Source organism: Pinus tabuliformis, chromosome 5_1 (genome assembly GCF_031772625.1).
Source record: "Pinus tabuliformis cultivar Carrire ecotype Pingquan chromosome 5_1, CPIR1, whole genome shotgun sequence".
In the NCBI taxonomy this organism is placed as follows: Eukaryota; Viridiplantae; Streptophyta; class Pinopsida; order Pinales; family Pinaceae; genus Pinus; species Pinus tabuliformis.
Genome location: NC_142305.1, coordinates 769699737 through 769771825, shown reverse-complemented (window position 1 = coordinate 769771825; position 72089 = coordinate 769699737).

Sequence of the window (72089 nt, the reverse complement as noted above, 5' to 3'; positions counted from 1 at the left end):
AACTAAGATCTTCCTTTGTTCCACTATTTTCCTGAGCTCATCTGCTTTTGTTTTCAGGATATTATTATCTCTGCAATCAATGTTTCTCCAGATTCTCCACTTTTTCATATGATGAGAATGATCCCATAATTCCTTTACCTTAATTAATCCTTGGGAATCTAACTACTGATTAAGATCCCTGAAGTCTTGTTTTAATAGAATTGATTCTTTTTTCCACTTGTTTTCCCATAAAAGAGCAAGATTTCCTTCCCTGATTTCCTAGAAGCTGTTTTCTTATACTAGTCTTCTATTCTCCTAGGCTTTGTTCCAGATATATGAGCCCTTTATATTTCCTGACATTCTTATGAGATCATTGTTTTGCCAAGAGCTAACATATTTTTCTTTCCATATGTTTTCCCATTGAGTCTTTGGATGTTGAACCCAATGCCACCAAATTTTGGCCCCTAGAACTTGGCTGAGTATCTCCTGATCATCCAAACCCAACCCTCTATGGTTCTTGGGATTACAAATTTTTTCCCAAGACACTAAGGCCCATTTCTTCTTAGTCTCCTCCTTGCCCCAGCGAAATTTTATTTGAATTTCTCTGAATTGTTGAAGGACTCCTTTTGGAGCTGGGAGGGCAGATAACATAAAAATAGGGATTGCTTGTAGAACAACTTTAGTAAGAACTAACCTACCAGTAAGATTTAAGGATCTGATGGTCCATTTACTGACTTTGTCCTGCAACTTATTTATCAAAGGTTCCCAAATGCTTTTGAGCATTGGTTTAGTAGTTAGAGGAAGTCCCAAATATTTTGAAGGCAGGGAATCCCTTTGAAAGCTTAGAATCTTGGAGATGTTTTTCTGAATAGAAATATTGGTATTGAAGAAAAATATTTTTGATTTAGAGAGATTTACTTCCATACCTGAATCTAAGGCAAAGAGAGTCAATTTTTTTTTGTAGGATGTAGTTTCTTTGACTGTGGGGATTCCCCGTAACATGATATCATCTACAAATTGTTGGTGAGTCAAGGCTTGACCAGTTTCTGTTAGCTAGCCTGCTTTATAGCCCTACCCAGACCTTCCATCATGATGATAAAGAGAAAGGGGGAGAGCAGGTCTCCCTGTCTGAGTCCTCTTGAAGGACTGAAAATATCTGAGGGAGAGCCATTAACTAATATAGAAAAACTGGAGGAGGTCACCAGTGCCATAACCCATCTGACCCAATTATGGTCAAATCCAAAGGCTATCAACATCTTCCTTATGTAGGCCCAGTTTACCTTGTCATAAGATTTGGCAATATGTAATTGCATGATCATGCCCACCTACTTCTTACTTGTTAATGAGTGTACCACCTCTTGTGGTTGAATGATGTTGTCAAGAATTTGTCTGCCTTCCACATATCCTGATTGTTCACCTGAAACAAGAATCGGAAGTAAAGGTTTGAGTCAGTTAGCTACAACCTTGGATATAATCTTATAGATTACATTGCATAGGGCTATGGGTCTATATTTATTTGGTGTATGAGAAATGTCCTATTTGGGGATCAGGGCGATGAAGGAAGTGTTGAGCGCTTTCAGAATGGTTTTGTTTAACCTGGAGTCCTCCACCACATTCAAGATGTCATGCTTTACAATATTCCAGCACACTTTGAAGAAGTCCACATTAAAACCATCCAGGCTTGGTGCTTTACCATTCTACATTTCTTTGAGGACTTCACTAAGCTCCACATCCATCACTGGTCTGTTAAGGTTGAAATTGTCCTCTTTGGACACCAGTTTCGGTATATTGCTAGTAACCTCCTTGATGAATTGCTCTCTATCTGAATTATTCTCTTGCGTTATACCTTTGAAGTGGTGGACTAACATAATTTCTATAGCTTCGTGGGAGATCAGAATCTCCCTCTCCTCATTCTTGATCGAAGAGATTCTATTGTGAGTTCTATTGGCCAAAGTGGTTCTATGAAAAAACTTAGTGTTGCGCTCTCCTCCTTTGAGCCATTGAACTCTGGACTTTTGTCTCTAGAATATTTCCTCTTGTTTACATAGATTCTCCCATCCTTCAAAATGTTTATCCACTTGATCACTAATGCCTTTATCAAAGCCTTCCTTGATCAGAGCTTGGTTGAGAACCTGCGTTTTGCTCTCAACCATTTTTTTCTACTCAAAAATATTGTGAAAATCCTTCTTGTTCCATTCCTTAAGCCGAAGCTTGATGTGCTTTAGTATTTTTTGAAGAAGGTACATTCTAGTCCCCTGAATCTACAAATCTTCTAACCACCATTTTTCAATGTTGCTGATGAAGCCTGGGTGTGTCAGCCATATATTTTCAAATCTAAAGGGTTTGTTCCTAGGAGTGCCTATCCCTTTAATCTCCAACTGAATTGGCCAGTGGTATGTGCCTATAAAGGGAAGAACTTGCGTTGTTACCTCTTTATCTATCATCATAAGATTCTCAGAGATGAGGAATCTGTCTAACATAGAGGCCACTTGGGAACCTCCTCCTCTTTTGTTATTCCAAGTAATGAGGCCAGTATTCCAATTAGTGTCAACAAGATTCATATTGTCTGAAAAGGATTGGAAAGCTAAGGAGTCTTTACTTAGAGTTCTTGTTCCTCCTTTTTTCTCTAAAAGGGTTCTGATCATGTTGAAATCCCCTCCCATGATCAAGGGTATATCTGCATGTCTGTCCCTGAGATCCAAGGAATCTAGAAACCTGAGTTTGTCATCTATTCTCTGAGGACCATACACGTTTGTGACCAAAAAGGTGTCCCTTTCTCCTACTGGTTGAATGACAACTGATAAATAATTTCTGGATGCCTCAACATCCAGAATGTCTACTTTGTGGGGGTTCCATAGAGTGAGAATTCCCCCTGCTGTATTCTCTGCTTTGACTTCAAGAAACTCAAATCTGTTGAGCCATTTGCTATGAATTTTCTTAATTTTTGAAAGGAACATTTCGTTTCTTGGATGAAAATTACATCCAGTGATTCTTGTTTCATTCTGTTACTAAGAATTCTTTGCTTTCTCCTGCTCCCTAGACCTCTAATATTCCAAGATGTGAACTTCATTATTAAAGATTTGTAAAGGAGTAGCTGGCTAGATCTTTCATCTTACCTGAATCAATCATTAGCTTTCCACACTCCATCAAGAGTTCATTATGCTTTTTCCTCCCTCTTTTCTTGCTTGGGTTTCTAGTGGCTAGTCCCAGAGTAGTTTTCATCATTTTCACTCCTCTATTGTCCTGCTTATTGCTGGATTTTCCCCTTTCCAGTGCTTTAGCCTGTGTTTTCCATAGAAACAATTGTTGTATTCTGTTGAGCTTTTTTTGAGGTAACAAGTCCACTCCTCCCGTGGTTCCCTGCATCAAGAACCCTTCTAGATCTAGGTTTTATTTGTCAAGAATTTCTTGTAGTTCATGGTCCTCCAGGTCCATTTTGTTCTGGGTCATTTCCTGATCCATTTCTTATTCAGCATCACTCATTGTAGCTTCTTTCTGGTACTCAAAATCTTGTGTTTTTTCACAGTTTTCTTCCTTCTCCTTTTCTACAGTACATCCTTCCATTACTTGATCTTTTTTTGTGATCTCCTCCTCTTCCTGAAGCACTTGATATCTGTTCTACCTGGACTATTTTCCTTCATATTGAGGTTGTTTTGGTCCTCATTTACCTCCTTTACCTCAATTAACCACTTTCTGGAAGTTGTCTGTTTCTTTCATTGTGTTAGTTTTGTTCTTATTTACTTCTTTGTTGAGCAGAGAGTCTCTATAAAGGTGTCCATGTTCATGACATTTTCGACATCTGAATGGAATGTGTTCATAGTCTACTATTTGCACCCATTCTTCATCACAAAGTTCCAAGATCACCTCATCCGGTAGAGCTCCTGATAGATCCATTTCCACACATATTCTGGCAAAGGAAGTATATTTTCCCCTTCTAGTGGCTTCAAAGGCTTTAACATATCGTCCTAATTTATTGTCTATGGTAGCTAACAATTAATTTTGCCAGTAGTCAAGAGGTAGAGAATAGAGCCTTACCCAGACCAGAATTGAAGTAAAGGTTTCCCTTTCTGGAACAAAATTCATCCTCCATGGTCTCATGTAGAGTCCTGTTGCAGCATAGAAGTAAGGCCATCCTTCAAATATTTTGTCCTTGTCTTCAATATTCATGAACACCACTATAAAGAATCCCTTAGACCCAAGATGTAGATCTATGCTCCCTTTAGGTTTCCAGTGGTATTTAATCCACGATTGTAAAGCTTTTTTAGTGGGCCATAGACCCATGAACTTACAGATGATGGCATATGGCTGCATGTGCTCTCTGTGTGCTTGCAGAGTTGGATCATTTAAAATGACCCTGGGAGTTATCTCTGCTTTGGGTTTGTAGGGTCCTTTTTCTTTTTTGTCTTTAGTTCCCTGTTTTTTGTCTTCTGTCTCTTTGTCTTTTGTGCCATTCTTTTCCTTATTTATGGCTTCTTATGTTTCTTCTTCCATATTTCTTTTCCCTTCCTCCCCAGTTCCTCTAGCATTTTCTAGAGGTTTCTTGCCTCTGCTTGCCATGGCCTCCTTGAAGGAGGGAGTGGAGCTCCCCCCTCTATAGCCCTCCATAGGGTTCTCCGACTATTACTTCCTACAAGCTTCACTGTTCATTGTTCGCACTCCATCTAGCCCTATTCCAGACGAGAGAAATTTTTTTATTGATTATATACATAATATAATTTTTAATAATTATTTATATTAAAAAGTTATGAGTTATGTTTACATGTCTATAGATATATTGTTATAAATAAAAATAGTTTGATAATAGACTTTTTTTATTTGTGAATTAATATTATTGATATGGTTTTTTGAATCAAGAGGCACTCTAAAATGTAGTATGAGGGAGATATTGTAGTATCTGGAAAAACAAGTGTTAGATAAAAAAATAATAAGAACAAGTGTTGCAGGGAAGTGTAGTCCTTGCCACTTAAGTTAACGTTATGTTTTTAGAAAAATTGCAAATTTATATATGAAGTGGAAAAGTTAATTGCCTACCTTATAGATGAGTACCACTTCTGGAATGATAATCCATTTGCATCATCAATTACTTTATATTACATCTTCCATACTATGAAGAACAGTCACGAACATCTAGATCATATTTTATAACTAATTTGGAAAAGGTTATATTTCATGCAAGAATTAAATTCCCGAGGCATATGCCTTGATTCAACGATCTGTTTTCATCGCAATAGATGGAAGAATGTTTTGGGTATGATGTGTTGAAATGGGTTTTTTTGAACTTTCAGGCTTTACAACATCTTTGTTTTCACATAAACCTCCTCCTAATGGTGTCCTCAAGTAGTCGAATTCATCTTGAGAATACCTACTTCATCATGAATAATTATTTAGAATACAAATAATAGTGCCACACTTGCATAACAAAGACATCAATAACCATCTCTTTCACATATATGGAACCAAAATGTATTGCACTTACATTTCTGTATACAAAACATACCGATTTCAAAAGATTTATTTGATGTATGCTTCTCCACCAAAATCAATTCTCACTTCTAAATTCAATATTGTTCCTAGATTAGCTTTTTGATTCCTTCCATACTAGATGGCCCTCAACTCCACTGTAGAGATAAAGGGATCATTAGTCTCCAGGTTTTTGATCAAGCAAAAATATAACACTCTACCAAAAATAACCAACACTTCTTCATAATATAATGGGTGACTAATTGTTAGGTTAGACAGTGATATATTTTGCATAGCCAACATACCCAATGTCTCGATAGAGAAATCAAAGGTAAAGTTTGGCAAATTTTGTAATCCAAATTAATTTCCAATAGAAAACCATAACCTTATGGGGTAAGGAGGATTGGGAACTAGAGGCAAGTGATAGCAAGACTTTTTGAAAGGCTTTAAAAACAACTGTAGATTTTGCAAGTAGGATCATTTTGCTTCCAGAGTGGTGTCCCCTATGTCTGTCGTAGATTGACATCTATGTCATTAACATCAGTAACCCATGTTATATTATTTTCACCAGTGTGAGTTGTATTACCTCCGTAGTTGATACTAAAAGGTCCTAAGATATCAAAGGATAACTTGTCATGCAAAGAAACATATAAACATGAAACTATCAATGAACATGTTATAAAAACACAAGATTTCAAGTATAATTTTCAAATTAATGAAACACAATAAATCTCGACTTTGAGAGCGTCCATGATAATTGTTTATAAAGATAGAATTAATCACCTAGTTGATAAATAATAGAGAGTACATGAAACAACACATTGACAGCCACTAAACCATTCCATTTGCATTTTTTCTCAATATCAATTGGGACATAATGAAAGAAGTATATTTGAATCTCTATGCCAGTGAAATTTCCATGCATGCGATTCTTTATATTACTGATATATACGAACAAATAAAATTAGAATTATAATGTTATCAACAAAGGAATTTTCCCTTGTGATTATTAAATTATTGTGCAAGGATCTTCTTTCTCTTCATTCCAAAAATAACAAATCTCAATCGAGGCACATAGCAAATACCTTGGAAACTCTTGCAGAAAACTATCTCTCACGAAACATAGAGTGGTATAGTTGGTGAGTGGAAAACTTTTTAGTTCTTACAATAAGAAGATGATGTGAAGTAGATGAAGAAGAAGACAAAGATAAAATAAATTAAATAGATTCTACTGATAAATTAAAATTATTACATGAGGATGTATATTATAAAACACAGTGCTTTCCTCCCTAGAGTTGGTGTTGAGGAAACTGGATGAAAATTCCTTAGACATGGCTTGATGTCTGAATGTGCTATGGAGATGGAGAACCTATGGGAGATCATCTCCAAAATGAAATAATTCCATCAGTTCCACATGATTTAATACCTAAGAGCATAGATTAAATCCCTTGGCCTCATGATTTACATGAAAGAAATAGCCTTTCAGTTACATTAATGGAGTAACAACCTCTGGTACGATTTGGTTCAAAATTGAGGAACATTGTAACTATTAGGTTAATAATACACACTCATATATGTATTAACTTCTATCAAGTTATTTAATTAGGTTACAAGATCCCCATGAAAATTACCAAGTTTTTAGGGTGAGCAAATTTTATGGGCGACATGGGATAGATGTCAAAAACACTAAAATAAGACATACAAATTTTTAAGCCAATGAAATACTAATAAATTATTTTTTATATTTAAATAAAACATACCTTAATTATTATAAAATTAAACATCATAACTTTCCATGGTCAGTGCAAAACTAATAGTGTTTAATGGGTAAATCTATTGCTAAAGTCCTACTAGGCACAGAACAATTAGACACAAATTTATTCTACTGAATTCTTTGAAAGGGAAAACATACAATAGAAACACATGCAATCATTAAATCACAAGGAACATAGTATTTTTACTAGGCAACCAAACTGGGAAAATCCCCTCATTTGTTTGTATTATATCAGATGAGACAATTAATCTATTATAATGACAACTTCAATCCTTGAAGCTCAACCTGCACTGCAATATTGATCTCCTCTCATGCCTTCAATCATTCTGCTTGCGCTCGCTTTACCTACATTCACTCTTCCTGCACACGTGTTTCGTGCACTTGCTCTACTTGCACTCTCTTCCTATACTCATGCTTCTTGCACTTGTGCTTCTTGCACTCACTCTTATTTCCTTGTGCAATTCTAAGGAAATTTGCACAGTTTCTACATTCAAACTTTGTACATTCTGTTATCCTCCACAATATCCCAAGGCTAAGAAGGGAGATCAACGGAGGTAACCTCAAACAACATAGGGTTTTAGCAGCTAGTCCTACTAAACTAGAGAGGGCTCTCTCTCTAAAGCTCACAGCCAAATATGTCTGGAGTGGGAAAAAGATATTAGGCTAGATATGTTAACTCATGTAAGGTTTTGAAATTTAGGGTTTGTTGGATGAAGAATGAGCCAAGGAACTAGGGCTAGGGTTTCAGAGAACTCAGTTGCAGAAATATGGAGGAGAAAGGTAGGTATGTTTCAGTGACACTTTAGGCTTTGTTGGTGTAGTGTAGGGTAGAAAAGCAAAGGATCAAAATGAGCATGGCAAGCATGAATTCATTTATCAGAAGATGAATAACAAAAACATGAAATTCCTACCAAAACAGAGCTTAAACTTAAGAATTATGTTTATTAACTCATAGGAAGATCACTGAAAGCAAAGAGATGGAAAGAAGATGAATTATTCATTCATAAAAGTGAATTACAAAAGAAAAACACTGCCACAAGATCATACCACATGAATTCCTGAATAATAGCTGCAACTAGCTTGTATTACTACAAAATGATCAAGTACAATAGCTCCACTAGACTCTCAAACATCCAACCCTCTGTATGGCTTAAATTGGGTTACATATAAAAAAAAAACTACATCCCCCTCTCTCAGGGGTCGAATTGCTCAATATAGAATCAGTTTACACAAATCTCTCTAACCAAACCGAATAACTAGGGAGGTTCAAACAAACTCCCAAATTGGCCTAAAACTGATTCATTTGACCATGGAAACCTTTACAAGCATGAATCTACATAATTTTTACTTTAAAAAACATAATTACCCCCAAATACATCATTACAACACCATAAATGAGAAATTACATCAATAACCTTTAACTTGACTCAGAAAAGTAAAAAAAAATTACTTCCAGGCAAAACCGTTGTGAATTGACTGAAAACGTAGTGTGCTTCTTGCAAAAGGTTTTTGGAGGGGTTCCCTTGCTCCAAATCAAGATCTGTATAATGATGGAGAAATATTTTCATGTCTACTACATCATATAACCCTAAAACACTAAAAAATAGTTCTCCAAGACCTCCAAAATTCAGTTCTCCCACAAGTACTCCAAAAACGTAGCGTGCCTCTAAAAAACATGGCAGAAAGGTGTTTTTTGGTACCTTTTTGACTTTTTGACTTACCAAAAGCTACTGACATGGAGCTCTAGTTACATAACTTTAATGTGTGGGTCATAATGAATCAAAAAATTTAAACCTTTTGTCAAATGGAGGCCCCCATAAAAAACACAACATGGGGCACGCTACCTTTTTCGACAAAAAATTGTGTAAAATTTCTGGGTTTTCTACAAAAATAGGCCTCAAATATGGAGCAATATCTTTCTAACCATTAAAATTTTTTCCAAACTGGGAGAGGTTTTTGTAGATAAGGATATTCTGAAGAAAATAATATCTCCGTTTTTGGAAATTGATTTTCATTTTCTCATAATCCGTCCCACAAAATCATGGCTAAAACAACAATTAACTTCAATTTTTTTGTATTTTCTAAAATATGTCTCCAAGAAAGTTTCATATCTCCCAAATTATGATTATTGTGTAAAAAATAAAGGAAATTTTTGTTCTTTGTTCTATTATTGACAAAAGCTCCTTCATGTTTGTCCTAATTCATCTTTCTTACTTCATAAACTAATTTTGAAGTAAGACTCTCCCTATGTGTGGCAAATGACCTCAAAACCCTAAAAATTATGCCAATCACCTCTACCGATACGATGAATTCTATCCCTGATAGTGTGGATTTTCCTCTTTTGAAGCTGGTGGAAAATAGTCTTATCAAATTGGCATGGTGTCCCACTTGCTGAATTTGCTCACAAAACCATAAACAACCAACCTTTTGGAAACATTGTCTCGCAAATGCTAAAGACATCAATTCTTTGGTGTCAAGTGGATCACAAATGGACACCTCACCTCCTTTGTTCTTTACCTTCATTCCTCCCTCCATTGTTTAGAATTTCAAAGCAAAAACCCCAACCACAGAGAGGGGAAAACAAAGTTTTTAGAGGAAGAAGAGAATTGGGATTAGTATATTTAGGTTAGAGAATGAAGGGGTTAGGGAAGAGATATGTGGGTAAGAAAAATTGGGGAGGTAGGAAGATGTTTTAGGAAGTTTATGGAGGTGGAAAATGATGAAAATAGTAAATGGATTTCTATAGGGAATTTAAACACAGTCCTAACCATAAAAACTTCTAAAAACACAACCTAGGATCTAGGGTTAGGTCTAGGGGTTGGGTAAATGAGGGATGAGGGATAAGAAAGGTTGTGGGAAGTGTATTTGGGTGTGGAGAATGGTAGAATAGGTAGTGAACTAGGTACATTTTCTTTCAACCCAAACTATGGAGCTCACCCACCAAAAACATAGCGTGGGGACTCTGGGAGGGTTTCTCCAGCGAAAAGATGAAATAAATGTTGATAGGAGGTGGCAAGAGATTTAACTTACTTTCCAATAGGATGATGGAACCTTCATTGGCAATATAAAACCTTTGGATATGTATTCTTTGCCTCTAGAAATGAAAACATAACGAAGGGTAAAAAACATAGTGTGGTTGGATGAAAACACAATGTGGAGCTTTGGAGGGGGTTCCAATCACCTTTTGAGGGTGTCCTTCTATGCTTTATGTAATAATATGGCCTTTTCTAGTGAATTAGTGCTCGATTCCAATGGAATGAGTGAAAAAAATACTTGTATGGTCTCTTATAAGAGTTACATTCACTTTTTTTGCATATGTCATGACATGACATCATCTTTCATTTTGAAACCAAAAGTGAGATGTTTTGCAGTAATACCTTTATACTGAAGCAATACCTTTACCTTTATTAAATATGCCTCCTAAGATGCTAACTTCCTTATGTGTGGACTCAAGACCATAAACATGGCTTTTATTAGTTTAAAACTGACATAATGATGACAATTATAAGTGATGACCTAGACCAAGACCTATATGATTATTTGACTGATCCATGACCTCTAACACTTGAATGATGACATGACCATGATGAATAATGATAACCATGAATGCCGAAAGGAGTAGCACTAACTTAGACACACCAACCAATGATCAAAGTTTTTTATTTGAAGACCAACTGAAACCATAAAAAACTTGACCTAGAACCCTAACAAAAACTTTGAAATAACACATTTGATCACTGGTGACTGGAGAGACTGACATACACTAACATTGGTTGCAGCTAGGGATTGAAACTCCTTTAGGAAGTGACAAAAACATCGTAGACCAAGTAGCCTGATCCATTGGTCATGGAGTAAAAAACAAAAAGAACAAACTTAAAATTGAAAGCTGATCAAAAAACTGAACTGGATTAACTCTAAAGTTGACTATTGACTAAACTTACTTATGGAAACACACCATCAAGGTCTTAGGGCCTTCACCTCAGTCTTCAAACCTTGATTATAACCAACCACCTGTTGAAGATATATATACAGTCATGTGAAATGATCCCTCTAATGTAACTGATCCAGCAAATGGCTACTTATTTGAATCATGCTCACACTTTCCTTAAGCAGGTAGAAAAAATAAAAGATAGGAAACTCCAAGTGTTCACTGAATACTCATGATCCATAAACACAATAAACGTCCTTTTTTCATATGGCTGCAACAAGTTGGCAAAATGTACATTGAGATTTAGCTCATCCAACAGATTTTAATTCTTCTCTAGGTGGTTTTTATACCATGAACATAAATTTTCATTTGCACACTTACTCTCATACGTTTCTGACTTGTAATTTTCTTGATATGACTGCAAATTTTTAGATGGGCTTTGTAATGAGACTCCTATTGAACAAGACAATGAAGCCAGTTTCTTGATCAAATTTGTGTCATCTTTGTTTTGAATCTCATAGTTAACTAATGGAGAAGGACTTTGACTACATATATCACCCAAAACATTAACTATTGGATCATGGAGAACTTGAGAGGACTACTGCAACTTTTCATACATTGGTTCCAATGAGACTTCATGAATTTTTATAAGCTCTTCATTCTTTGCTTCAAAAATATTATCGAAATTTTTCTTCAAAAACTGAAATGAATCAAAACTTAATGGTATATAATTATCATGCATCAATTCAAAATATGTTTCAGATTATAGACTTTCATGTATGTTTTGAAACTCAATGTAACTCATTTGCTGGGGTTATGGAGTGAAAGAAGCTTACATATCATAAGTGACCTCCTCAACCAATTCATGAGAAAGCTGCCCATTTATGTTGTTGACAACTCGCTTATTTCCATGCTTACAGTTTTCTCTTATTTTTTTGAATGAGGAGAAACACAAGGGTAAGGAGTCTTGATCAAGAAATTCATGGTCATCTTCATGCTCAATATCAAACTGAAAAACTGATGATTTATAATATTAGGAATGTTTTCTCTAAGTAATTAACATGAAGTAAAACATAAAGGTAAAGACCTTTCACCTGCTTTGAATTTTCTGCACTTTCTTCATTGCTATCATAGCTAATATGTATAGACTAAGTGCCATATTTGAGTTGTTGTAACTAAACTTATTCCTCAAAAAAACATGTCGTTGATTGCCTTGAAGAGTCAACCTCTATTTTCACAACATAATCATCATCATACTGATCATACTTGGGTAAATCATCCATATAAATAATGTCATCAAACATACCCATTAGATCAGTAGATTGATACTCCACGGGTTGATCTATAAATCCATTTTCATGACTATCCATAAATGAATACATAGAACAATCATTTTCTGATTTATCGTAATAGAAATGAGTAGGATAATGGTTAGGATCAACAACCTCTTGTTCTTCTACAATAAGTGGGACATGGTGTTTTTGAACAACAAGTTCACCTTTCATGATGATCTTTTGCATCGTTTCTTCCATTTTACATACCAAAATGTCGAGGTTCACTTCTGAAGATGTAAAGTACTCCTTCTCTATGTTCTCCCTCTCTGCTTCCTTCAACTTTGACCTTTTGACCAACAGATTAGCTTCCATAGCTATTGTATTGTCCTACATTTCTTCAAGTGTCATAGTGTTCCTTTCTCTTAATTGAAACTCCATTTCCAGATCAAAGGCATATGAATAGTGTAATAGAGCTAAACAAAGAGGCATTTTTATATTAGCAAACATTGAATGGTATACTTGATTGAACCTTGTTGAAACGTGTTGCACTATTTCTCCTGGTTGTATTTTCAAATGATTATATTATTCTAAAATCAGAAAAGGAAATTAATCTTGATCACCCATTTATCAAGAAAGACTTGCTCAAATTGATGGAAATTGAAAATGCTTGCAGCCAGTACGTTTTAGAACCATTTCTTTGCTTCACCTTACAAAGATAAAGCAAAAATCTTGATACTGAAATCATCTTCTGCAACCTCAAAAAGGTTGGGAAATTTTTGAAAACTCTAAATGAGTTTTCCAGCAGTGATGTTACCATATTCTCCATCAAACCTGGGAATATATTTGTAATAATTTTCAGGGAAATCATGGAGTATAGGAGGTAATATGAGTGGATTGTATCTATCTAGAATTTTATAAGGTGTAGGAGTATGTACAAAAGTTGTGGGATTAGTATTGATCTCTTGAGGCTCATCAAGTTGAAGATGGTCATCATAAGATTCAAAAGAAGGGTCTTGACCAAGCTCAAAATTTGTATTCACAATCTTCAAAGGAAAGGAATCAAATGCAGTTCTAGGATCTTTTCTCAAATACAGAATGCTCTGGAAAACCTTTTTGACATTCTCGGGAAAAGAGAAGAAATAATTTACAATAAAACATATTATATCTTGGATGAAATTCCAACTTGAATACCTGATCTTCCAATATTGTCCTTTCATTTTTCTCTTGGTAAGGTTCATCCTCCAATGGAGTCTTTGACTTAAAATTGAAATTGATCCAGGTGAATGGTTTCATCCATCCTATGTCTGATCATTGTCCACCATCAGCAATCAGATCTGATCCTTGTCATTCTTTCCCAGGGAAGATATGATCTTGCGTTCCTCGGTAACAGTGCCAAAATGTTATCCTCCACAATATCACAAGCCTGAGAAGGAATATTGATGAAGGTGACCTCAAACCACTTAGGGTTTTAGCACCTAGCCTTGATAAACCAGAGATGGCTCTCTCTATAAAGCTCATAGCTAAATATGACTGGTGTTAGTTCCCTATAATACTAGTAACTCCCTCATTGCTATTGTCATTTTAGCCCTTATTGTTATTTTGGTGCCCCTATTGTCCCCGTATTATTATTATTGTGCCCCACAGAACCCACTATTGTTATTGTTGTTCCCTTATATTATTATTGTTATGTAGGCTTTGTGTATATTGTGACCCATTAGACTCCTATACATAGAAAGGGGTTTTCTCATTTTTATCATCCAAGAATTGTTCATTTGTGTAATGTAAAGGAGGTTTCCCCCTCAAAGAGGTTGATTTTAAAGGCTTTGATTTATCTTTTCTTCTATTTTGTGAGTTGGTTGCATAACATTTGGTATCAGAGCTTTGGATTCTAGGGTTTCGCTGCTCCAAACAGGTCATCCTCGAATTTTATTTATAACATTTTTTCTGCGATGTTTCAGAAGCTAAAACAAAAACCTATTTGAGCCAAAATCTCTCTAAACCTCGAGACCTAATTTCAAATCTTTTCTCACTATATTTTCGAATATATAATCCAAGGAATTTAGGGTTTTTGTAGGATCCTGAATTATACTCAAATAGGTGACACGGGGAAAATTGTCATAACTTTTTTTCTATGCATCAAACTGAAAATTCGTAAGAATTTGTAGAAATACGATGGCTTGTAGTTTTCTTTGTATTAGATTTAGGTCCTAAGGTTGAAGAAATGACATGTGGCACTTGATACAAGTTCGCTCTACTAAACTATTCTATAATCAGGTCATCGTGGCAGATTGGGAATACCTATTCCTAGGAGAATCCAATATTGATTAGACTTGTGGGTTTATACTCAAAGGGCTACTTCACAATGAAATTTCAAACCTTAGAGATCCGAAATTATAGAGATACAATAGATTCAATATCAAGTTCCTACAAAATGAAAAAAAGTGTGTAGGCTTTTTTAAATTTTGCATAAGTTTAGTTGGAAAAATTATTTTGAAGGAATTCAAAGGGCATAGTGAAGCATTATTATCATTAAATTATGCGCGAAAGAAACAAAATGGAAACACCTAGTAACCAACCTGAAGTCTCTAACATGACTCATGAAGAAGAGGAAGAAATGCAACATGATATATCTAAATTACCAGACCAAGTGCAACAAATTTCACTCTCAGAAAAAGTAACATAAGCAAAGATGGATGGCTTAAATAAAGGGATGGAAGCTAAGATGAATGGAATGGAAGCTAAGATGGATGGTATAAAAGACAACATTAAATATTGGAAGATAGACACGGAAGGTTGGAAGGAAGGTTTGACAAAGTTGCTACAAGAAAGGCTTCCTAAAGGCGAAAAGGTAGTAGAGGAAACTCATAATGAGAACAAAAGAAATGTTAATCATGATTCGAAGAATGACAACATTGAAGATTTGAAGAGAGACATGGAAGGTTTGAAGGAAGGTTTGACAAAGTTGTTACAAGAAAGACTTCTTAATGGAAAAAAGATAGTAGAGGAAACTCATGATGAGAACAAAAGAAATGTTAATAATGATTTCATAGACTCTAACATTGGAACAAGGACCCACCATGTTCCAAAGATCAATATGAGGAAGTTTGATGGAAAGGATCCAGTAACATGGATGCTACAGATGGAACAATATTTCGATCTCCATAATGTGAAAAACACACAAAAGGTACACATTACAACTTTATATTTGGAACCAAATCAGTTTGTATGGTATCGTGGCTTTGCTCTCGTAAACAAATTTTCACTTTGGAAATTTTTACGGAAGAAACAATAGCACATTATGAGGATACAAAAAGAAAAAAAAATCAGCCAATTGATAAATCTCAAACAAAAGGGTTCAATGATGGAGCACATTGAAGACTTCCCAAAATTGAATATAAGGGTAAAAGATATTCCAGAGAAGCATAGGATTGATGTATTCATAGGGACAAGGATAACATCCAACATGAGGTTCGCCTTTGGGAAGTTGATTCATTAGAGAAGGAATTTATGTTCGCAAGAAAAATCGAAAGAAAAATTATGGCAAAAACGAAGTCTAACACTCACAATTGTAAATATGGAAGTGTTGTTTCTTCTAGCCTTCCACAACCTACAAGGTTGACACCACAACAATTGGAAGAAAAAAGAGCAAAAGGGCTTTGTTACAGTTGTGATAGAAAATTCACTAAAGGTCATAAGTGTGATGATAATAAATTATTTCACATAGGTTGTAAAGAGGAGGAAGAAAAGGAATAGGAAATGTCAAAAGAAGAGGATATACACCAGGAACAAACCCTAGAGAAAGAAGAAATGAATCCGATCATATGTTGTAATGCATTGGTTGGAATTACCACTCCTCAAACTATCAAGAGAGAAGGACATATCAAGAGGAAAAATGTAATAGTGTTGATTGATCCGGGTAGTACCCATAATTCTATTCATTGTACGATAGCGAAGGAATTGAATTACTTCCTATATCCAGCACCAGAGTGTCAAGTGATGGTTGCAAATGAAGGAACCATAAATTTCTCTGGAAAGTGTCAAAATATCAAGCTATCCATGGGAGAATATGTATTGAATAACCCAATGATTTCCATTCCAATGGGGGGTGTTGATGTTGTATGGGGAGTCCAATGGCTACAATCCTTAGGTACAATGTATTTTAATTTTCAAGAACTTTTCATGAAATTTTCCTCGAAAGGAAAGGAGGTTGAATTAAGGGGTATCGCAGGGAAACCGAGAAATATAATCAACTCTGATGGAATGACAAATCTTCTAAAGAAAGAACAATGAGGCGTAATTACACAATTATGTTCACTAGAGGTTCCCACATGCAAATCATCTATTTCCCTAGATCTCCAAAAAGTCTTGGACAATCATTCCAAGGTATTTGAGACTCCCAAAGGCCTCCCACCTATTTGTGATCATGACCATGATATTCATTTGATTCCAGGAAGTGTTCCTCCAAACATCAGGCCTTACAAATATCCCTATGCCCAAAAGAGTGAAGTTGAACATATGGTTGCAAAAATGCTAGAGACTGGTATAATTAAAACAGTCAAAGTTCTTTCTCTGCTCCATTAGAATTGGTGCAAAAGAAGGATGGGTCATGGCGCATGTGTCTGGATTATAGGGAGCTAACCAAGCTCACTATTAAAGATAAATTTCCCATTCCTGTCATTGATGAATTATTGGATGAATTGCATGGATCAATTTACTTCACCAAGTTGGATCTTCGTTAAAGATATCATCAAATCAGAATGAAGACTGAAGACATTATGAAAAACATTTAGAACTCATGAGGGTCATTATGAATTTTTGGTCATGCCTTTTGGCCTTACCAATGGACCTTCTACATTTCAAGGTTTTATGAATTCCATTTTCAAACCTAGAAATTTTGTGTTAGTATTTTTTTATGATATACTAATCTACAACAAGTCTTGGAAGGATCATGTTGAACATGTTGAAAGGGTTATCAAACTATTGGAGGAGAAAATATTATATGCAAAACGCTCCAAATGTTTCTTTGGAGTAAAAGAGGTGGAATATCTGGATCATATTGTATCTCATGAAGGTGTTAAGGTAGACCCTAGCAAAATTAAAGCCATTAAGGAATGGAAAATCCACACATCCATAAAGCATCTACGAGGATTTCTTGGGTTGACAGGTTATTATCGCAAGTTTGTTAAGAATGATCGGAGAATATCAACACCTCTAACAACATTACTGGAGAAAGATGCATTTTCATGGACTCCAGAAGAAACAAAAGCCTTTGAACATCTTAAAGAGGCAATGTGCCAAGCACCTATCTTAGCTACACTGGACTTCACAAAAACCTTTACTGTGGAATGTGATGCCTCAGGAAATGGAATTGGTGTTGTTTTAAGGCAAGAAGAAAGACCCATTGCTTTTGAAAGTCATTCAATCAAAGGAAAGTATTTTAAAAAGGCCCGTAAGATTTCCAGTCAAAATGCAAAAGAAGAACTTCTTGCCTCGGAAGTAAATGTCGTCCCGACAGATAAAGGCAAAGAAACCAAGAAACCGGGAGGCAAGAAGAAAAACAAAGGGAAGAAGAAGAAACAGGAGGAATCATCACTTGAAAAATCTTCTACAAACCCTCCTGGAGATAGGAAACCAAAAAATCCATGCGTAATATGTGATGAGGATCATTGGACAAGAGATTGTCCACATAAGGCTGAGCTTAAAATATTCATCAGGAATTCAAAAACCTCGGCACTATTGATTGATCCATTTCCAAATCCAGGAACAAATCTGGTTGCTAGTGAAAATGCTTCCCCGTCACAAGTGCTGACGTTGTCGGTTTCCAAACAACAAAATGATGCTTTGATATCAACAAGGAACAAAGATTACGGGAATCCACAGCTGTCGAACAACAAGGATAAAGATCAACCTAGTAGTTCGACAACAACTTCGACAGAAGTTGTGCCGCCCATCATTCCTGAGCTAACAATAAAACCACCAAAGGGAGTAGTACATAAGTTGACATTTAATCCTCGTGCCAGAGCAGCACAGCATTATAATATAGTGGAAGATCTGGCCTAATCGCCATCCGCTATGTCGACACTTGAGGTACTGCAAAATTTCCCATCCCAAAAGCAGGCTTTATTATCAGCTATCGGTGGGATAGACCCAAAGGATTATAATCTTGTGTCCTTTAATCATAAAGGATACGATCCTCAGTTACCAACTCAACTAGCTTTCCTCATTCAAGTGAAAGCCCTCAACAAAATTGTTCATCGAACAATTATTGATGAGGGGGCATCTACATGTATTATGTCGATGAGTTGCTGGAAAACTTTAGGATCTCCAACCTTGTCGCGATCTTCGACAACATTAAAAGCATTCGACGGATGAACGTATACCCCATATGGTATTCTAAATAACTTGCAATTTGAACTAGGGGGGAAAATAGTAGAAATAGATGCCGAAGTAATCGACGGAAACCTCGATTACAACATCCTATTGGGAAGAACATGGATATATGCTATGGCTGATGTTGTGTCGACCTATTTTATGAAGATTGCATTTCCCTTTCAAGGAGGGATTACAATCGTCGATCAACAAAATTTCCCCCCAAATGGTTCCCAAGTTACGGGAAGTATTCCGATGATCCATGGAAGCCCCCATTCGCTTCAAAATATTGAAGTAGGCCTACTAAAAGACCCTATATTAATGGGGACTTTTGCCCTTCCACCTCCAATCAATCTGGCGGAAGTAGCGTCGGTAGGAACCTGCAATATGGTATCTTCGATTCAAAAGATCTCAGAAAACGATATAAACATGGATCATATGCAGGTATTTCCTCCAAGCCCAATGGAAATATTGTAGCAATCAATGTTCCTAGCATGGGAGGCAAACCCAAATCAATGCTCATCAAGTGTTTGAATAGATAGGTCTAAGGAATATGGAACCCCTTCAGATCCTTGGTCGCAAGTGCATTACACCGACGAAGGAATTGTTCAATCAATGGTAATTGAAGGGGCACCATGGGAAGATTACCACCATCGTTCCCATCTTCCGACTTGTAAAGAAGATACTCCTGATGACCTTCATCAACCATCAGTTTTTTATTTCCTATCAAATACTGTAAACATGGTGGATTTCGAGCGAAACTTGTCCAACATTGAAGAGACTATCGCCATAAATATCTCGACCAAAACAGATGTTGTAGAGAATATTTATGTTGGCAAATGTTGTTCTCCTTCCAAACTAGAAATATATAACGCTCTTTTTCGCGAATTCAGAGATGTCTTTGCTTGGTCATATGATGAAATGCCAGGCATTGACTCGAGTATAGTTGAACACGAAATTAAGATGTATCCACATGTCAAACCAGTGCGACAACGGCTACGGTAGGTGCACCCCAAGAAAGTCGCTGCCATCAAGGCAGGAGTTGAAACGTTTCTCCATGCTGGTTTCATTTTTCCCGGTTCCTATAACTGATTGGGTATCGAACATTGTTCCTGTCATGAAAAAACAAGGAACAATTAGAGTGTGCGTCGATTATAGGGATGTAAATCAAGCTTGTGCAAAAGACAACTACACTACACCCTTTATTGACCAGATAATTGATGAATGTGCCGGATGCGAAATCTTTTCATTCATGGATGGTCCGGGTATAATCAAATAAATATCTGCCCACAGGACTAGTCAAAGACTGCATTTATTTGTCAATGGGGCACATTCGCATATCACAAATTACCCTTTGGTTTAAAGAACGCAGGGGCAACGTTTCAGAGGGCAATGAATTATGCCTTCCATGACATCAAAAACATCGTTCAACCATATCTCGACGACCTTCCAGCTCATTTGCGAAAGCGGACTGATCATCCGCAGCATTTAAGAGCCATATTTCTACGTTTCCGACACTACAAGATACGACTCAATCCACACAAATGTGTGTTCTGTGTTAGTTCTGGTCGTTTACTTGGCTTTGTAGTCTCAAAGGACGGGATTCGTCTCAACCCATGTAAGGTTCAGGCAATCATTAATTTTCCTCCACCTTCAAATTTGCTTCAGATTCAGAAACTCCAAGGGAAAGCAAACTTTCTGAGGAGGTTCATTCCAAATTACGTTGAACTTGCTAAAGGTTATACGCGTCTATTGAAAAAAGAAGTGCCCTTCGTTTGGGATCAGGTCGCGCAAGCTTCCTTTGATGCTTTAAAGGAATCCCTAATGAAAGAATCATTAATGTATGCTCCTGATTACCAAAAAGACTTTAACCTGTATTTGGCTACAACAGATACAACCATCGCAATGGTTTTAGTTCAAGAAGACAACGGAATTGAAAATCCTATATATTATTTAAGTAAAAACTTAAATGACACATAAAGCAAATATTCTTATGTTGAAAAGCTAGTGCTCGCAGCTGTTCAAGCGATACAGAGATTTCGACACTATGTCCTCTTCCGAAAAACTACCATTCTGTCAAATTGCAACCCCATGAATTATATATTGTCGCGACAGTTGTTGGGGGGCAAATATTCAAAATGGATAGCAATTCTACAACAGTTTGATCCGGAATTTGTAAAATCCAAGTCAAAGAAATCCCTGGTTTTCGCAGAATTATTATGCGATCTCCCATCGTCGTCCAACGATGAAACATCCGAAGAAACAATCATGGATGAATCTTTGTTTCTGATATCTTCAAGCAATCCATGGTATGGAGATATAATCATCTATCTCTAAACCCAAAAATATAGGCCTAACACCTCCCGCTCCGAGCAAAAATGTATTTGATACCAATCAAAAGACTACATGATCGTCGGTGACATGCTTTACTGTCGTGGTGTCGATACAGTTCTGAGGAGGTGCCTCACCCATGAGGAAGCCAAAAAAGTCCTGAATGATTGCCATTCAGGCGCGTGTGGGGGGCATCAATCCGGTTACGCTACGACGCAAAAATTTTTACGAGCAGGATACTTCTGGCCAACAATGTTCAAAGATTGCATAACCGCAGTCAGAAGTTGCCATGCCTGTCAAATTTTCGATAGCAAAACTAGAAGACCACCCGCACCTCTGTAGCCAATAGTTACTATTGGGCCATTCGCCAAATGGGGCATCGATTTCATGACATGTAACCCCACCTCGACCAGGGGGCATGGGTATATCATAGTCACAGTGGACTATTTTACCAAATGGGCCAAGGCGATGCCTACATTAGATAACACTGGTGAAACAACAACCCTTTTCTTTTTCAATCATGTAGTCGCTAGATTCGGCATTCCGCAGGCTATAGTCACAGATCATGGATTGCATTTTTGCAATCACATGATGGCCGAATTAACTGCCAAATTAGGGTTGTATCATGACAGCTCTACTCCATACTACCCACAGGCCAATGGACAAGTTGAAGCAATCAACAAAGTCCTGAAGCGCATGCTGCAAAGGATGATTGGAGTCCACAAAAGGAGTTGGCACCTGATCCTGTACTCGGCCTTGTGGGCATACCGAACATCGGTAAGGAATGCAACTAGGTTTACACCTTTCCAACTGGTGTATGGCCTAGAAGCAATCTTACCAGTTCAGTGTGAAATCTCGTCCCTCAAACTCGCAATCGACCTTCTCCCCGGAACTTCAGAAGAGGAGGCTCGTTTCTTGGAACTAATCCAATTGGATGAAACCCGTCATGAGGCCGCTTTGGCTAACGAAACCCATACGAAACGAGTCAAGGCGCAGTTCGACAAGAATGTCAAACCCCGTGTCTTCTCGGAAGGTGACTTGGTCTTGCTTTATGACCAGGAATCCGATAAATTGGGAGCAGGAAAATTCAAGTCTTTATGGATGGGCCCCTATATTGTTAAGCGAGTGTTAGCAAAAGGAGCCTACGAGTTAATGGATCACGACGGAATTCCACTAGCACAACCCCGTAATGGGTTGTACCTTAAGCGTTACTATGCATGATTCAGTGTGGTAACCTATATGCTTTTGTTACACTTTTTGTTTTCGCTAAGGGTAATCGTTTTGGTCAAGTAAATCCAATTTTTACATTTGTCGCAGATGTCAAACCTATTGGAATCTTTTGTTGGATATGTTGACGAAGCAAGTCATAGTTCGCGGAACCTATCTTCTGTGGCCTGGGCCATTTTTGATCCAAGCGGCAAGTTAGTAAGTTTCAGAGGGGTATGTATTGGTTGATCAACGAATAACATCGCTGAATATAGCGTGTTGATAGAACTTCTCTCTGATGCCATCACACATGGCATAAGCCGACTGGTCGTCAGGCTAGACTCACAGCTCGTCATACTACAACCCACTGGTATCTACTCCGTCCGAAATCCAACTATCTATCGCATGTTCCTAAGGGTCAAGATTTTGGAAAGGCATTTTGATTTCATTCAATATCAGCATATTTCCAGAAGCTTAAACACATTAACTAACTCATTTGCAAATTATGTGTTAGATAGACATTTGCAACATTTATAAAAATAAGCATTTCATCAATATTTGCATTCGGATCATGTAACTTAACCAAAATAAAACTCCGAAAATAAAAAATATATATATAGCTGTTTATGGTTTACACATAATTTTCTGTAACCAAGACAAAATTGGTCAAATGGCCCAAAACTCAAAACGCTAGGGGGCACCCTAGTCTAATGATGCTAGTGATAACAAGTCACCGCCTGTGCAATCATGCGTAAAAGCCTAGTCCATCGACTTGGCACGCAAGTAGTATGTCGCTGCAACCTCAAAGGCAGCTCATCAGTCCTCACATCTGGAATACCGAGAGTGAGACCCTTGACCTGATCCTGTAATGCTAAAAGAGTCTCGGCCACATCAAGGTCGCGAAGGATAGCCCTTCCCACAGCCTCTCCTGCTGGAGCGGCAGCTAGCACTCTCAGGCGTACTGCTGGCCGAACGGGACCAACATCTGCATGAGCACATGAGTTCTGATTAGTATTGACAGAATAAAGCATGAGGAAATTATAAAAGAGAAACGATAAATAGAAATATGGTCAAGAACTTACCAATGGCACCCCACTGCTCGCCAGCCGGCAGTACCAAATCCGGGTCACCCCGGAAGTCCATACCAGCATATGGATACTTGGAAAAAACCATCTCCTGACTATCGAACCACCTGAAGAAGGTATCAGAAAAGGAAATCTGAGACTGACCAGCATGTTTGGACATATGGTTGACCCATCTCTGCATCCGTGGTTCAGTCGGTGGAGGTAAACCAAGTGAAATATATTGCGGCTGCATCAGTGGGATCTTTTCCATGGCGAAGGCGGTCAAAATAGAACCATATCCAAAGTTCTTCAATCTTCCGTTTTTCACCTTGGTCAACTGTTATTTCATCACAAGGAGTACTACATCACACCAGTTAAACACCTTCGGTTCGAGACATTCTAAGGCATACTGCATATAAGACCGGTTGGCCACATGAAGAGTCGCACCACCAGCCATCCTACCAAAGGTGAACAGAATGGTCCTCAAAGACCTATCAGTGACATCTCGGATGATGATCTTTCCGTCTTTACTCGGCTGAGATCCCTCTCTGCAATACCTGCGAACGTAATCTCTCACAGATTCGCCTCCACGGGCCGAACCTGATAAAGCGATAGGGGCACCCTGCCTCGATAAGCCGGTCAAAAAATAGATTTCCATGATAGTCAAGGGGATGGATTTGCCCCTAATCTGAAAAACCTGGCTGGTAGGGTTCCAAGCATCGAGCAAATACTGCAGCAAGTTGATTTGTTGCCTCATGCTAGAGATGTGGAAAAACTTCAGCAGGCCACAGTTCTGCGGTTCATTTACTATAACCGGATCATGTAAAGCAAGCATGTCCTCTTCTTCATGCTCACGTTCTCACCATGTAATAGTCATTTTGCTCCAATAAATCTCTGAAAACAAACAAGAGAGGAGTTAGATCCTGATTTGGTGAGAAACATGCAGAAATTTCCATTGAAAACTGTGCACAAATTTCCCTACTTGCGCCCATCGCACCTCCAGCTTTGCCTGGGTGCATTGCATGCCAACTGTCCAGTGAGTAGCCCAGCATACAATGCACCTTTCGATGTAGAAAGGGTGCGATGGAGCCAGAGTGAGTTTTTTCAAATCCCAGAGGCTCAGAAAAACCAAAAATCAGGCTCAGAATGCAAAATGGAAAAGATGAAATGAAAGAGCTCAAGTTTAGCTCCTACTTGGTCCAGACGGCGCCAAAAATCATCCACAGAATCTCCCGGAATCAGCTAGTGAAAATCAAGGGGGAAAAGCACCTCCAAAGCTCCAACAAGCCAAAGTTCAAATGAAATGGTAAAATGAGAGGTAAAAGCACTTTTAAATTACTTTTTACGTAATTCCAGTAAAATATTAGTGTCTTAACTCATTTTTCAAACATATATTGTTCATTTCTAGCTAGTTTCATGAAGCAATTGAGTATGCAGTACAATCTTGTAAAGAACAAAGTTATTAATGGTAAAGTCAAGAAATGACCGTTATATCGAGCAGTTTTATCGCGGAATTCAAGCTTGTTAAAAAATAAACATAAACAATGAGCAAGTGTTTCCCCCAGCGTTTAAGCTCATTAAAAAATGAACCAATTTCCGGTAAATAACCATCGTGAATGTAGTACTTTAGCCTTTGAAGCCTTGGTCGTGTTCTCATCATCACCTCCACTCTGTATTGGCCGATCATTCACCTCCACTTGATTGTTTACCCCTTTTGAGGAACAGCTGCGAAGAGTGATCTTGTTAGCCATCCTTGTGACACTGCCGTGATTGGAAAATTCCAAACCTTACCTAGAATCAACTGCTACCAGAATTTATCACTTGTTCCTCAAAGACGAGTCTCCTTTAAGCTATTTTCAACTGACTCGTAAATATGAAAAGATTTCCGAGCCATTGGCCTCTCCAGCTCGTTAAAGTGACCGGAAGTGCTATCCCTCCTTTAGATTTTAATCTTTTTGGACTTGAGGGATTATTACACAAAAAGATCGAGCGCTTGTTTTGTTCGGCTCGTTAAAAGTACCGAAAATTCATCCCTTTTGTATTATTTTATACTTTTTCGAACTTAAGGGATTAGATGACGAAAAAGGATTTTTGGAGTTTCCTTTACGTCCCTTTTCAGACTCTCTAAAATTGAAAAGGACTGAGTTATCTTTTTCGTTAAACTCGTTAAAGCCTAATAGCAACAAACTTGTCCATAACAGACAAGAACGAGTTTCACTATCGCTAGGCTCGTTAAAACATAGCAATGGGTTTTCCCGAAGGAAAAATTATAGAACAAGCATGTGTTATCCTCCTCAAGATTGACAAAAATAAAGAGGTACTGGTCAGCAATGACTGGGGAAAAATTGGGAAGAAAACTTGAAGAAACTTTATTGGTAGCAAGTCGCTCTTGAACATGACACTTTCACTCTGCATCCAAGTCGGGTTGGGTTGTTCCATTCACTGGTCACATCACCATGGTTTCATCACACCATCCACATTTGGAGTTAATGCTACCAATCCATCATGTCAGTGTCACCGATATGTTCAAGATAATTCGCTCAGAGAATTCACCTATGTCTCACCCACTATAATACATTTACGCTCCATTCTTTCATGACCGCCACCCTTAACCTTATATCACCAGATTGTTTTCACCTCCATTAAAATCATTTTCTCCGTTCCGTGTCATTGATGTGGGATTCATTAAGGCCCTCCTATGACGGATCGCTTCTTGTTGACATCAGCTCATTATCCAAGAAGTCGATCTAGGAACAACCCTTTCAGTACTTTGAAGCTTGCATGCCTCAATGGCAAGTTTCTCACTTCCGGCAATAGGTTTACATCAATGGCCTTCGACCGAAAGATTTTGCGTGGTGTTCAACACCAAGTCCCTTATTCACACCACGTGAATTGTACTACAATACCTTGAGGATCATTTTCATTATCGGTGATTCCTCTCGCGCCTGTTAACAGCTTACATCATTGGCTGGTAATCAGGCGATGTCTTTCCATGTTCGACTCCAGAACATCTCTCACATGGATCGACTTGTACTTTCAATGAAGATCGAACAAGATTGAAGACCCCAGATCTAGTTTCATCCATCCAGGCTGTGATATATATTCAGGAAAATAAAGACATCAAATGTACATCATTGCTGCATAGATAATCATCCAATCTAAGGGATGATGGCTCTACCAGAATCATCAGTCTACACTCAGACGATTGTCTGTCTCATGTACATGAAAAATGAATTTATAAAGCTAAGCATGGGAATGCCTGCCTCAGCTAGATCATGAAAGTATTATGAAGATAATGTATTGTATTGTATCTTATTACAGGTCTCCTTCCAGCTTGAAAGAACTTCGGATCCTCATGATAAAGCATTTCACCCGACATCAAAAAGATTAACGACCTCATGCTTTAGGGGGAAACTGTTATAGACATTTTTGGGCACTGCAACCCCAAGCATAAATGTCCATAAAACAAGGGCTCCTGAGTCCCTAAAGGTGTTGTTCCAACCCCTAAAATAACAAGGTCAACTGATTACAGCATCTCCTAGAAGCTCTCCATGAAAAACTACTCAGAACTGCTCAAAACTGGACCATTTCACCTGCTCCATAGGCAAAGTGCGTTGCATCCCACCTAAATACACACAGTAGGTGCGTTGCATGTCAAAAATCCCTTCTATGGGGTGCGATGGACGAGAAGGGACAAATGGCAGGGTCAATCCGCAAGGTGGAGAAGCATGGAATCTTCCAGAAACTTCTCTTGTGACACTTGCCTCTCTGAATTCAACCAGGGATGAGTAAGAGATCATCAATCTCCAAGTGGAATCAAGAACTATCAGAGGGGAGACACTAATCAAATCTCAAAAGCTGACTCACCTCCCTTGCAAACATCTATATATGGATCCCTCATCCCAGAGATCCATAGGCTGGAATTTTGTATCTTGTAAGGAAGTGCTGCTGGTTTGTTGGTGCAATATCATAGTGTTGGGTGATCTAAGCTTTTCATGAGGTGAAGAAGGGCTTATTGCTGAGAGGATGATGCTGGGTCAGAACAATTGGTTGTAATTCTCTTGGCTCTTTCTTGATTATCAATAAAGCTATTCAAGTTTTCCTCCATACACTTTTGTGATTGATGTTTTATGCATTTGTATGATTAATATACATCTGATCCTATATTGTTTATGATAATAGATCTATGTTTTTGTATAGTGTTATGCTGCTTTGATTCTACAGGTACTTTGTGAAGCTGGGTATACAAGAAAGCAAGTAGCAAAGGACTATCAGAAGAGAGAGGAATCGAGCAAGGAACCAAGCACAAGACAGAGGTTGGTCTCCTTTATTCTTCTCTCATCTATCTCTCATAAAGGAAAACGAAAGTAGTTTTAAGTTTGTTTATTTCTAAGGTAGCTACCAGCCTTAGTGGGATTAGCAGCTCTGCATAGACACTATTCCCGGTAACACGTCCGATCAAGGAACAGATCAACAGACTAGATCTAATTGGCATATCGACGATCGGTGGATCGACACATCAACGATCAGTGGATTGGTGTATTGGCAATCGACGATCAGTAGTCCCCCAATATACAGGGGCCATTGACATCAGCGATAACAATTTGTGATAAGACCCGACAGGAAAATAGGGCCGATTTAATCTATTTTGAAGTCTGGATTTATAGCTTTTCAGTCGGAATTTTCAATGTTTCCGTGTATTTTCTATTTTAACATAAAAAGGCCTATTTTTGGTTTTGTTGCACCCATCGATCCTTCTATGCAAATGGCTTCTATTCTAAATAACAGACCTTCGATTTCTAAGCGGCCTTGTCCCAAAAACATGTTATAAAACACAATGCATGCCAGAGAGCCCGAGAGCCTGTGTGCGGGAGAGCCCAAGAGCCTGTGTTAGAGAGTGCAGAGAGACTGAGTGCCAAAATCATCTCAAGGAGGCAGTTGCACCTGATGGAGAGTCATAAAATGAGAGGACCAAACAAAGCCAAAGATAGTTGGACAGTGCCGTGGGTTTACTTAGAGAAGCTTGAAAGCTAGAGCACCGAGAGTTGTAGAGCCACAGAGCTTGATCAAGGCAGCGCAGGAAGGTGAGCCAAAGAACCAGAGGGTCAGGCCGAGCCACAGAACCGCAACGAAATAGCCAGAGTGCTACAAAGCCAGATAGCCAGAGAGATACAGACCCTGAGAGTCCAGAGAAGTATTCTTCTTGTTAGAAATGCTGTGAGATCGATGTTTCAGCAAGCTTCAACACTTTGATAGCTCTGTTTCAGATTCCCTGACTGTGATAAGCCTGAAACCATCGATGCAAGGGGAGTTGAAGTCTAGATTGGTAATGGGCCCTGCCTGTAGATCGACAATGTGAACAATGTTATTCACTGTGGATTTTTTTTTAAGGATACGAACATCTCCTTCTTCATATGGCCACTTTGTAGTGAGGTATATGATTATTGTTCATGTACTTATTCTTTATGCATTATGCTGCATAGATCCTTGATTGATGTTGATGCAGGATCTTGTTTATTACATGTTGTCATGATTCCTTGCTTAATTTGATGCGGAATCTTTTATGTGATGTACTTGCTGTCATAAATCTTCATGTTATGTTTTTAGATCCCTTGTTGTAATTTGCTGGGATACTCTTGTTGTCGTCGTGCATGATTTTTCATTGAAATCCCTTTTATGCCATGTTGGCAGGATGTTTATCATGCATGTTTTTGTGTCATATTGATAGGAGTCTTTTGATTGAGATTTCCAGTTGTGGAACATCTCTCAGAGCCACTCTTGCATGAGGGAATTTTTTCTTGTATGATTGCAACATCATCTCTTGTGTACATCACCATTATTGACAACACTTAACGCAACGACCTACACCATCTTGACACTAGGGCCCAGAGACGTAGTCCCTCTTGGATGAACTCCAGTATCAACGCTTATGTTTTTATGTGTTGATGATTGTCTTATTCCTCTTCTTTTCCGCATACAGATGTATTCGTTAATGTTCTTTTAAAATGAAACTTAACACATCATGAAAGTAAAAGGTCTTGGAAGGGTCCTTCATCACACCTAGACCTAGATCATATGTTGCTTTCATTGTGTCCCAATTAGTATTGAGAAAAATGCAAATGGAACAATTTGGAAATTGTAAGTGTGTTGTTTCATGTACTCTCATTTATTGCTCAATTGGGTGAGTATAAAAAATTATCGTGTACACTTCAACATCAATATTTGTTGTGTTTCATTAATTTTCTAATCATACTTGAAACACTGTGTTTTTATAATATGTTCATTGATAGTTTCAAGTTTATATGTTAATTTTTATGACAAGTTATCCTTTAAGCTCTCACGATTTTTAAGTATCAGTTACGGAGGTAATACAACTCACACTGGTGAAAACAATATAACATGGGTTACTAATGTTGATTACATAAATGTTGATCTGGAAGAAGACATAGGGAACACCACTCAAGAAGCCAAAGGATCCTACCTACAAAGTCTATAGTTTTTTCCAAAGCCTCTCAACAAGTCTTGCTATCACTCACCTCTCGTTCCCAATATTCCTTACCTTGTAAGGTTATGGTTTGATGTTGGAAACTACTTTGGATTACAAAATTTATCACACTTCACCTTCGCTTCTCTATCAAGACACTTGGTATGTTGGTTGTGCAAAATATACTACCCTTAAACCTGACAAATATTCATCCATTCTATTATGAATAATTGTTCGTTATTTCTTGTAGAGTGCCATATATTTTCTTGATTACGACCTCGAAGAATAATGATCTTTTTTTCTCTAAGATCAAGTTGAGGGCCCTACGATATGGCATGAATCAACAAGCTCAGTTAGTAACAATATTGAATGTAGAAGAAAGAATTGATTTTTGTGGAGAATCACGGGTCAGGTTAATCTTTTGAAATTGGTATGTTTTGTGTATGGAAATGTAAGCACAATAATTTTTAGGTGCCATATATGTGGAAGATATGGTTATTTTTGTCTTTGTTCTACAAGTGTGATGTTGTTTTCTTTAGTTTGAATACCTATGCATGATGAAATCGATATCCTCAAGATGAGTTTGAATGCTTGTGGACACCATTAGGAGGAGGTTTATGTGATAGTCAAGATGTTGTAAACCCTGAAAGTTCAAAACAACCCATTTCAACCCAAAACATTCCTCCATATATCATGATGCAAACAACCTTGTGAATAAAACCATATTCCTAGATAATCTAATTATCGTAGGAAATCTAATCTTTTCCAAATTAGTGATAGAATATGATCTATATGTTCATAACCATTCTTCATAGTATGGTAGATGTAATATAAGGTAATTGATAATGTGAAAGGCTTATCATACCATAAGTGGTACTCATCCATATAGTAGGCAATTAAATTTTCCACTTCAAATATCAATTTTCAATTTTTATAAAAACATAACATCCACTTAAGTGGAAAGGAATATGTTTCCCTACAGCACAAGTTCTTATTGTTTTTTGATCTAACATTTAATTTTCTAGACACTACAATATCCCCCTCGTACTACCTTTGATCCAGATTTAAGAAGGAACGCAACAAATTACAGAGATAACCATATACACAAAGATGCAGCGGAAATAATACTTCATTTCATTAATGGAAAATACTGACATATGCTTACAAACAGAAATGGCAATAAACTAGCTAGGGCGATGGTAGCTTATCTCTGAGAAGAGATGTGATGGCTACATGCCTCTGAACTGTTCTGAACTGTATTACAATGAGGCTCGAAGGCCTATTTATTGTTGAGAAACAATGGAAAACCCTTCACATACCGAAACCTAACCCTAGAAGATGAAACGCCAAATTGTGGGCCCCGTTTGGGTAAATTGGTACATCAATTTCCCGGGGTCGTAACTTTGGCATACGATCTCCGTTTGACACGTACGATAGCTCGTTAGAAAGATCTATCCGAGTACTACCACTTTGGGAGGCAACATAGGGCTCGGTTGCCCCAGAATTCCAAAAAAACGTCGTTTAGGGCCTCAAAACGGCTCCGGAAGTTCAGGACCCGAAAAACTGCTAAAAATAGTAAACTGTGCTACAATTACGGAAACTGAAAGTGCTGAGAAAGGCAATGGTGGGGGTCCAGGTGGACCTGGCAGGTGGCCACCAATATCCACCTGGATCATTCCTCCCCCCTTAGGAAGCAATGGTCCCCATTACGTTGAGCTCCTCCATGAGATGAGGAAACCTCTGCTGAACTTGTTCCCTGGTGAGCCACTTGCCCTGCTGAAGGAGTTGGCCTGCTTTGACAACTCGATACAGTTGGATATGCTGTTGGCGAGTGTTCTTGATCTGTGTTTCCATGATCCGATCAGTTGCAGCTTGTTCCATGCAATCTGGATTTAATTCTGTGGGTTTGAGCTGTTCTGCAATGTCGGATGTGTCTAGCAATGGTGGAAAGTATGGCCGAAGGCGGTCCACATTGAACACTGGGTGCAGGCCAAGGAATGGGGGAATGCTGAGCTCAAATGCATTGTCTCCCATAGCCTTAGTAATGGTGTAAGGACCATATCGAAGTGGTCTCAATTTCCGATAGGCTCCAGTAAGGCGTTCCTTTTGCAAATGCAACCAGACTTTGCCGCCCACCTGAAACTTGTGTGGCACCCGGTGTTGATCATGTCGCTGGTTGTACTTGGCATTTGATTTCTCAAGAATGTCATGGACCTGCTGGCGAATATGTTGGATGCGCTCAATGAAGCTGGTGGCCTTATCTATTTCGGACTGGACATGAGCTGAATTCATGTGAGTAGCTGCAAGTGGCATGGCCACATCAATGGGGCATAGTGGCTGGAATCCTAAACCCACCTGAAAAGGGCTATGGCCAGTGGAGCTGTGAAGAGCTCGGTTGTAGCTGTGCTGAACATAGGGGAGGCTCTCGTCCCATGTGCGTGGATGCTTTGAGTTATACATGCGCAGAATGTGCACAATCATCCTGTTGACAACCTCTGTCTGGCCATCAGTTTGAGGATGGAAGGCTGTGGACTTCGTGAGTTTGGTGTCCAGCATTGACCAGAGACTGGACCAAAATGTGCTGAGAAACCGACTGTCCCGATCTGAGATGATAGACTGTGGGATCCCAAAGTGCACCCACACTCGTTCAAAGAAGAGTTTAGCAGTGGCTTCTGCTGTGATATTCTTCTTACAGGCCATCATAATGGCCATCTTTGAGAACCTGTCGACGACCACAAAAACACAGTCATTTCCATGCTTAGTGGAAGGAAGGCCTGACATGTAATCCATGGAGATGGATTCCCAAGGTCGACTAGGGGTAGGCAACGGGGTATAGAGGCCTTGCTTCTTAATGGTCGGTTTGGCAATGGCACAGGCAGTACATGATCGGATGTACTTCCCAACATCCTGTCGAAGATTCGGCCAATAGAAATAGTTTTGCAGTACTGCCACTGTTTTCTCGACCCCGAAATGCCCAGCAGCCCGACTGTAGTGTGCTTCCCAAATCATCTTGGCACGCTCGCTTGAAGGAACACAAAGGTGACCGAGGTGGCATAATAGGGCATCCTGGAGGTGAAAATCTGCAACCTGCCGACCCTCCAAGAGTGTCTGGTATGTGTGGCCGAATTCTGGGTCGCTTTTGTAGAGAAGTGGCCAATCAAAAGTCTCGTGCCCGCAAGAGTTGAGCACGGTGGTTAGCGCCATGATCGGTGGTCGACTGAGGCAATCTGCAACATTATTGGTGCTGCCCTTTTTATACTTGATATTCAAGTGAAACTGTTGCAGGTATGTAGACCACTTCTGATGGCGATCATTCTGCAATTTCCCTTGGGTCTGTATGAATTGCAGAGGTCGGTGGTCTGTGTGGATGACCGTTTCCTTCCCCAAAATGTAATGCTTCCATTGTCGGCAGGCCTGTACAATGGAATACATCTCTTTATCATAAGTGGGGTACTTCCGGACTGTGTCTGAAAGTGTTTCACTGTGATATGCCACTGGATGTCCATGTTGAGTAAGGACTGCCCCAATAGCATAGTCAGAGGCATCTGTCTCGACCTCAAATGGTTGTTGTAAATCTGGTAACGCGAGCACTGGTGCCGTGCAGAGGCGATCCTTCAACTCCCTGAATGCCTTCTGTTGAGATTCAGACCAAAAGAATTTTGCTTTCGCCCCGCCCTTGGTGACTTGACTCAAGGGCCAAGAAATATGAGAAAATCCCAACACAAACCTGCGGTAGAAGTTGGCAAGACCTAGAAAGCTGCGGAGCTTTGTTAGAGTGGTTGGAGAGGGCCAATCCCGAATGACTTGGACCTTGGCTGGATCGACATGCACCCCCTGTTCATCAATGATGTATCCCAGATACTGGACCTCGGTCATGCCAAAGTGCATTTCTCCAAATTGGCACATAGCTTGTGTTGCCGCAGTGTTTGGAGAACCTGTCGGATGTGGTGGAGGTGCTCTTCCCAACTCTGGCTGAAGATCAGAATGTCATCCAAGTATACTACTACAAAGGAGTTGGTGAATGGCCGCAAGATGTCATCCATTAGCCTCATAAAGGTTGCAGGAGCATTCGTCAATCCGAAAGGCATGACCAACCATTCGAAGAGGCCCTCCTTGGATTTGAAGGCAGTCTTCCACACATCTGAGGGTTCAATTGGTACCTGGTGATATCCTGACTTCAGATCGATCTTGCTGAAATATTTCGCCCCCTTTAGTTGGTCTAGGAGGTCATCAATCCGCGGGATCGGGTACCTATTACGGACAGTGATCTTGTTCAGCGCCCGATAGTCAATACAGAGTCTCCACGTCCCATCCTTCTTCTGTACCAACACTATCGGGCTCCCACAGGGCGAAGAACTCGGACGGATGTGACCTTTCTGTAGGAGCTCCTGAATCTGCCTCTTGATTTCATTGTTCTCCAGAACGGAGAGCCGATAAATTGGTCCATTGGGTAGCGGCGCACCTGGGGTCAGATCAATGGAGTGCTTGACTTGACAGTGCAGAGGAACCCCTGCCGGGGAGGTGAAGATGTCTTTGTACTCCTCCACAATCTTGTCCATTTGTAGCTGCCGTGCAGAGGGACCTCGTTTGGAGGCCGCGGCCACTGTCTTCTTCTTCCCTTGAGGGCGTATCATCAGGAAAACAAATTTCCTGGTTTTGGAAATGATCTTACTGCATTGTTTTGCAGTAATCAAAGAGATGGCGGCAGGTGGTGGTACCTCTGGTATCCTGAACAACTTATTTCCCAATGTAATAATAACAGCACGGGGCCTTGATTCATACACAGCATGTCGCTTCCACAAGTATGGTTGTCCTAGTAATACATCACAAACTTCAAGGGGAGCAATGTCACACAATACCTCATCCGTGAAGGGCTTGATGTTGTATGGAAGGCGACATTGCTGGCTCACGCGAAGATCTCGCCCTTGGTAAAGCCACCCAATGGTGTATGGTTGTGGATGTGCTGTGGTCGGTAAGCCCAACCGCTTCACGACCTCTACCGAAATGAGGTTCTTTTGACTCCCGCTATCAACAATGAACTGTATCGGGGAGCCCTTGACCCACATCTGGGAGTGGAAGAGACGCTCCTCCTCCTCTGGATCTTCGGGTTCATTTTTCTGGATCTTTGCGGTAGCAACAGTGGCGCTGGGATCCGCATCAATGATCTGCTTCCCTTTTTCATACCCCTTATCGGGTTCTGACTCAGAGTCGGAACATGCATCTGATTCTGAAACCTTTAGCTCAGCCACCAGTGACTGTTTGGCCCGACACTCACTTGTGTTGTGAGTGGAGCTCTTATGGAACTCGCACCATTTTCCAGTGTCCTTTCTCGGCTTCGCGGCGTTGCTCTTTGCTTGCAGCTTCAGCTGGTTGTCTTGGGCTGTCCCGCCTTGGCTTTGTCCTTTGTTCTGTGGTTTAGGGGCACCTTTCCCCTGCTTTGGATTCGCAGATCCAAAGTCTCGCTTCTTTTGTTTAAACTTCTGCTCGACTTTGACGGCATACCGGTATGCTGCGCCGAGCGAGGGGATGTTTAGGAACTGTATTTCTTCCTGGATGTACTTGTGCAGGCAGCCACGGTATTTGAGTATCAAATTTTGCTCCGAATCCTTGATACCCAACTTTGTGCGAAGGGTATGGAAAAGATTGGTGAACTCCGGCACATCTTGGTCCCTTCCCTGCCGCAGCGTGGTCCACTTTATGTATTCATCCTCATAGCTTCCGACAGGGTAGTACTGCTCCTTGATGGCATCCCGGAACGAATCCCAGGTGGGTGTGGCTGAAAATAGTGAGCCAGTACTTTCATCCTTCTGCTCGCAGTAGGTTTCCCACCAGTCCTTGACGTGGGGGGCTGCTTTGAGAAGAGCAAAAACAATCTTTCCCGACTCGAAAATTCATGAACAGAAAAATAACCCTCTAGCAGATTTAACCATTTATCTACGGCATCGGCGTCTATCTGACCCTCGAATATGGGGATTTCAAAATTAACTTGTACCTTAAAGGGTGTGGCGTTTCCAGAGGAGCTGCTGGAAGCCGATGCGCCGCTTCTGGGTAGCCGCTGAAGGATCTGCGCAAAGCTGTCCATCATCGCGTTCTGTCGTCGCTCGAGCGCTTCTTCGAGCAAGATTTTGATGGGATCTCCTGCCCCCTCGTCTTTCTTCTCGTCCGCCATGGGAGGCCGTCGGGATTTGCGAGGCTGGTCTTGCAAAGGTTCAACCAGTTCAAGCCCTAACTCCTTATAGCCCGACCTTGTTGGGGACATGCAAAGAAAACAGAGAAAAAGCAGACTGCTCTAATACCACTGATCCAGATTTAAGAAGGAACGCAACAAATTACAGAGATAACCATATACACAAAGATGCAGCGGAAATAATACTTCATTTCATTAATGGAAAATACTGACATATGCTTACAAACAGAAATGGCAATAAACTAGCTAGGGCGATGGTAGCTTATCTCTGAGAAGAGATGTGATGGCTACATGCCTCTGAACTGTTCTGAACTGTATTACAATGAGGCTCGAAGGCCTATTTATTGTTGAGAAACAATGGAAAACCCTTCACATACCGAAACCTAACCCTAGAAGATGAAACGCCAAATTGTGGGCCCCGTTTGGGTAAATTGGTACATCAATTTCCCGGGGTCGTAACTTTGGCATACGATCTCCGTTTGACGCGTACGATGGCTCGTTAGAAAGATCTATCCGAGTACTACCACTTTGGGAGGCAACATAGGGCTCGGTCGCCCCAGAATTCCAAAAAAACGTCGTTTAGGGCCTCAAAACCGCTCCGGAAGTTCAGGACCCGAAAAACTGCTAAAAATAGTAAACTGTGCTACAATTACGGAAACTGAAAGTGCTGAGAAAGGCAATGGTGGGGGTCCAGGTGGACCTGGCAGGTGGCCACCAATATCCACCTGGATCAACCTTGTAGAGTGCCTCTTGGTACAATAAACCATATCGATAAGATTAATTCAAAAATTTTAAATCTCTATTATCAAACTATTTTAATTTATAACAATATATCTATACACATGTAAACATAACTAATAACATATTAATATAGATAATTATTAAAAATTATATTATGTATATAATCAATACATTTATATATAACTACAAATATAATTAATAAGATATTAATAACTTGAGTAGAATCAATACCCACGAAGTAGAGTAATTGGTGATAGAGTGTTTTGTTAATGCACTCCATGGTGTAAAGGTCACATGTCCAAAACTTTGTGGGCAAAAATCCAACCATGATAAGGGTTTGTATGGCTTAAGCCAAGTACAAATTTCCACTAATTTTTGATGCTTTAGATGCTTTTGAGTTACGGATTTTCAAACAAATTAATCATATTGATTATTTTAGAATTCACATAAACAAGAAAACAAAAATACTTAAATAAGTTTAATAATTAAGAATACATTTTTAAAATATAAATCTAAATGATTTGAGATCTACTTTCTAAAAGAAGGTTTCATAGACCTCATATACCAATATGATAAATTAATGTGAATCAATATAATATATTATTACAAAATAATATAGAATATGATTATAACTAATAATAAAATAAGGTCATTGATCTCACGAAAAGTGATTTCATAACTCAATTTTAATATATAAGTTTAGTATGACCCTCGATCAGGGTGTGATAGGGAGGTTGAGGTGGGCCAAAGGCGATGGGAGGTGGACGCATCAGAAACCAACCACTTGGGCCCAAGGACAGAGGGGACATCAGGATGTGGGAGGATGAGATAGTAGGAAGGGCAACAAGTAGGACAGGGCAGGGAAGAGGAAGGCACAAAGCGAGGACAAGTGTGGCTGAGAACAGAAGGGAGTGACAAAGGCTTGGGGACAAGTGAGAGGGTGGGCAAAATAGAGTCAGCAAATGGCATGAGAGCAGAGAGGAATGCACAACAAGAGTAGCCAGAGGCACAAGGGAAGTAATGAGAGACAGGGATGGAAGAGTTAGAGGTTCATCATTCCGAGGAAAAGGAATGAAATAATGGGTGGTGGGAGGAAGAAGAGGGCACATGGGAGGTTGGACGGAAGAAACATGGGATGGAAGGAAAAAACAAAAGGAGGAGAAGGTAGTCGAGAGAGGAGATAGCTGCATGAAAAGGAAGAAGGCGAAGGAATGATAAGAGAAAGTGGTGGACACAGGTGGTCGACATAGGCTAGTGGACATAGGCTGGTTGACAAAAATCAATAGTATGTCACCCTAAATGCCTTACTTGATAAAATTGAAGTAATGATTAATTCAGAGGAATTCGGGGAGGGGTCTTGGGAAATCCATGACTCGGAACAAGTCGCGACCTGGGGTTCTTGAGACTCTAATCTGGTGTGGAATGTTAATGAAGTGAAGAGATATGGTAAAGTTAAAGGGTCTCCTTGGGAAGACGAGTAGAGAGGGAATGAGGTAGGATGGGGAGACAATGGGGATTCCATTAAGGGAGAGCGTAGAAAGATTAAAGTCCCGACCAGGTGGTACCTGAGGTAAGGAAAGGAGAAAACATGTAATAAAGATAGAGTGATGGGTATTATGGTGGACAATGAAGGCTATGGCTAGCCTGGCTTGAGATAAACCTAAACTGGAATATCCAGAGTGAGACCCAGGGGATAACTAGGGGAAAAAATTGAGCGGGGATACCTGAAAGGAGAGACATCAGGACAAGAAACCTAACTGAACTCTAGAACAGGGATAAGGGAACCCAAATCAAGGACTCCTGTAGGACCATAAAGGATGACCTGTATAATATGGGTTTCCAGGGAGCGATGAAACAAAGAGTAGAAGAACTGAGAGGCTAAAGCCTGTTATGTCAAAAGCAGTTGGGGGGAATTCGAGGGAGAAGGAGGGAATTCGATTAGCCTTTACTTTCATAAGTTGATGTTTATTATAGATTGAACAACAAATTTTGCATGGATGGTGGAAAAAGACTTATTTAAATTTTGGACATCTTTTAATGCTGACAGGTGGCCAACCTGGTTTCCTATGGGCAGGTTGAGGCCACTTGTTACTACTATGAAAAACATGTTAGTGGTTGGATAATATTAATAGAGAAAGTACTACTGAGCTTATATATATATATATATATATATATATATATATATATATATATATATATATATATATATATATATATATATATATATATATATATATATATATATATATATATATATATATATATATATATATATATATATATATATATATATATTACTATGAAATAACTTAAAATATAATGTAATTATAATATTTGAAATTAAATTAATTAAATAAATAAAATAATCTATTAATTTATATAGAAAATTTATGAAGAAATATAATATATTTTAAAATAATTTAAAAAAGAAAAAGAAAAATGAACAATAGCAACTAAGCACTTGTAACTTAGGAATTTTCCACACATATTTTTTTTTTTAATTTCTGATACCACACATGGGAAGCTCGGGGAGGGGTTCCTTTCCCTCCTATTGCAATGTTGCCATTAGGGATGCCCATGGATCCAATCCCCTTATTGGTTCAAGAATTACTTAATAATTTGAGGCTAGATGAGGAACCATACTACAAAACACTAATTCTTTCAAAGATCCATTAGTGAGTGCATCTTGGCAGTCATAAGTGACTAAGAGATGTCTTCCCAAGGAAACAACAAACCCAAAATTTTAAGTGAAATAAAGATGTATTGGAGGATATATCTAGTACATGCAGGATCACACAATCATTAGAAAATTATTACGGTTTTAGCGCATTGAGAAAGCCCTAATTACTTGGATCCAAAATAAATGGAATTAAAAGAGGTATATTGATTTGGAGTTAGGAGCCAAAGAATTATTTACAATAGTATTTGCAAACTTGGATGATAGAACAAGGATCTTTGAAAATTATCCCTACTTCTTTAATTTTTCAAACTTATACCTATGATTTTGGATGGAGCGATTATCCTTGATAAGGAAGATTTCAAAGTTGCACCAATATTGATCTAGATCTTTTGTGTTCCTAAGAATTCTAGGAAGAAGAAACCCTTGAAGGGATTGAAGGTTCATTGGATCACTTTGTCAAAGTATCCAAAGTCACTCATAGAGGTTAATACACCTCTTATTCTTAGATTCGTGTCTCTATTGAAATATCCCAACCCCTCCCACCTTCTACAAACATTTATTATTAGGACGATCTCTAGAAATAGCCTTTGATTATGAACATATTCCATTTTATTTTTGGAATTTCCATGAATATAGCCATTTAGTTTGAGTTTGTCCTCTGAATTAACAATAACCCACCAAGAAGCCAAAATCCAGTGAAGACAAGGATGCTTTAGTTCAACCCATTCAAACGCACAACTATATGTGACCTCACCCCACTAAGAATGTAGATCCACTAAAACGAACACATAATAGCTTTGAAATATTAATATATCTAGAAGAAACTAGTCTGGTAAGGGGAACTAAAGGATATTATAGTGATCACATTCCGATAAGGAATAAATGACACAAAGAAGACCCAAAAAAAAACTCACAACCTACTATAGCTAATTTTCCTCCAAAAAAATGTTCCTATGATAGGGAATGATTTTTTCGTGATGAAGGTCAGGACCCAAGATAATACAAAGGAAACTAAATATATGCACCTATATTCACTGGATCTACAAGGTATGATGTCAAAATGGAAACGTAATGACCTGAAAAAAATCTTGGAGCATCACATCCAAATTTTCAAGAGAGTGTCGCTTGAATCCAAACTTTGACTTTCATGTGATCCTTCAAGTAATCTTTCCTTGTCTTCAAATTTGAGTGTTAACTTTAATTCTTCTACACAACAACCAAATCCCACAATAGAATAGAAGCACCATGGCCATAGAAGAAAAAACAAACTATTGGAAGAATGGGGAGAAATGCTAGTAAAATTGGGAAGAATAATTCTAATGAGAGGGGAATTTTCCTCCTCTTGAACATTTACTCAAGAAATACCATCTCATGGAACATGAGAAGCCTTAGTTTCAAGGGAAAGCATAGGATTATATGAACTAGGATTAGACTAGATCAACCTACAATAATTATGATTCAAGAGACAAAGTGTTCCAGTGAGAGAGTGAACGCCATTGCTCCAACAAGAGAGTGGAAAACATCACCTCCAAATGTTAGGCTGAAGCACAAATTATAGTCGTTGATGCAATAGGCCATATAGGAGTTTCAACCATCACATGGAATGTTGTAGAAGTTTATCTCTCATACTTCTCATCATCCTCAAGAATTCTAACGGCCAACATTAGGCCCATAGGATTGAGAGAGGAAGTGTACATATCCAATGCCTATGAGCCACATATATCTAGTGATAAGTTAATCTTTCATAGAACTATCTATAATCTACATCAACTGGTGATAAGGCTTCCATGGATTGTAAGTAGTGATTTCAACCTCATAAAATCTTTGGAAAAAAGGAGAGGGGGAGTTAGAATATTAGGTTCAAATGTAGACTGATTGAAAGACACTATGAAATAGTCACAACTTGTATATTTGGAAGAGGTCAATGGCATTCACCTAAAATAACTATAAATGATGAGCTCAACAAGTCTCCGCTTGTCTATATCATAACCTTGCATCTTAGGCCATGTTGGAAAAAGACTTATTCCTAGAATCCTTCATATTCCTTTATAGAGGCTTAGATTATTGGCTAATATGCTTGAACTTAGACATGAAAGAATGTCCAAAGAACTATTTGTTTAGTTTTGAGATATTCTAGTTGCACGATCCATAAATCCAGGAAATGCTAAGCATTTGTGGATAAAGTACACACACTTGATGAATTTTCTATTCAAAAATTTCAATATAAACTTAAATACTTCAATTCTCACATCAATAAATGTTATGAAGAAGAGTTTTTCAATATATTTCATTCTCAATGATACCTTGAGGAAATAATGGATAATATCTAGCAAAAAATAATCTTAGAGGGTCTATTCGAAGCTTTATTTGAAGAAGATGTAATTCTTCTTCACTAGATATAGGCATGAAAAAATTCTTTGGTATTGAAAGTATATGATTATATGTCTTAAGTAAGGTGTAGAAATTCCTTGTAGATTCCTTGTAATTTTCTAAAAAAATGGACTTGAATCTACTCTACTTATCAGCGGAAACAATAATAGATCGAGAAATCATGAAGCATACAAGAGAAAGAATTCAATCAACACATTACACAATGCTTTCCAAGGGAAAGCCACAACTAAAAACCCTTTATATCTATATATTGCATTAGTAAGAAAATATGAGAAGATTACAATTCTCTTCTGAAGCTCGAGCAACCTCTGCACTATCTCTATTTGTCTCACAACTTTCTTGACAAGATTTGGCCAATACTTAACCAATTTTCTACTTTCCCAAGTCCCTATTTCCTTGCATTGTTTCCATGGGAATTAGCCCCCTATCAATTAGGGAAATTCCTCAATATGAATTGCACAATCCTCATAGCCCTTCCTCTGACTTCATGCACCACTTGTACAATTTAAATGATTATACAACTGATAGTACACTACCCTTGAACTCCAATCTCAACTAGGTAACTCTCATATCTGACATGCATGAGTTATTTATGAGTGAATCGTTAATTAACTGCTTGAACACATGAAGCAGTACCCCATTGTCTGACCTCCAACTAGTTCTTTCATCAATTGGAACTAGTTTAAAGGACTTTACCTCATTTAAACTATATTAATTAATTACAACTCAAAATAAACTCAACTGGGGTCATATAACATAGGAAACACTCTACATGACTCAATTTAGACCCTCGAATCAAATTAAATGAACCAAATAAGTAAAATTAACTTAGTTAACTCGTATAATTTGTCTTGTGATGTGGAATTAAAATTTTATTTCTAATTTAATTCAAGTATAAAATTAAATCAAGATTTTCTTGTTACATTTTAAACACTCCCTCTTAACAAGAAATGGACTATCAGATACCCTAATCCTTCCTCTATGGAACTTAAATTTTCCTCTTGAAATTGCTTTATTCAAGATGTCTGCATCATGTTCCTCTATAGGAATCTACTCCAACAACATGATTCTCCTCTGCACATGATCTCGTAGTTGGTGATATCATATGTCGATATGCTTGGACCGATCATGAAAAACGAGATTCTCAGATAGTTTGATACAACTATGATTGTCAAAATAAATCATTGTAGTATCCATATACTGAGCAGGTAATCCAACAAGGGTCGTCCTCATCCATATAGCCTCACAAGTTTCTTGACTAGCAACCATGTACTTTTCAGGGAAAATCTTAAGGATGGAAATTTATCTTAAAGTCTAGAAACCTTGGTGAATCCCACTAGGCCATAATATGAAATCTATAAAGTGTTTGGAGATATTTTTGTAAAAATATTCAAATTTATAATATTTTTATATAGTCTATATATAATTTTTTGGCAATTTTTAGGGTAAAATAATTTAATTCTATAAAATTTGGACAAATCATTGTTACAAAAAAATGGAAATTAGCGAATCTTTTTTTTTGGAAAAAGTATAGAAAATTAGCCCATGGGCGAATATTAGCCCCTAAAATTTCCCCTGACTTTACTTCTATTGAACTTAGTTCAACTGATCTCTGCTTCCTGCTCTACCAAGAAACTATTGCTGAGCCAATGCTAAAGATTCTCCCTGATGTTCTCTTCTTGTTGGATGGACTACCAACCCAATCTACATCTAAGAAGCCTTGCATCTCCACTCCCTTTGTCCATCTACACCAAATTCCAAATTGAGTGGTGTCTTTAAGGTATTTCAACACAAGTTTAGCTGCCTTCCAATAGAATTTGGTTGGCTTAACCATTGTTTGACTAAGTCAGTTAAATACAAAACATATGTTTGGTCGTGTGTTCACCAAATACATAAGTGAACCCACATGCTTCCAGTAAATAATAGCCTCCACTACTTCACCTGAAGTCGCATCTTCCTTCCTCCAATTCCCTACTAGATGTTTCTACATGGGTTTGTTTCTCTCTATGTGGAGCTTCTTTAGTATATCATAGGCATACTTTCCTAAAGAGAAAAATAGTTCCTCATCTCCTTTCCATACTTCCATACCATGGAAATAATGCATAATCCCCTGGTCCTTCATCTCAAATTCTCTTGTAAGATCCTCTTTGCAAGATTTTACCAACTTCTCATCACCTGTTAGAATTAAATCATCAACATATAATATTATAATCAATAATTTACCTTCAACCACAATATGGTAAAGGTTTGCATCTTCTTCACTTTTGGTGAAGCCCAACCTGGTGAAATAATTGTCAATCTTGGTGTACCAACCATGGGGTGCTTGTTTCAATCCATACAATGCTCAATTGAGTCTTCACACATGTGACTCTTTATTTAAGGTCTCAAATCCTTCTGGTTGTTCAATGTACACCTCTTCCTCAATAACTTTATTGAGGAATGATGTCTTCACATCCATCTGATGTATCTTCCATCCCATCTACGCTGAAAGTGCTCAAATATTTCTGATTGAAGAGTAACTTGATACTAGAGAAAAGGTCTCCTTGTAATCAATTCCCTCCACTTGAGAGAACCCTCTGGCCACAAATTTGGCCTTGTGTTTATTGACACTCCCATCTACTGCTTTATTTACCTTGTAAATCCATTTGAAACTCACCACTAACTTGTCTTCTAGTATTGGGACCATTTCCCAAACATTCTTTCTAATAATGGATTCATACTCCTATACCATGGCATCAACCCATATTGGTTATTGTACTACTTCCTCAAATGAGGATGGCTCAATCTCTACACTCTCTCTCATCAGATCCACATAGCCAGTGTACCAATATTGTGATCTCCTCTTCCTTCTTTGTGATGTGGGTTCTCCCACATTCTCTCTCACATCATGCATTAATTTTTCAACTTCTTTGGTGTGCTTCCTTCCATCTCTGGAAGTCTCTTCTTGAGTGGGTTCTTCCACTCTCTGCTCCTCTGCATGTGGTTTCTCCACATCATCTTGAGGTTCTTGCTTTGGAGTTAAAATCTCCTCATCTAAATGCAATTGAAGCTCCATATCAAGGGAACATCTCATGGCCTTATCTTCAACTAACATCACATCTCTATGAACCACTGTCATCTTATGATATGGAAGGTACACCCGATAGTTGTAAGTTGTATCAATGTACCCCACAGAAATGCCCACAACCCAACTTAGATGTTGGCTCTAGGTTTTTCCTTGCATCCTTGGTAACATGATGTAAACTGATGAACCAAAGATTTTGAAGTGTGCTACATCTGGTTTCTTACTTGAAAAAACTTCTTCAAGTGTATTCATCTTGAGAATCTGATGAGGACTCTTGTTCTGCACATATACAATTGTGTTGCATGCGTCATCCCATGTCAAGTGAAATAATAGGCCCTCATCACGTAACATTTCCCGTGCAACTCCCACAATACTTATGTTCGTCCTTTCAGCCACCCCTTGTGGGTTATGGGGTGCTATTAACTCCCATCAAATGCCTTATGATGCAAAAAAGTTCTTGAATTCATTCAACACATATTCTCCACCGTTATCACTCTTGACAACATTCACATTCCTACCAGTGTCTTTCTCAACAAGTTCTTTAAATTAAAAAAATTTAGGGAACATCTAATCTTTATTCTACATGAAGAAAATCCAGCACTTACATGAGAAATCATCTACAAATATTACATAATACCTGTGCTTGGCCATGGAAGCTATCGAGAATGTTCCACGCACATCTGAGTGAAATCTTTCAAGGATCACTTGCACTCAACTGTCCTTATCATGAAAGGTGGATTTGGTGTACTTCCCCAATGTACACCCTTTGCATGTACCTCTCTGCTCTAGTGCACCCTTGGGAAGTCCTGTAGAAATCAGCTACATGATCTTCAAAGATGCATGGTGAATATGGCCTAATATTCTATGTCATAATGCACCGATGTATGAGTTATGCACCTTCTATGCTTTTGTGCTCAATGCCACACAATATTCTACATCCAATTTGTAGAGGTTCTTCACTTGAACCCTAATCCAGTTCACTTGTCCTGAGGCTATGTGACGAAGAAAGAAATTTCCTTTGCTAAATATCACATCATAGCCACAATCCTCCAACATAGCTACTGCAACTAAATTCTTCTATAGACCTGAAACATATGTGACATATTTTAATGTGGGAGGAGAATAAAAATCCCTTTCAAAAGTAATCATATCGATGTTTTCCGTCCTATACCTTCCATCATATCCAATTTCTATGTACATCTGGAGGCCCTTCTCCTCCATGTCACTAAAAAATTCTTTGTTTCGGTCATATGAAATGATGCTCCACTATCCAAATACCACACTCTACTCATCACTGATGTCACCATGCAAGCAGTGAGGTTGAAATACTAATCCAATTGTGAAGCAAGAGCTTCACCTACTACTCCTCCTAAGGGATTCTTGCTAGCCTTCTTGTGCGGACACTTTGTGGCATAGTCTCCTAGGTCATGATAGTGAAAAAATTTAATCTTCAACAAGTCCTTCTTCTTGCCACCCTAATTGGAATATCCTTTGGATTGGAATTTATTTCCTTTCCCTTTCATCAAATTTCCATCTAAGGCACAGTTCTCCTCATCGTCATGCTTGGATGAGGTTCCATCTCTGGTGCCCCACCTTATCTCTTCTTGCACCAAGTCAGACCACAAATGCTCCCACTTTGGTAGATGTTCCCTCCCATTTACCGAATCCTGGTAGTTGTGCCAACTCTTGGGAAGGCCTAGAAGTGTTAGGCTAACCATACCATCTTTAGAAATTGTAATACTAACACTCCCAAGATCATCCCAACATTGGGTGAACTTGCTCAAGTATTTTGGTATTTTGTCTCCCTTCTCCATCTTGATCTTTTGAAGCTTGTCCTTCAGTGCCAGCTTATTGTGGTCAATGATGTTCAAAAACAACTCGATCGAGGCTTGCCACATTGCATATGGTGTATCTTTCCCATGGAGGTTCGAGACAATATGATATCAAACTCCTTCTAGTATGATCCTTCTCGCATTTGCAACACATTTTCTCTAGTCTGCTAGATCTTGAGCATCTATTCTTGGAGGCTGAGGAATATCTTTGTCTATGAATTCCTTTAGCCTATTATCTTCCAACACTACCTCCACCCTATCCTTCTAAGAAATATAGTTAGAACTACCCTCAAGGGGATATTTGAGTCTCAATCCGTAGAACGACATCCTGCAAGCTCTGAAGAATGATATTGCAAATTCAATTTTACCCACAAAATACAAACTCGTATTATCATTTTCTAGAGTGTTTTCTTCTCTGATATAATGTAGAAATTCCTTGTAGATTCGAACTGCATATTTTAATTTACCAAAACAATAGACTTGAATCTAATCTACTCATCAGCGGAAACAATAATTGATGGAGAAATCACGAATCATACAAGAGAAACAATTCAATCAACACATTACACAATGATTTCATGGGGAAAGCCACAACTAAAAACCCTTGCTATCTGTATATTTCATTAGTAAAAAAATATGAGAAGAACACAATGCTTTTCTCAATCCCGAGAAACCTTTGCACTATCTCGATCAATCTCACAACTTCCTAGACAAGTATAGGCCAATACTTAATCAATTTTCTGGTTGCCCAAGTCACTATTTCCTTGGGAACTAAACCTTATTAATTAGGGAAATTCCTCAATATGAATTGCACAATCCTCATAGGCCTTCCTCTTACTTCATGCACCACCTGTACAATTTAGATGATTATACAACTGATAGCACACTGCCCTTGAACTCAAATCTTATCTGGGTAACTCTTAGATCTGACATGCATGAGTTATTTATGAGTGAATCGTCAATTAACTGGTTCAACGCATGAAATAAAACCTGACTTTCTGACCTCCTATTAGTTCTTCCATCACTTCGAACTAGTTTAACTGACCTTAACTCAGTTGAACTAAATTAATTAATTGCAACTCAAAATAAACTCAACCTAGCTCCTATAATGTAGGATACACTCTACATGACTCAAGTTAGACCCTCAACTCAAATTAAATGAGCCAACTAATTCAAATTAACTTAGTTAAATCGTACAAGTTGTCTTGTGATGTGGAATTACAATCTTATTCCTAATTTAATTCAAGGAAAAAATTAAAACAGAATTTTCTTGTTGCATTTTCAACAAAAGGGGGGAAATACAATTTTTTCTCATAAATATATGGTCAATCATCATGGTAAATAAAAATATATTCACTTAAGGGTATATATGGTAACAGAATCTCATATCACAATGAAATTGAAAGGGATATGTTACATTATTATAAAAATATTTTCATAGAGCAACAATCAGATTGTGAGGAAGCCATTCAAAATATTATCAAACATATTCCTTCCCTTAGCCTAGATCATAGTGAGGCTTAAGTGAGACCAATCACTATGGGGGAATTTGAAACAACAACCTTGAGAATTCCAAAAAATAAGGTCCCAAGGCCAAACAAGTTCACCACATATTTATACTAAGTCTCTTGGTCTTTCCTAGGAATCAAAATTTGGCAAGTGTTGGAGGAATTATGTAGTTCTACTTCAGTATTACCTGTTCTTCATGCAACTTTCATGTCTATAGGTCCAAAATAAGGTAGATAAAATGAACCCAATAATTTTTTACCAATTACCTTATGAAATACAATTTGTAAGATCATCTCCAAGGTAATAACGAACATGCTAGAATGGATATTTCTATCCATCGTCTCATAGGAATGATTAGGCTACAGTAGAGGAAGATAAATCTTGGATGACATCATCATGGAACATTAGGTCATCTACTCACTATAAAAATCCAAAAAGGAAAAGTGTGATTCTTAATATGTATCTATCTAAGACTTTTGAAAAACTTAACTACTCCCTAATCGATAAAACATTTCTTTATTTTGTAGTTTCTCCTTCCTGGAACCTTTAGATTCACTCCCTCATATATTTTGTGTTGGAAAACTAATCTATTAGGGTTTGTGTGGTGGAATGCTAATACTTATAGAATTCCAGTATAACTCTTGGAAGATGAAAACCAAGGGTCACATAATGGATTAATATGTTTACCATTTGGGCAATAAATTATCCCATGCTTATCATATGCTATGTATTTCAGTGGGAGTTTTAACATTGCTATCAAATAAATGTTATTTTATGAGCTTTGTCTCTCTTGCTGCATTAGATGTCTAAACCCATCGACATTTGGGAACCTTCTGCATGCTCTTAGGTCTTTGTTTGCATGTTAGGTATCTTGGTGCATGTGAAATCTAGTAATTTTAGGCTCACACCTAATATCCATTCTCAACAACCCATCTACGTATATTCTCATATATATATTTCACTAAGTAACCCCCATATACTAGCAAATCTGATGCAAATATTGTTATTTTTTTATCTACATCAGTTTTCCTCTCAAAAACGTTGAAATCTACGCTACCTTTTTTAGATTGACCTATCCATCTTCTCTACTCACACAAGTGTTACTCTCTATTCTGACTTGTTATACTTTCTTTTCCATCTCCTCTATTCAAATCTGTGATGCTCAAACCTGTCACACCCTACCAAAATCCTAGCCATGCATTTATGTAGGATTCGCATTGAATGCCTTCTCTTGATTGTTCTATTTGACTAACTAAGTCATCAGTTTGTTTTTGTTAGCATTATGATACAGGTGTTTTCCTTGATGGAAACTCACTCACAGGTCATCTCATATTTGATAAAATCTAACTCACAGTGTAACAGGTCAATTCAAAGGTAACAAGGCATTGGTGCAGAAGAACAGGATGTTGGAACAAAGGTTTACTGATCAGAATCAAGAAGTTGAAGGAAAATGATGTTTTCAGATAGTTTAAGTTGTATAAGCAGGTTCAACTCGACAAAGAAGTGTATACACACAGGTTCACGGAACAAAAAAAGCGTATATGTATGCACACAGGTTCACGGAACAAAAGGAGCATATACGTACGTATGCACTTTCACAAGAGGAAAAATGAGTATGGGTTAGAAAATCAAGAAAATTCAAGAGAAAAGAATACCAAGGGTCAATACCATGGTATTAGCTCACAATATTGAGCGGAGTAATGGTTATTTGATCCTGTCCAAGAATACCACATGCTCTAAGTGTTGTTTTGGCCCAAGGTATTGAGGAAGGCCAAAACTATATAAGGAGGAGAAGATCAAAGGGCCAGGAGTGCAAGTGAAAAGGGTTTCTTAGGAATACTTCTATTTGAAGTATATTTTATGTTGCAAGGGTTATGATTATGATATAATCTGAAATATTTTGTGCACATTGTATATAATGTTGGATCATGATCATGAGACCTGAAATGACTTATCATTGTATGATCTGATATTGGTTGGGCTAGATCTGATTTCTTACGCATGTTTTATTCTTTAAATATCATGATCTAGGTCGTTTGAAGTCTGGAATAACATCGAAGTCGTAAGTTAATATTTTCATATCTATATGTTGATTCACCTTGGTAAAGGCGCGTATACACACAGGTTCAACTCTTCCATGTAGTGTATGTAAAATAAAATATTGTTGTTGAGAAATGAATGTTCTATTTGATCCATGCTGTCATTTGACTGTTGTCTGTCATTGAAGTCGTCTTAGATCTCAAAGTAAAATTGAATTCATAAGGATTTTGTGTCTGATTAATTGATTGATAAAGTGAGAAGGGTTATCTTTGTTGCTGACTGAATAGATCTCTGTAAATTGATAGTAGATGTTCATAATATTATTGGTTGGTATAGATCCGATTCAAAAGTTTTTATGATTCAGTATTTTTGGACGTATACGCAGGTTTTGTTGCAGGAAGTAGCGTACACACACAGGTTGGGTTCATTAAAGTAGCATGTACATTCTAATGTATGATTCTTGAGATTGAAGCTGGTTCTAAATGATGATACAAGTTTTTGGGTTCAACATAGTGTTCTGGTGATAGTGATCTGATTGTTCAGATTAATTGATTCTTGGTTGATGTAGTTTGAATTTCTAAGTTTTTTATGGGTCTAGTGTGAAAATTTGATGAAACGAGGCCTTCATATTGTGTTGTTGTGTACCAGGAGCATCCATTGTAAAAATTAATGAAATGTGGTCCCTGGAGGAAGAGAGAAGTTTGTAGCCTTCTGTAGGGTGGTGCCTACATACTAGTAAACATATCATCTAGTACAAGAGCTAGGGGGTTGTTGCTTCCTTCCAGTAGAAGATGGAAAAAAAGACAAGTTTGTAGCCTTTTGTAGGTGGGTACCTGTGTAGTTGTATGAGTCTGCACCAATACAAGATTGTAAATATATTTTCTTTATATTAAAAGAAGACAGAGATGACAACAACAGGTGGTTTTTCTCCCACATTGGGTTTCCACTTTAAATCTTGGTGTTCACGTGTGTTGCTTATGTGTGATGGTTTAATATGTTATTACTCCACATAGTTACTATATAATAAGTTACTGATGCACTGATTAAAAATCAACACATGATAAATTGACTATACCATAAAGTCTATGGGTATATGCTGGTCTCTCTAATCATAGTAGCGTGAACATGCAAGTTTACTTGACTGAAGTAGTGTATATAAATCTATTTGAGAGATAAAAAATTAATAAATTGTAAATACTGCTTCACCCCCCCCCCTCTCAGTATTATTTCCAACAATTGGTATCAGAGCAGGTCCTTCAGAAGAAGCTTGATCGCTTGAAGGGAGATATTTCAGGATGAACAATCACAAAGGCATTGTTGGAAATACTTGGGGCGGGGGGGGTGAATTAGTATTTCTTTTTCCAAATATTATTTTACCAGTTAAAACATATATATTTGGAACAGTAGATGAACAACAAGAATAAATGCTTTTATTAATGTAAATTGTGCAGTAAAATAAATACAATATATAAATGGTTGCAATTAGTTGCCAAGCACCAACTTGGACTTTGGTGAGGCTCCAACCTCCAGAACTCCAACTCTATTTCGCTAAGGTACTAATCTTGGACTTAGGAGCACCAACTCCCAAGGACTTCAATCCTTTCATTTCTTGAGACACTAGTCTCAAGGACACCTATCCTTCCTACTTCTGAGGCATCAACCCCAAGGACTTCAATCCTTCTTACTTCTGAGGCACCAGCCCCAAGGACTCCAATCCTTCTTACTTTTGAGGCACCAGCCCCAAGGACTCCAATCCTTCTTACTTCTGAGGCACCAGCCCCAACGGTTCTGAACCAATCTTGTCAAAGCACATTTGGTAGTAATGTTCTGCTCCCAGAACTCTTCTTTACTGGGTTCTATCTGTTTATAGCTTCACTGTAATCTCCATGCTACAACATCAATGACAGCTAGTATTCTTATGAAGAATTCTTTACAACTCTGCACACTGCCCACACATAGTCTCCAATAGCTTTCATGCTCTCTGATACTTTCTTCACACAGCTTTAGTCAGTCTACTATTAGCTACACTAAGCTTAGCATAAAGAACAACTTCATGTTCAAGCTTATGTTCTCTGCTAGCTACTTCTCCCCTTCGACTGTCCGTTATCCTGTTGGCCCTTCGGCCCTCTTTCCGTTCTACTGGATCCTCTTGCTGCCTTTGTCTCCTCCAACTTATTTTTCACAGCATTCAACAACCTTAAACAACATCCTTGTTCTCTGTTTTTACTTGTTTTATATGTTCCTGATGTGTCTGTCTATCAGTTTCCTCTCTTCACTGGCCCTTTGGCTTCCTCCTCGATCTCTATGGTTTCCTCTGTCTCTTCATGCTCACCAGCACTCCAGAGACACATTAATTCTTAAGAGAGGTCCACAAATTCATAGTGAAATCATATCTTATGTTAAATTGTAACAACGCTCCTTTTTACAATAATTACAGGCATACACAGAGACAAAATTGTTTATCGGATAGCCACGTCCCAATCACAATCGTAATTAGCTTGATTCGACCTCCTGAACTATAGTTCAAGCCTCCTGAACTATTGAGAGTGTTATTGTATTGCATTTCTGCCTCAAAGGCCTGTGCATGGCAAATATCAGAGAGATTTTTTTTTTTCTTTTCAAATTCACGAGTCGTGAACTGTTATTTCTTTGTAATATAAATAACTGAGATCAATCCACTAAATGAAGCGTCTCAGCTCATATATCTATATCTATATATATATATATATATATATATATATATATATATGACTTTTGCAAGTCACCAAAGGACATGTTCCTTGGGAGGAGGGGCCGACTTATGAGTTTTTATCATTTAAAATATATAACTCGGAGAGTCTTCCATCATATACTTATTGCTCATGGAACCCATATAAATGTGGTATACCCATATGGTGGTCCCACATGCCACATCATCCTTTTATCGTAATCGCTACTTTCAAAGGTTCTTCTACAAGTTGAGCCTAAAGCATTGTTGATGGCCGATGACCAATACCGGGTGCGATATTATATTAAACTATTTATAATAGGTCCGTCGGGTCCATAGTTCTATTACAATCGTGGCTTTCATGTGGCAAGGCTTTACAACTTGTGATATAGCGACGGATGTGATATTACAATAGGCGTGATATAATAAGGTCGCAGGTCCACATGTATTATCACAATCAGAGGTTTCGGGGATGACAACCCTTCATAACTTGCGATACGGTATTCCTTAGAAATCCTCCACCGTTGATCCCTTCAGATCTAATGGTCCTGACTTAACCCGGTTAACATTAAACGCAGATACACAGAGTCATGACTCTCCACTCTTTTCTTCTCGCTCCTATGGATTACGATATGTTAACTCCTCTGTTAACACTATTCAGTTGTGTCCTCCATTCTTCCTCTACGCTCCTTTGATCGGTCTTCCTTTGGAGTCCAAACCTTTGGCATATATTACTTCTCCTATAGCATTGATAGCTTGTTAATGCATATATAGATGGGTTTTGGCCTTTGATAGCTCCCGATTGTGTAATGTGCTTCCTCTGATGGCTCTGTTTTGGCATATATATATGTTATATATATATGGCTCCACCACTTGCTCTATTTGCTCCCCTTCTTTGGCATATATATCGCATATATATATATATATATGCTCTGTTCTACTCACTCTATTTGCTCCTATAGCTCTTCTTGGATCTGCTCTACTTCCCCTTGGCTACATATCGTCATCTAGTATATAGAATATTGCCATATTGACATCAATGACAACCTAGGTCAACAATCTCCCCCTTTGTTATTGATGGAAATATTCTTCTTCTCTCCTCCTTTGACATCAATGGCAAAGGAGTGCTCTGGGACTCCCCTTATCAAACTATTTCTATTCTTCATGAATGGTAGATCTTCATTGGTATGTGACTCCCCCTATCATAGTGCTCTTTTTCTTTTTACTAAAGATAGATGGATTGATGCTTTATCATCAATTAGCACATTATTCCCTCTTCATGTCTCAGAACTACTCTATCATGGCTTAAACAATTCTTAAAGATGCTCTACTTTAATGCTTTCATTCAGATTGCAAATGGCCATACACCAAGTGTCCAAGTCCATGCTTTTATGCTTCAATCCATTTTGTTGTATCCATAGGCAGAATTGAGAGGGCTTCATAAGTCAGAAGAGAAAACTGCCACTGAGAATGCCTTTCTTGCTGTCTTTCTTCAAATATGAGTTCCTTTGTGTTCTTGTACATATCTTGTCCTTGTGTTCTTGTACATATCTTGTGCTTGTATTCTTGTACATATCTCTGCAGATTCAGATATCCAATCTGTGACTGTCATTTAAATTTATTCTGCTGATTTGCATCTTTTTGCAATGCTTCAGTTTTTGATATATATTGCCAGCTGCTCTTATTTTGATATTCCATTCCAGATGTATCTGTTTGGTTGAATATTGCCTCCATTATTGTCTAGAATTTAACTGTTCTCACATTGAATCCCTAAGTCAAGACATAAACTTCTGTGATAACAACACCATAGTTGTTTGCTCTATTTCTTTAGTGTTAGATGCCATTCTCTGTTGTTCCAAATACTACTTAGAGTTTAAGTGAAAAGCATCTTTAACAACAACCCAAAGAATGGTTACATGATCTTATTCTTCAATGGAGTACTCTTGAGAAATGATCTTCATCAAAGAATGATTGTTAATATAGCTCAACAAGGATTTCATCAGGACCCTTTTCACTAATAGCTTCTACAATAGTAATCATGAATTTCATGCTCCCCCTAACTGTATGCATCATCTCCTTTTGGCCATGTCTTCCCATCAAATTCTTAGATTGTCAAAATTCAGGCCAATGACATATGTTGTTGGCTGGAGAGCTCAAGGGACTTTCAGACTGTATTCGATTTCTTCTCCATAGTTGTGTAACTTTATTCTTTTGCATGGTTCTAGACTGTGTAAGAGCCCATGTTAAGTTATAATCACGTGCCATATGACCAATGTTGCGACATTTGAAGCATTCTACATCATTCATGAATAAGAATTCATTATTTCTTCCTGCAAAATTGCTTCTTGGAGATTATTGGGGACTATAATATCTATCTTTATGATATGCTTTACATTTTTTCCCATGTGACCAAAGTTTGAACAAGAATAACAATAACAAAAAAATGAACTCTGGTACCTGGGAGATGGAGATTTCCTTGATGTACTTCTAAAGCCTTTCTGCCTTGAGATCCTTTGATGATAACCATTGCCTCTCACATCTTTGACATCATCTACATTTCTTCTTGGAGCTAGATTTCTTCTTGGAGCTGGATTTCTTCTATTGTAGCCATGATTTTTCTCCTTTCCTTTGCTGGAACTATGAACATCACCATTTCTTTCTGGCTTCTTCACATCTCTTTTGTTTAAAGCATTTTCATTCTTGTTTTAGGGTTCACCTGCATACCCTAGACTTGATTTATCAGATGGAAATCTGTGATAACTGAGCATGTCATCCAAGGCTTTAGAGCTCTTCAAGATTTTGTTCATCCCTTCAACCTTTGTCCTGAGGAAGACAATCTCTTCTTCCAATCTTTCACATTCATTATTCTTCTTAGCAAGTTGTTCCTCAGTTTCTTCCTTGATACGAGTGGCTTCATCTACTTCTATTTTAAGGGAGATGATATTTGACTTCATTTTGAAGGTTTCTTCATTATTTTCTTGACTTCTCTCCATTTCTTCCTTGATCCTTGTAGCTTTACATGTTTCAACCTTGAGAACCTTGATGTTAGATTTTAATTTGAAGATTTCTTCATCCTTTGCTTTTAGTTGACAGATCATGGTGTTTCTTTCCTTTCATGCTTCATCAACCTATCCTTCTATGACTTCCAATGCTTCCATGGTCTTTTCAACTCCTTGTGCTTGTTTTCTTGCTTCTCGTAGCTGAGACTTGAGAGAGGAGACCTCTAACTTGTATTGACCAATCTCTTCTTCAAGTTTGTTCAAGCTCTTGTGCCTTTGTTCAAGTTGACTTGAGAAGGTATCTTCCTACTTCTTTGCTTTATTCAATTGATTTGTCATGGATATGACTTCTTCATGATGTTTTATTTTGCTTTGATGATATTCCTTCTTAACCTTGGCAAGCTCTTCATCCCTTTCTTGTACTTGAAGCTTGATGAGGTCAACTTTCTTCCTTGTTTGTTCTTGGTTACCAACTAGCGTTGTCCTCTTAAGTTCCTCATTTTCCTTTTTCAAATCATTAATCTCTTCCATGGCAGTCATAAGCTGAGTGAGGATTTCTTTTACAAAGTCTTTCTCATTCTCTTCATGTTCTAGGTCTATTTTTGTCTTGATGTCATCATTCTCATGTTCAAATTCTATGACGGGTTCTCGATTTCCTTCTTGATTTCCATCATCTTCTTGATTGATGGTCATGGTAAATGCCCATTTTGAGTGAAGGTCATGAAGTTTGTACCATATACCCTTTGTTGATGTACATTTTCCTAGATTTTTCTTTACAAAATCAGGTAGCCCATTCAAGATTGCCTTTATTGCTCTTGCATTGTACTCCTTGGATTCTCTATCCATCCTGCTATCATCAATCATTGACTTCCAGATTTCAATGGCTTGTGTCTGTAAAAAATTCCTCATTCTTGCTTCCCATATATTAAAGTTCCCATTGAGCCTTGGAGCCTCGTCAAATTGATTGTCTTCTATTTTAGTAGTAGAGGGAGACACATCCTTAGGAGGATTGGAGACTTTCTTCCTTGACTTCGCTATTTGTGTTCTAAAGGTCAACCTTCAAGCTGTTAAGCTTTGAATGAAAGCACTTGCTCTGATACCAATTATTAGAAATACTAAGAGGGGGGTGAATCAATATTTCTTTTTCCGACTATTGTTTTACCAATTAAAACATATATATTCAGAACACTAGATGAACAACAAGAATAAATGCCTTTATTAATATAAATTGTGTAGTAAAATAGATACAATATATAGATGGTTGCAATCAGTTTCCAAGCACCAACTTGGACTTTGGTGAGGCTCCAACCTCCAGAGCTCCAACTCTATTTTTCCAAGGTACCAATCTTGGACTTAGGAGCACCAAATCCCAAGGACTTAAATCCTTTCATTTCCTGAGACACCAGTCCAAAGGACACATATCCTTCCTACTTCTAAGGCATCAACCCCAAGGACTCCAATCCTTCTTACTTCTGAGGCACCAGCCCCAAGGACTCCAATCCTTCTTACTTCTAAGGCACCAGCCCCAAGGACTCCAATCCTTCTTACTTCTGAGGCACCAGCCCCAAGGGTTCTGACCCAATCTTGTCAAAGCACATTTGATAGTAATGTTCTACTCCTAGAACTCTTCTCTACTAATTTTTGTTTGTTTATAGCTTCACTGTAATCTCCATGCCACAACATCAATGACAGCCAGTATTCTTATGAAGAAGTCTTTACAACTCTACACATTGCCCACACATAGTCTCCAATAGCTTTCATGCTCTCTGATACTGTCTTCAAACAGCTTTAGTCAGTCTATTGTTAGCTGCACTAAACCCGGCATAAAGAACAACTTCCTATTCAAGCTTATGTTCTCTACTGGCTACTTCTCCCCTTCAACTTTCTGTTGTCCTATTGGCCCTTCAGCCCTCTTTCTATTCTCCTAGATCCTCTCGCTGCCTCTGCCTCCTCCAGCTTATTTTTCATAGCGTTCAACAACGTTCAACCGCATCCCTGTTCTGTGTTTTTACCTATTTTATATGTTCCTCATGCCTCTGTCTGACAGTTTCCTCTCTTCGCTCGCCCTTTGGATTCCTCCTCGGTCTCTGTGGTTTCCTTTGTCTCTTTGTGGTCGCCAACACTCATGAGACACATTACTTCTTAAGAGAGGTCCACAAATGCACAAAGAAATCATATCTTTTGTTAAACTATAACAATGGTCCTTTTTACAATAATTATAGGCATACACAAAGACGACATTGTTTAATGGAAAGACTTTTGCAAATCACAAAAGGACACGTTCCTTGGGAGGAGGGGCCGACTTATGAGTTTTTCTCATTTAAAATATATAACTCGGAGAGTCTTCCATTATATACTTATTGCTCACGGAACCCATATAAATGTGGTATACCCATATGGCGGTCCCACATGCCACGTCATTCTTTTATCGCAATCGCCACTTTCGAAGGTTCTTCTAAAAGTTGATCCTAAAGAATTGCTGATGGCCAATGGTCGATACCAGATGCTATATTATATTAAACTATTTATAATAGGTCCATCGGTTCCAAAGTTCTATCACAATTGGCACTTTCATGTGGTAAGGCTTTACAGCTTGTGATATAGCGACAGACGCAATATTACAATAGGTGCGATATAATAAGGTCGTGGGTCTACATGTATTATCGCAATCAGAGATTTTGGGGATGACAACCCTTCATAGCTTGCGATACGGTATTCCTTAGCAATCCTCCACCATTGATCTCTTCAGATCTAATAGTCCTGACTTAACTTGGTTAACATTGAACACGGATACACAGAGTCATGACTCTCCACTCTTTGCTTCTCACTCCTATGGCTTACGATATGTTAAGTCCTCCGTTAACGTTTTTCTGCTGTGTCCTCTACTCTTTCTCTATGCTCCTCTGATCGATCTTCATTTGGAGTTCAAATATTTGGCATATATTACTTCTCCTGTAGCGTCGATAGCTTGTTAATTCACATATAGATGGGTTTTGGCCCCCGATAGCTATTAATGGATATATAGATGGGTTTTGGCCTCCGATAGCTCCCGATTGTGTAATCTTATTTGTCTGATGGCTCTGTTTTGGCATATATATATATATATGTTATATATATATGGCTCCACTGTTTGCTCTGTTTTCTCCTCTTCTTTGGCATATATATGGCATATATATATGCTCTGCTCTACTTGCTCTATTTGCTCCTGTAGCTCTTCTTGGATCTACTCTGCTTCCCATTGGCTTCATATCGTCATCTAGTATCTAGAATATTGCCATATTGACATCAATGACAACCTAGGTAAACAGGCATGGGATCTATCAAACCACCAATCTTCAATGCGAACAACTTGGTATATTGGAAAATAAGAACCAAAGCCTATCTTCAATCACTTGGAGCCAATGTTTGGGAAATTTTAGAATGAGGATATCAATTTCCAGTGGCAATACCTACAGATACAGCAGGTAAAAAATTATACGAAACCAATGCCAAAGCAGTTAATACGTTTTTCGGAAGTCTATCAGAATCCGAATTTGTCAAAGTCATGCAGTTCAAGACAACCAAAGAGATATGGGACAAAATCATTCAAAGCTACGAAGGATACTCCCAGGTAAAATATGCTAAGCTTCAAACTCTCAGAATTCAGTATGAAACTCTTAAGATGCATAGTGATGAAAGTATTGCCAGTTACTTTTTACGTGTAGATGAGATTGTTAATTGTATGAATAATCTGGGTGAAGAGATAAAGGAGGCTACTTTAGTAGAGAAAATTTTGAGATCTTTGTCTTCTAAATTTGAGTCAAAAGTACCTGCCATAGAAGAAAAGTAGGATATTCAATCTATTACTATGGTTTAACTTCATGGAATTCTAACTTCCTTTGAAAGGAGGAAAGGAGGTCCATCATATATGATAGAAGCCACTTTCAAAGTTTCAGCAAGGGGAAAACAAAACAAAGAACACAATGAATTAGGATATGCTTTAGAACAAGAAGGCAAGGTAAACTTTGTCAAGAAGTTTCAATGGGTTCCAGAAGATTTAGAGGTAAGCTACCATTCAAATGCTTTGCTTTTGGTAGAGTCGGTTATTATGCTTCGAAGTGTCCTCATAAAGATAAATATGAGAAAGGAAAGGAATATGCAAAAGGAAATAGCAAACAAGTTGTCAATAGAAGAAGTTTATATACCCATGAAGATAGTGATGGATTATCTAATAGTGATGAAGATGAAACTGAACAAGATTATAAACTACTCATGGCTTATGACAATGATGATTTTTTGGATGTATTAGAAGAGGAAGACTTTGTTGAAGAAATCACAAAACTCAAAATCCTTTTGGAAAAAATGAATATGATCATAGAGACGTTGACACAACAAATCACTGAAAGACAAAAGCATAATGAAAAACTAGAATGTGAAGTTGTGGGTTTAGGAAAATAACTTGAGAAGAAAAAATCTCCTAATCTTATATTTTCTAAAGGATCAAAAAATTTAAATGAAATCATCAAAGTTCAGTGTTCCCCTCTTGTAAAGATGGTTCTTGGATATAGTGAAGAATCATGCCAATCACAAAATCCGTCAGTCGCCACCAGAAGCTATCTTGATGCAGTAAAGACCAGTGAACAGTATGTTAATCATCTGCAAAATCCTAAATGTACTCCTCAGGTAAATCATGCTCAATTTACTCCATAAACGAACATCAATAGAAGCATCAACCAAAAGGTAAACACTGCCAAAAGATCCTATGATCACAAAAACTTATGTAATGGACAATGCTTTTCATGCCATAACTTTTGGCATAAGGCTACTCAATGTGTTTCTTACAAAACTATCATAACTAGAGAAGCACAAATTTCAAAGGAGTGTAACAGGAATCAAGAAAAGTTCCTATAATAACTTCTCTCCTCTTGAAGATGAAATTGAATGTTCATTTTGTAATAATGTTGTTCATGAAGAATATGAATGAAGGAGCGAATTTTGGCCAACACTTTAAAAGGAGTAATCATAATCAAATTCTCAGGTATGGAGAAAGAAGGAAGTTCAATCAGATAGATGTGGCATAGCTCTGTTTGCAGAAGGACGATAAAATCAGTGGTACATTGACAGCGGATGCTCCAAACACATGACAAGTGATAAAGATAAACTTCATTCATATAGTGCTTTGGAAAAGGAAAAGTATGTCTCATTTGGAAATGACACACCAGCTGTAATTAAAGGTAAAGGTTCTTTTTATTTGAAAGAAAAGGTTAAAGCTAGAAATTTCATGTATGTAGATGGTTTAAAGCATAACTTGTTGAGTGTCAGTCAAATGTGTGATCAAGGAAATGAAGTTGTGTTTCGATCAAATGGATGTGTGGATTGTGAGCTCGATATGGGAAAGAACATAATCAAAGGTACAAGAACTCCAAACAATTTATACATACTCAAAGGAAGACAAAAACAATACTATCTAAGCAAAACAGATGAAAACTAGTTATGGCATAGAAGATGGGGCATCTAAGCTTTTCTCAAATAAGAAAAGCATGCAGGTTCAAGGCGGTCCGTGATCTTCTAGATATCAACATTGTAGAAAATACCATATGCAAACCATGTCAAGTCGGTATGCAAACTAGAGTTCATTTCAGTGAAAAATAAGGATCAGCAAGTAAGCCTCTTGAACTCATCCATATTGATTTATGTGGACCAACATGGAAATAGTCACCTCGTGGAGAAGAATACTTTATTTTATTCATTGACGATTTTTCTAGAATGTGTTGGATAGGTCTACTAAAGCATAAATATGAAGCAATGAAAAATTCAAAGCCTTCAAAGCCTTTGTTGAAAATGAATCAGGTCAAAAAATCAAATGTCTCAGATATGATCGAGGGGGAGAATTAATTTCATATGAATTCTTTGATTTTTGTGAACAACATGGAATAAAAAGGAAGTTTTCTGTTGCGAGAACTCAACAAAATGGTGTAGTAGAAAGAATGAACAGAACATTTCAACAAATGGCTCAAGCTATGCTTGATGAATCTAGAACTCCTGCCACCTTCTGGGGTGAAGCTGCATTTAATGTCGTGACTATTCTCAACAAAGCTAATGTTCAGGTAAATAGTGACCAAACTCTGTTAGGCCCCTATACTACTAGTATAAACCCTTATTATTAGTAGTACAACCCACTTATTATATTGATGTACCCATGTAGTGCCCATATTGTTACTACTGTGCCACATAGAAGCCCACCATTGTTATTATTATGCCCTTACATTATTATTGTTATGTCGGCTCTAATTATGTTATGACCCCTTAGACTCCTATATATAGAAAGGAGGTCTTTTCATTTGTATCATCAAAGAATTGTTCATTTATGTAATGTAAAGGAGGTTGCCCCCTCTGTTGGGTCCCTATAATACTAGTGATTACCCCATTACTATTGTAGTTATACCCCTTATTTATATTGTTGTTCCCCTATTACCCCCATGTTGATATTTCTGTGCCCCATAGAATCCCTCTATTGTTATTTTTGTGGCTTTATATTATTATTGTTAGGTCGACTGGATTATATTGTGACTCCTTAGAATCCTATATATAGAAAGGAGGTTTTGTCATTTGTATCATCCAAGAATTGTTCATTTATGTAATGTAAAGGAGGTTTCCCCCTTGAAGAGGCTGAATTCTAAGGTGTGGATTTATCTTTTCTATCTTTTCTTGAGCTGGTTTCATAACATTTCGTATCAGAGCTTTCGATTCTAGGGTTTTGCTGCTCCAAACAGGTCATCGTGGAATTTTCTCTATAACTTTTTTTATGTGACGTTCCATAAGTCGCAAAAAAAACCCATTTGAGAAGAAATTGCGTTGAACCTTGGGTCCGAATTTCAGAGCTTTGCGCGCGTTATTTGTGGAGATATGATCTGAGGAAGTTGGTCTTTTTGCAGACTCCTGAATTACATTCAAAACAGGTGACCTGGGGAAAATCGTCATAACTTTCTCTCTGGGGATCGGATTGAAATTTCGTAAGAAGGTGCAGAAAGAAGATAGACATGGCAGATTGGAAGACAGATTTGACAAATTTTATACAAGAAATACATACTAAGGGTGAAAAGGTTGTAAAGGAAACTCATGATGTGAACCAAAGAAATGTTAATCATGATTCCATAGACTCTAATGTTGGATCGAAGACCCACCATATTCCAAAACTCGATATGAGGAAGTTTGATGGCAAGGATCCCGCCACATGGATATTACAGATGGAGCAGTTCTTCGATCTCATTAATGTGCAAAACACACAAAAGGTACGTATGGCAACTGTATATTTGGAACCAAATCAGTTTGTATGGTATCAATGGCTTTATTCTCGCAAACAATTTATCACTTGGGCAATTTTTACAGAAGAATTGATAGCACATTATGAGGATACAAAAAGCAACACTTTTTTTAGCCAATTGATAAGTCTCAAACAAAAGGGTTCAATAATGGATCACATTGAGGAGTTCCAAAAATTGAACATAAGGGTAAAAGATATTCCAGAGGAGCATAGGATTGATGTGTTCATAGGGTCTTTAAAGGATAATATGCAACATGATGTTCGCCTTTGGGAACCTGATTCATTAGACAAGGCATTCAGGTTAGCAAGAAAAATGGAAAGCAAAATTATGGCAACCAGGAAGCATACCACTCACAACTATAAAGACGGAAGTGTTGTTGCCCATAGTCTTCCACAACCTATAAGGTTGACACCACAACAATTGGAAGAAAAAAGAGCAAAAGGGCTTTGTTACAGTTGTGATAGCAAATACACTAAAGGTCATAAGTGTGCTGAGAAGAAATTATTCTACATAGATTGTGAAGAGGAAGAAGAAAAGGAGCAAGAAAGGTCAAAAGAAGAAGATATACTCCAGGAACAAAGCCTAGATGAAGAACAAATAAATCCGACAATATCTTGTAATGCATTGGCGGGAATTACCACTCCTCAAACCATCAAGATAGAAGGAAAAATCAAGAAGAAAAAGGTAATAGTGTTGATTGATTCAGGAAGCACCCACAATTTTATTCATTGTAGGGTAGCAAAAGAATTGAATTGCTTCCTATATCCAGCACCAGAGTGTCAAGTGATGATTGCAAATGGAGGAACAATAAATTGCTCTGGAAGGTGCCATAATATCAAGCTATCCATGGGAGAATATGTATTGACTAGCCCAATGCTTTCCATTCCAATGGGAGGTGCTGATGTTGTACTAGGAGTCCAATGGCTACAATCCTTGGGTACAATAGCTTTTAATTTTCAAGAACTTTTCATCAAATTTTCTACGGAAGGAAAGGAAGTTGAATTAAGGGGTATTGCAGGGAAACCAAGAAAGATAATCAGCTCTAATTGTATGACAAAGCTTCTAAAAAGGGAGAAAAGAGGTGTAATTGCACAATTATGTTCGCTAGATGTTTCCACATCGGAATCATCTATTTCTCCAGATCTCCAAAAAGTCCTGGAAAATCATTCCAAGGTATTTGAGACTCCCAAAGGTCTCCCACCTATGCATGATCATGATCATGTTATTCATCTGATTCCAGGAAGTGTTCCTCCAAACATCAGGCCGTACAGATATCCCTATGTCCAAAAAAGTGAAATTGAACGTATGGTTGCAGAAATGCTAGAGGCTGGTATAATTCAACCAAGTCAAAGTTCTTTCTCTGCTCCAGTAGTATTGGTGCACAAGAAGGATGGATCGTGGTGCATGTGTCCGGATTATAGGGAGCTCAACAAGCTCACTATTAAAGATAAGTTCCCCATTCCTGTCATTGATGAATTACTGGATGAATTGCATGGATCAATTTACTTCACCAAGTTGGATCTTCGTTCGGGATATCATCAAATCAGAATGAAGATTGAAGACATTCCGAAAACGGCATTTAGAACTCATGAGGGTCATTATGAATTTTTGGTCATGCCTTTTGGCCTTACTAATGCACCTTCAATATTTCAAGGTTTGATGAATTCAATTTTCAAACCATTCCTTAGAAAATTTGTGTTAGTATTTTTTGATGATATACTAATCTACAACAAGTCTTGGAAGGATCATGTTGAACATGTTGACAGGGTGCTACAACTATTGGAGGAGAAACAATTATATGGAAAAAGATCCAAATATTTCTTTGGAGTCCAGGAGGTGGAATATTTGGGTCATATTGTATCTCATGAAGGAGTTAAGGTAGACCCTAGCAAAATTAAAGCCATTAAGGAATGGAAAATACCCACATCCATAAAGCAACTGCGAGGATTTCTTAGGTTGACAGGGTATTATTGCAAGTTTGTTAAGAATTATGGGAGAATAGCAGCACCTCTAACAACATTATTGAAGAAGGATGCATTTTCATGGACTCCAGAAGCATCAAAGGCCTTTGAACATCTTAAAGAGGCAATGTGCCAAGCACCGGTCTTAGCTACACTGGACTTCACAAAAACCTTTATTGTGGAATGTGATGCTTCAAGAAATGGAATTGGTGCTGTTCTAATGCCAGATGAAAGACCCATTGCTTTTGAAATTCGTCCAATTAAGGGAAAGTTTTTAAGCAAAGCTATTTATGAGAAGGAAGTGTTGGCAATACTCCATGCACTTAAGAAATGGCGACCCTACCTAATGGGAAGACACTTCAAGGTAAAAACGGATCAAGATAGCCTTAAATACTTTTTAGAACAAAGATTATCCTCTGAAGAGCAACACAAGTGGGTCACAAAGATGTTGGGTTATGACTTTGAAATCATCTACAAAAAAGGGAAGCAAAATGTGGTGGCAGATGCACTCTCAAGAAAGGATTAGGATGTGGAAGCATTGTTGTGCACCATTTCTATTATCCAACCAAATTGGATAAACGAAGCAAGGGAGGAATGGAAGAATGATGAAGAAGTGCGGGCACTTATTCGAAAGCTACAACAAGATTCCAGTACATCTGATACATTTAGCTGGCAAAATGATTCATTATGGTACAAAGATCGCTTATACCTCTGTAAGAATTCCCAGCTAAAACAAAATATTCTTATGGAATTGCACACTTCTCCCTTAGGAGGGCACTCGGGATTTTTAAAAACTTACCACAGGGTTAAGAAGGAATTTTTTTGGGATGGCCTTAAATCAGATATTCAAAAGTTTGTGGCGGAATGTTTGGTTTGCCAACAAAATAAAGTTGAAACAATTAAGACACAGGGTCTATTACAACCTTTATCCATTCCAAGCCAACGTTGGGAGGAGGTTTCAATGGATTTTATCACAGGTTTACCCAAGTCTGAGGGAAAGAGTGTCATCATGGTGGTAGTTGACAGACTTACCAAGTATGCACATTTTTGTGCATTATCACATCCATTTAAAGCCAGTACAATTTCTACTGCATTTATGGAAACAATTCAAAACCTACATGGAAACCCAAAGATTATTGTAAGTGACAGAGATCCCATTTTCACTGGAATTTTTGGACAGAATTATTTTCTTGTCTTGGTACTCAGTTAGCTCATAGCTCATCTTATCATCCTCAATCTAATGGGCAAACCGAGATAGTAAACAAATGTTTGGAAGGATATCTTCGTTGCTTTGTATCTGATAAACAGACACAATGGGTCAAATGGTTGCCTCTGGTTGAATGGTGGTATAACACTTCCTTCCATACAGCAACAAAAATAACCCCATTTATGGCACTTTATGGGTATCAACCACCATCCATCACATCATATTCAAGGATAATTTTAGGGGCGAATGTTCGCCCTTTGGCGAAATTAAGGGGTTTTAAATTTTTAGTGGGCGAATATTTTGTATCATAGTGCATTTTTACAAATCACCTCAAATAGCCCACCTTATTTTAAGGGAGAGGGTAAAAAAGGTAAATTTAGCCCTTGAAATTAGGACTTACAACCTTCCATTCGCCCATTTTCAAGAATAGGTTTTATTTAAGTGAATCTATTCGCCCATTTTCAAGAATAGGTTTTATTTAAGTGAATCGTATGGGCCAAATACCATATTTATAAAAGAGGTATGGTAAATTAATAAAAATATAAATAAATGAGAGGTATGGTAAATAAATAAAACATTTTTTATATTTACTCCATAAGTCACCTTATATACATGTAAGGGTGTAAACAAATAAAAATATAAGTAAAGTGGAGGTATGGTAAATAAATAAAACGTCTTTTTATACTTACTCAAAAGGTATGGTAAATAAATAAAAATATAAATAAACTATATGTATCGTAAACAAATAAAACCTCTTTTGATATTTAGTCCATAACCCTCGTTCTATTTATGAAGGCTCAAGAAAGAGGTTTTATTTAAGTGAATCCTATGGCCCAAATACCATATTTGTAAAAGAGGTATGGTAAATTAATAAAAATATAAATAAACGAGAGGTATGGTAAACAAATAAAACATTTTTTTATATTTACTCCATAAGTCACCTTATATTTACGAACACTCAAAAAATGGGTTATATTTAGGTGAAACCTATGGCCAAAATACTATGGGACAAATACCATGGACTAGATTGTTATTAATACCATGCAAAAAACCATTATTAACCCTAATATTAGAATTAATAAAAATAAAAATGGCACATGGTATTGACCCATGGTATTCACCAAAATGGCACATGGTATTGACCCATGGTATTGACCCATGGTATTCACCTGGAATGTAGCCTATTTAAATGGGGGAATTAAACCAACATGTAGCCTATGCTAAGATTCACTAGGACTTTACAAAGTTTTATTATTTAGTGAAAGATTCGCCAAGATCTTACAAGATTTTATAATTGAGTAAAATATTCGCCATGCCTGGTGAGAGATTCGCCAAAAAATTATATATACATATTATATTATTGATAAAATCGCCTTCCATTTTTCCTATATACCATGGAGATTCGCCCATTTATTATATTTATAAATTTAGGGGGGGTTCTTAAAATTTTCCCTGATCATATTTAAGATAAAATTCTAAGGTTTAGGTAGTGGAACATCACATCGAACATCAACAACAAGTCCTCCAACTCTTAAAGGATAACCTCGTGTTGGCACAAAATAGAATGAAACAATAGGCAGATCAACATCGCAGTGAAAGAAGTTTTGATGTAGGTGATTGGGTATTCCTACAGCTACAACCATATAAGCAAATGTCCCTAAAGCAAGCTAAGAAGGATAATAAATTATCACCAAAGTATTATGGTTCGTACAAGGTGTTGCAAAATATTGGTACTATGGAATACAAATTGGAGCTTCCTGCAGCTTCTCGATTGCACCCAGTTTTCCATGTTTCATGTTTAAAGAAGGTTATAAGCAACAAGCTCCCAGTTCAAACAATATTTCCAGAACTTGACGAGGAAGGAAAAATTATATTGGAACCGGAAGCAGTCACAGAAAAAAGAACTCGACAGCTACGAAATCGATCAATTTTGGAGTATCTTATCAAGTGGAAGAACTTATCCACTGAAGATTCCACATGGGAGGATGAGAATTTTATGCAGAAGTATACAGAACTACTCAAGCGTTGAGGACAACACTTTTTTGAATGAGAGGGGCATGTTGGGTCCCTATAATACTAGTGATTACCCCATTACTATTGTAGTTATACCCCTTATTTATATTGTTGTGCCCTTATTACCCCCATGTTGATATTTCTGAGCCCCATAGAATCCCTCTATTGTTATTTTTGTGGCTTTATATTATTATTGTTAGGTCAGCTGGATTATATTGTGACTCCTTAGACTCCTATATATAGAAAGGAGGTTTTGTCATTTGTATCATCCAAGAATTGTTCATTTATGTAATGTAAAGGAGGTTGCCCCCTCGAAGAGGCTGAATTCTAAGGCGTGGATTTATATTTTCTATCTTTTCTTGAGCTGGTTTCGTAACACCCTCAAAGAGGCTAAATTCTAAGGTGTTGATCTATCTTTTCTATCTTTTCTTGAGCTGGTTCCATAACATTTGGTATCAGAGCTTTGGATTCTAGGGTTTCGCTGCTCCAAACAGGTCATCTTGGCATTTTCGCTATAACATTTTTTCTGCGATGTTACAGAAGTTTCAAAAAAAACCCATTTTAGAAGAAATCGCGCTCAACCTTAGGTCCAAATTTTAGAGCTTTTCACACTATATTTGCAGAGATATGATCTGAGGAAGTTGGTCTTTTTGCAGACTCCTGAATTACATTCCAAACAGGTGACCTAGAGAAAATCGTCATAACTTTCTCTCTGGGGATCGGATTGAAATTTTATAAGAATGTACAGAAAGAGGACGGACTGTAGTTTCTTGTATGCATTTTTCAGATCCATAGGTCAAAACAGTGACTCATGGCACGTCGTACAATTTCGCTCTACTGAACTAGTCTATAATCAAGTCACTGTGGGAGATTTCAAATAACTCTTTCTTGGAGAATCCAATTTGGATCAGACTGGTGGCATTGGAAAGAGGACACAGAGGGCTACTACATGTCACAATTTCAGAACTTAAAGATCTGAAAGTATAGAGTTACAGTCGTTTCAAGATCGAGTTCCTAAAATAAGGAAAAAGCAAGATGAGGGAGTTTGATGGCAAGGATCCGATAAATTGGATACTTCAGATGGAGCAATATTTTGATCTACATGGTGTAGCACTGTTACAAAAGGTATGTGTTGCATCTTCATATTTAGAACCTGATCAATTTTGATGGTATGAAGGGCTTTGTTCTCGTAAACGACTTATTACATGGTCAATTTTCATGGAGGAAATGATAGCACATTATGAGGATACAAAGAGCAACACCTTCTTTAGAGAAACACCACAACAATTGGAAAGAGTAAAAGGGCTTTGTGACATAGTGGAAAGAAAAATTATGGAAACCAGGAAGCATACCCCTCACAACTATAAAGATGGAAGTGTTGTTTCTCCTAGCCTTCCACAACCTACAAGGGTTACACCACAACATTTGGAAGAAAAAAGAGAAAAAGGGCTTTGTTACAATTGTGATAGAAAATGCACTAAAGGTCATAAGTGTGCTGAGAAGAAATTATTTTACATAGAATATGAAGAGGAGGAAGAAAAGGATCAAAAACATCAAAAGAAGAGGATCTATGCCAGGACCCCACCCCAGGGAAAGAAGAAATGAATCAGACCATATCTTGTAAAGCATTAGTAAGAATTACCACTCCTCAAACTCTCAAGATAGAAGGACATATCAAGAAGAAAAAGGTGCAAGAAGTGAAAGATCACATCGAGAAAGAAGAAATGAATCCAACCATATATTGTAATTCATTGGTCCAAATTACCACTCCTCAAGCTATCAAGATAGAAGAACATATCAAGAAGAAAAATGTTCAAGAAGTGAAAGATAACATTCAACATCAAGAAATGAATCCGACCATATCGTGTAAAGGATTGGAAGAAATTAGCACTCCTCAAACTCTGGAGATAGAGGGACATATCAAGAAGAAAAAGGTTCAAGCAGAGAAAGATCACATCGAGCATCAACAACAAGTTCTCCAACTTTTAAAGGATAACGCCACTTCGGTGTAAAATCAAACGAAACAACAGGTAGATCAACATCGTAGTGAAAAGTGTTTTGATGTAGGTGATTGGGTATTTTTACTACTACATCTCAAGCAAGCTATTTATGAGAAGGAAACATTGGTAATACTACATGAACTTAAAAAATGGCGACCTTACCGAATGGGAAGACTCTTCAAGGATGAGGATGTGGAAGCATTGTTTTGTGCTATTTCTATTATCCAACCAGATTGGATAAACGAAGCAAGGGATGAATGGAAGAAGGACAAAGAAGTATGGCCACTTATTCAAAAGTTGCAAAAGATCCCAATTGAAACAATATTGCCAGAAATTGAAGAGGAACAAAAAATCATATTGGAACCTGGAGCAGTCACAGAAACAAGAACCCAACAGCTACGAAATCAATCAAGTTCAGAGTATCTCATCAAGTGGAAGAACTTACCCACTGAAGATTCCACATGGGAGGACAAGAATTTTATAGAGAAGCATCAAGAACTACTCAGGCATTGAGGACAACACTTTTTGAAGGAGAGGGGCATGTTAGGCCCCTATACTACTAGTATAACTCCTTATTGTTATTAGTACAACCCACTTATTATATTGATGTACCCATGTAGTGCCCATATTGTTACTATTGTGCCACATAGAAGCCTACCATTGTTATTATTGTGCCCTTACATTATTATTGTTATGTCGGCTCTAATTATGTTATGACCCCTTAGACTCCTATATATAGAAAGGAGGTCTTTTCATTTGTATCATCAAAGAATTGTTCATTTATGTAATGTAAAGGAGGTTGCCCCCTCAAAGAGGCTAAATTCTAAGGCGTTGATCTATCTTTTCTATCTTTTCTTGAGCTGGTTTCATAACAAACTCCATATGAACTTTCGTATGGTAAGCCTCCTACTGTAAAACACTTTAGAGTTTTTGGAAGCAAATGTTTCATTAAAAATAGTGATGATAAACTTGCTAAGTTTGAAATCAAAGGAGACGAAAGAATTCTTCCTGGTTATTCATCTAGAAGCAAAGGATACAAATGTTATAATAAAAGATTTCAGAAAATTGTTGAATGCATTGATGTAGTAATTGATGAAGCATGTGGAAATCCATAACAGATGAAATAAACAAAGGAATATGACAACGAGGAAGATGATGAATTCTTTCTCGTATCAAATCAAAAAGCTATAAAGGAAGAAACCAATGAAGCATCAGAAGAAGATACAACAGATAGGGAAAAGACTCCATCCAGGTATGTTCAAAAGAATCATCCAAAATCTCAAATTCTAGGAGAAAAAGGGCCTGGAGTACAAATAAGAATAACTATTATAGGAACCTCAAGTTATCTAGCATTACTATCCTCCATAGAACCACAGAATGTAAATAAATATAGCAAAGATGAATGCTAGGTTAAGGCCATGGATGAAGAACTTGACCAAATTGAAAAGAATGATACTTGGGAATTAGTTACTAGACCTCATGATAAAATGTTATAGGAACAAAATGGATATTTAAGAATAAGTTGAATGAAAATGGAGAGATTGTTAGAAACAAATCAAGACTTGTTTGTAAAGGGTATGCTCAA